The sequence below is a fragment of the Humulus lupulus genome, chromosome 2, assembly GCF_963169125.1.
Source record: "Humulus lupulus chromosome 2, drHumLupu1.1, whole genome shotgun sequence".
Taxonomy (NCBI): domain Eukaryota; kingdom Viridiplantae; phylum Streptophyta; class Magnoliopsida; order Rosales; family Cannabaceae; genus Humulus; species Humulus lupulus.
In genome coordinates this window covers 121,830,774-121,902,862 of record NC_084794.1, presented here as the reverse complement: position 1 = coordinate 121,902,862, position 72,089 = coordinate 121,830,774, and the positions used below count along the sequence as shown (strand labels likewise).

Sequence of the window (72,089 nt, the reverse complement as noted above, 5' to 3'; positions counted from 1 at the left end):
ATAGAGCATGGAATGGTGAAACTACCTGAATTTTTAAGCTTGGGAGGTAATTTTTTTTTTAAAGTATTGCATTGCACTCCTTAGTAAGTGCCACTGTCTCATAGTCCTCATGTTTCCTATTCTTCGACAAGGTTTTCTTTTTCATGAACTTCACATAACTCAGCATTTGTTCAAGTGTTTCAACAAAGCGAATGTTAATGTGAAGTTTTTGAAAAACATCTAAGAACATGGAAAATTTCTTGTCAAATGCCTTCTTTTGAACCCTCTAAGGATATGGGATTTTGATGTGATGCTCAAAACTCATAGGTGACTGCTTCTTTTCAAGGTTCTCATTAACCTCTTCATTCACCTTATCCTTATTCTCATCAAGCACTTTTTGTAACGGAATAGACTTCTTGACTGGATCTTCTAATTCTTTAGCACTACTCAGGGATATTTCATTCCATTGCTCTTTTGGGTTCACTACAATCTTACTAGGAAAAGCCCCTTGTGGCCGGTTATCCAACATACTTGTCAATTGACAAACTTGACTCTCTAGATTTCTGATGGATGCTCTAGTTTCAGTCATAAATTGAGTTTGAGTGTTGATTAAGGTCAACAATGCAACTTGTAATTCATTAGTTTACTCTTGAGAAACTGGTGGTTGTGACATTTCTTAAGATGAAGCTTGGGACACGGGCTGCTGAAATTGTTGTTGAGGGCCTTGATTATTTCTCCATGAAACTCTAGGGTGATTCCTCCACCCTGGGTTGTAAGTGTTTGAAAAAGGGTTGTTGGCTTGCCTATTATAATTTCCCAACATATTCACTTACTCCATAGGGATAGAATTATTCCATTATGCTGCCATACAACGCTTAAAAGGATGGCAACCTCAACACCTTTCACACATCGTCTGCATCTGCATTGCTTGAGTAGTTAATGTTGTGATATCATCTAATTCAAGAATCCCAGCTACTTTTCTGTTACTAGTGACTCGCTCATCAGCCCATTGGTAGTTATTCATGGCCATTTCTTCCAATAATGCATAAGCCCCATTAGCACTTTTACCCATGAATGCCCCTCCTGTTGCTGGATCAATGATGGTGCGTGTAGTAGTGCACAACCCATTATAGAAATTATGGACCAACATCCAATTCTCAATGTCGTGATGGGGAAACTTTCTCAACAATTCTTTAAACCTATCACATGCGTCATATAATGATTCCCCATCATTCTGGAAGAAGATATTGATTTCTCCTCTTAACCTTTCAGCCTTTGATGGAGGAAAAAACTTTGCAAGAAAAATCTATGTTAGATCCTCCAAAGTGTTTATAGAGAGTTTAACAACCTTTTGGCTCTTTCCCTCAGTGAGAATGGGAACAACCTCAATCTGATAGCATCGTCACTCACCCTATTCATCTTTAAAGTTGAACATAGCTCCAGGAAATTAGCTATGTGCATGTTTGGGTCCTCTGTAGGTAATCTACCAAACTGAACGGTGGACTAGACCATTTTTATTATTTTCGGCTTGATCTCAAAATTGTTAGCAGCAATTGTGGGGTGTCAAATGCATGAATGCACTCCTGTAACAGTTGGGAGTACATAATCTCTTAAATTTCTAGCCCCTTGTTCAACAGGGACCTTAGCTGCCACTGCCCCTTCGGCATTGTTGGCGACATTATTTACTGCATTCCCTTGGTTTGCATCAATCCTTGCCTCCAACCTCTTATTCTCTCGGTTCTGTCTACAAGTTCTCTCAATCTCAGGATTCACCGGTAATATCTCAGATGTTTTCCTCTTCGCATAAACAAAAACTACCTAAAATAAGAGAACTCAGACAAAACCAAGTTAGAATTAAAGACAAACAACCATATTAGAACAAAAATTAATTATTCTAATATCAATAAAATAATCCCCGACAACAGCACCAAAAACTTGTTGCGATAATTTCAATGTGCAAGTATACACAATCGCATGACAAGTAATAATAGAGTTAAGTAAAGCATCGTCCCACATAGATTATTATTAACTACCAATAATTAACTTTCCAATTCTATTTGGGTAATAAAACTTAGATTCAACAATATTAAGAACAAAAACAAGAATTAACAAAACTAACAATTAACTAATAACATAAACAAATAAAAGCAAAATTAATTCAATGGATGAAAACCTAGGGTATTTAATTTCATCATCTACCCTCTTTATTATTTCATCAATACAATTTCCATTATTCTTTCCTTTTTTGTGATAGCAGATTTACTAAAGCAATCTATATTCTTATTAAGATATATAAATTTCTCAACCTATATGTGAATTTTCAACATCTCTGTGATAAATTCCAAACATAAGGCATGCGTTAAGAATAGAAATCCTAAAAGCTACACAAACCATATAGGTACTCTCGTCCTATATTGAAATCTATGTCTATTCAACTATAGCATATTTAACTCACACCTCTCAGATTTTGAATTAAATTCATAAGTAATGTAAATAACAATGTCAAATTATTCACATTCATTTAGCACAAAAATGAATAGATCAGAATGAAGAAAAAGAAATCAGATATTACGAGACTACATTAAAACCCTAGAAAATAAAATTAGTTCATAACTAGATTCATAATATTCATTAATTCATAAAATAACATAAGAAAAAGAAATTAAAGAAGAAGAAATAAAACTCTTGATGAATTCCATTCTTGTTCTCCAAGATCCCCTTGATTTCCAGCGACTAAAAGTGATTTAAATCGCTAAAAATTAAGCTTTTATAGTAACCCTAGCGATTCCTTGTTAAAAGACCATTTCGCCTTGATACAAATAGGGTTTCATAGGCTGTACGGACTCAAGCACCACAACCCTGAAATCAAGCGCCGCGACCTGCCTTCCATTTCCCAGAGTTTTTTAGCCTCTGTCTTTTTTAGCATTGAGGCCCCACTTTCAAGCCCAGCGGGCATTCTGTTTTCAGGATAAAGCAACCTCTCTAACTTTGTATGTGTTGTGGCTTTACTCACAAGAGCCACGATCCTATTGTTCAATATTTTGAACTCACATTTTGAACTCCATTTTAATTGTTATTGTAACGCCCTAAACTCCAGGGACTGTTACGGTGTGCCTTGTAAACAATGCTAAACTCGCTAATCGAGTCATTTGGCCAAAATAGTGTAACTAAGTATGATTAGCGGTTTAGGGATTAAAAATTTTGGTTAACATATAACGTTTCATTAGAACGTTTATTATGTACATTGGGATCCCAAAAATATAATTTAAAGGTCTATTACAAGAGAATATTTACAACAGGCCGATCTAAGCGGCAAAACAGGGTTAAACTCTAGGTCTCCTTCAAACCTCGGCCGTGGTGGTCGAGCAGCTGCATATGTACACATCGTCGCCTAAGCTCTCCAACTCAAGGATGGTCCAGCTTTCTTTTGCCTTTACCTGCACCACATAGCACCCGTGAACCGAAGCCCAGTAAGAAAACTCAATATGCTCATGAACACTAATAACATGCCAATCATAAGGCACACGCCTAGCAGATATAGCCCTAGCCTTGCAGGCAAGAAAAACTACGTAGCAATGGGTATCCAAGATAAAGAATCCTGCCCTCCTGAATGGACGACTATCAAGTCAGTCTCAATCAGATAAGTGATTTAACATTGGTGGTTCCGGTAACCATATCGGGCTGATAGCCCCGCATAAAAGATAGATGACTGATAAGTCCATCTCGGTCAGATGACTGATAAGACCATCCCGGTCAGATGACTGATAAGTCCATCCCGATCAGATGACTGATAAGTCCATCTCGATCAGATGACTGATAAGTCCATCTCGATCAGATGACTGATAAGTCCATCTTGATCAAATGACTGATAAGTCCATCTCGATTAGATGACTAATAAGTCCATCTCGGAGGTCCCATACCCTCCTAGCCATGTGACAAGTAGTCACCTAGGACTTAGGCCCTGACTCTAGTAACTAGTCTTAGACTAGGCAAGCGCTTATAATTTCATCGACCTTCAGGTCGGTCCAGCATTAATACCCCATATGAGTCATTCAACGCTGATATCGATTAGATCTATTCTTCATTTGGCTCGGCGTTCATGACGCTATGCCATTTCTGACTCTTAGGCCAGTAAAACACGACCAGTGTTTAACCCATTATGAACTTGACTAGTAAATCACAGCTTCACTGATGGATCTAACACCATTGCCGATTCTGACTAATAAGTCAGTGCCATACACAAGTAAGCCATGCCACCAAACATATATCATATGTCAAATATCCAAATAAAGGGCATTCAACATGCTTACTCAAAAATTACTAGCACAATTAGGATCATGCATAAACACAGAGGCTCAAGCTCTGAACAATATCATACTCAGTATACAAAGCATGTCCTAATCACATGTTTCTCGTGCATTACATACATTATATTAACCACTTGACATGCCTCAACAATAATCATGCATGCCGCATTTAATAACCCAACATGCATCAATAATAACCATGCATGTCACATATACACAGGGTGCAGTTTTCTTACCTTTGGTCCAAGCACCGGTTACCAATAAATGAGCCACAAGCATGACCCTGATTCCAAGCCTCTAGCGATAACCTAGTCACAACCATGATATAAAACCTCATCAAAATGGGTAAATAAATACTTCCAAACCCAACCCAAGCCTCCAAGACAACAAATCCCACTCAACTAGGTAGTAGGATCGATCACAGGCCCTTAGAGTTAAGTTCCTGTGCTCAAAACATCAACTTGGCCATAAACAACATCAAACACCGCGGCCCTTAGGCAAAACAAAACCTCCACTTGCTTCTTCAAGCCTGGGCCGCGGCCTTACATCGAACCAGCCATTTTTCCCCGTTTTCAACCTTTTAAAACCTCCCAAAAAAATATCCAAACATCTCCAAACTCATTAATCAAATTTCCCAGACATTCCCATCATCCAAAACAAACAAAACCCAAGTCTCAAATCACCCAAAAAGTCATCAAAACACAAAGTCCAATTCAAGCTTAAAAACTTTTAAGAACTTAAAACTTGTATTACCTCCAATTGAGTTGTTTCCAAGTAAATCCTCCAGCTAATAGGCTTCTAATCTTTCCTAGGATCGCTATGCCTCGATCCTCGCTTGAATCCGAGTCCTAGAACTCAAGATACCTTTGAAAATACGATCGGGAGACGAAAAGGAAGCTTAGAGGGAGAGAGAACGTACAGAACATTTTTTTTATTCTTTTAAAAGGTTACTTCAAGCTTAAGTAGTCTCAACCAAATCCTAACACTCGGGGTCCCAAAAACACCCCCGGGGACAAAATAGTCAAAACCTCCAGAATTTCCCCCTGATCTTACAAACTTCCAATTTATCACCAAATATTCATTCCCATTACCCAATAACCCGGTAATGCTCTAAATACCCCTTGACTCACTCCGAGTCAAGAACAAATCCCGTTGTGACTTTCCCACTAGCTTACCTCCTAAGATCGTCTTGTGCTGGGTAACCCTGGCATAACCAAATAATAATAAAGCACCACACACATATCACATATATGTCAAATATGCCCGAAATGGCCAAAATATGAAAATCACCCAATTACTCATAAATGGGTTCACATGCATATTTATTACACCTAAACTTGCATATTATCATTTAATAACACAATAAATCAATTATGGCCCTCCCGACCTCCTAATCAAGGTCCTAAACCTTATTAGGAAATTTGGGCATTACAGTTATGTTCTCTCTAGGCATCCAAGAGCAACCAATCATCAAATTATATGCAAAAACCACCAAAATCATCCTCAATTTAGCACACTTCACACCACATCCACTCCATCCCTTGGTTAATTGCTAAGTCCTAAATATACACACCAACACAGGCATAATACTGCACCAAACCACCTTAAAGATTAAAAACACACCCTAAAACACACTCTAAAATCATACTAAAATAGACATAACATTGATGAACGAGATTGATCATTAACTATATGGTTCTATTCTTATTTGGTTTTGTTCTTAATTTTTTGAATTAGATTCAATGTACACCCATATTGCTTTGTTGGGTATAGGTTCTTTATAATTCTTTAAATTTATAGCTTTTAGAATTTGAGTTATGTTTTCTAAATGAGATGTTGTTCAATCAGATTGAATAGCAGCAAAATGTTTTGTTATCCCCAAAAAGTCAATGTAATGACATGGAAATTTGAGGTGACAAGTGGCAATATATTTATACCGGGTGGCGCATTGATGATCAAAAAATGTCCTGACTAGAGCGAGTGTAAAGGAGTATGAAATGACCTATTGGGCAGAGCTTATAATTCATTACTGGTCAGAAGGTTACTAACAAGTGTGTGTAAGAGTGGTTGCCTCTGGTCGGGAACATGCTGACCAGAGACTTCAGAATCTCAGCAACTGCCTAACCAGTAAGTTCCTTAGCAGCAGTTCAGGAACTTACTAACAGTAAGTTCTCTAGCAAAAGTTTAGGAACTTATTGGCTAATAACCTCTCCAGCAGAATCTCAGCAACATCTCCAACAAGAAATGTCTGAAACTGCCGGAGGATTTTTCTCAGATATCCCAAAATAATAGCCCATTTTGTTGTGTTTTGAATTTGATTAATATTTTGGATTATTTTATTAATTAAATGTAATAGAAATGGCAGATGACTGAGTCAAGACTAAGGACCCATTGTGTACAATCCATGAGCATATAAATACAAGGCTTATGGCTTCATTTGAGGGACTTTTTGGATTTTTAGACTTTCGAGGTGTAATTTAAATCTCTAGAGACATTCTGTCAAAATATTCCCTGCTTGCACTTGAGAAACTCAATTGGCCAAGGTTCATTTGATCTTAAGTGTAGGTTGGCATATATAAAAACATCAAGTGTATTAGGCTATTACCAATTCTCTGGGGCTGAACCACTATAAAACTATTGTGTCATTTATTTTGTATTCAGTGTTTGTAATGCCCCAAATTTCCTAATAAGGTCTAGGACCTTGATTAGGAGGCCGGGAGGGCCATAATTGCTTTATTATGTTATTTAATGATAATATGCATGTTTAGGTGTATTAAATATGCATGTGAACCCATTTGTGATTAATTGGGTGATTTTCATATTTTGGCCATTTCGGGCATTTTTGGCATATATGTGAAATGGGCGTGGTGCTTTGTTATTATCTGGTTATGCCAGGGTTACCCAGCACAAGAGGATCCTAGGAGGTAAGCTAGTGGGAAAGTCACAACGGGATTTAAGCTTGACTTGGAGTAAGTCAAGGGGTATTTAGAGCATTACCGGGTTATTGGGTAATGGGAATTAACATTTGGTGATAAATTGGGAGTTAGTAAGACCAGGGGAAATTCTAGAAGTTTTGACTATAATGTCCCCGGGGGTGTTTTCGGGACCCCGAGCATTAGGTTTTATTGGAAGCTACGTTCTCTCTCCCTAAAGTTCCCTTTTCGTTCCCGATCGCATTTTCGAAGGTATCTTGAGTTCCAGGACTCGGAATCAAGCGAGGATCGAGGCATAGAAATCCTAAGGAGAATTAGAAGCTTATTAGCCAGAGGATTTAGTTGGAAACAACTCAATCGGAGGTAATTCAAGTTTACGTTTTAAGTTTTTAAAAGTTTTTAAGCTTGAATTGGACTTTGTGAATCGTTGAGTTTTTAGTTTGTTTGAACCTCGGGTTTTGGTGGTTTTGGACCATTGGGGAGTTTGGGAACTTTTATTTGATGATTTGGGAATGTTTAGACATGTTTTTGGGAGGTTTTAAAAGGTTAAAACGAAGGAAAAATGGCTGCCCCGAAGTTGGGCCGCGGCCCTGTTCTTGGGCGCCGCGGCCCTTGCTCGAAGAAGCAGGTGTCAGGATTTGGCCTTGCTGGGCACCGCGGCCCTTGATGGAGGGCGCCGCAGCCCTAGCCTCAGAGAACCCTGGGGGCCGCGGCCCAAGGTGCTAGGGCCGCAGCCCTTGCCCTGTTTTCACCCCGTTTGCTCTTTTTGACCCCGGAAACATGGTTTTAAGCCTCAAGATCATTCCTACTACCCGGATTAGTGAGGATTGATGTCTTGGAGGCTAAGTTTTAGTTCAAGGGTTGGTTTTAGAACTTGAACTCATTGGATCATCATTTTTGGTTGTGACTAGGTTAACACTAGAGGATTGGATCAGGATCGTGCTTGTGGCTCATTTGTTGGTAACCTGTGCTTGGACCTAAGGTAAGAAAACTGCACCCCATATGTGACATGCATGGTTATGATTGATGCATGTTGAATGTTTAAATGTAAACATTGATAGCATAATGAATGCTTGGCAATCTTGCCCATTTGCATATGATTATTGTTGAGGCATGCTGGATGATTAAATGTGATGCATGTGATGCACGAGAAACATGTGATTAGGGCATGCCATGAATGATGAGTATGAGATTGGTCAGATCTTGAGTCTCTGAGTTTGTGCATGATCATAATTATGCTAGCAACTATTTAGTAAGCATGCTGAATGCCCTATTCTTGGATAATTGGCATATGATACACATTGATAGCATTGCTTACCTGTGCATGGTACTGACTAATTAGTCAGAATGGTCTTGGCGTGTATCACGCAAGCCGTCAAAGATGAGATCTACACGCAAGCCGTCAAAGATGAGATCTAATCAACTATCAGCATTGAATGACTCAAAGAGCATTAATGCCAGACCGACCCCGAGGGTCGATGAATGAAATAAGCGCTTGGAGGCTGGTGGCTTACCTAGCAGCCACTCTCCCACTTGAAACAGTGACGTGCTTGTCAATCACTCAGTATGGTTTACCAGAACCTATTGAAGGTTAGAGGCTTACCCAACAGCCACCCTTCCATTTGAATTAGTGACTTGCTTGTCAGTCACTCAGTATGGTTTACCAGAACCTACTGAAGGCTAGAGGCTTACCCAACAGCCACCCTTCCATTTGAGTTAGTGACTCGATTGTCGGTCACTCAGTATGGTTTATCGGAACCTCAGGTGTTGCGACACTCATTTGATGAATATTATAAGCGCTTGAAGGCTAGTGGCTTACCTAGCAGCCACTCTTCCATTTGGTTAGTGACTTGTTTGGCAGTCACTCATCTGATTAGGATTGACTTAGTAGTCCTCCAATCAGAAGGCCAGGATTTCTTGTCCTGGATGCCAGATATGATTTGATATCATGATATGACTGTTTATGAGCATATGAGTTTTCTTGCTGGGCTTCGGCTCACGGGTGCTTTGTGGTGCAGGTAAAGGAAAAAGGAAGTTGGACCATCCTTGAGTTGGAGATCTTAGGTGATGACGTGTACATATGCAGCTGCTCGACCAATACTTGGGCAAGGTTTGAAAGTGGAACTAGGGCTGAACCCTGTTTTGCCGCTTAGAACGGCCTGTTGTAAACACTTTCTTGTAATAAACTCTGAAATTATATTTTTGGGATCCCAATTTATACAATAAACGTTCTAGTGATACGTTACATCGTAACTAAATTTTTTAATCCCTAAACCGCTAATCATAGCTCTGATACACATTTATGGCCAAATGACTCGGTTAGCGAGTTTAGCACTGTTTGCAATGTGCACTGTAGCGGTCTCTGGAGTTGGGGCGCTACAGTGTTATTCTATTTTCTGTCATTTTTTACTTCTACTCACTATTGGCCAAAATGCTGGTCAACATTTTTGGTGCCTTCATTGAGAGCATGAACAGAAAAGCACACTAAAATTCTCATCCTACTGATTATGGCACCCAAAAATCCCACTGCATCAACTACAAAAGATGCTGTCAGATCAGAGATTCTTGCTGGTCCTCAAAATCCTGAGAATGGTCGAGATGAGGCTGAATAGAAAAATGATCAAGAAGGAAATAACCAAAGGGAAGGACAAGATCGCCCCACTCATCCTGAAAAGCCACCTCGACATCCCAACCAGCAGCGTAGTGGGAAAAAACAAGTACCACACCACAAGCCTTCTAAGAAGGAATGATCTAAGAGTTCAAAAACAGCCCAAAGATCTAAGAGTATAGCGTTCAACTGGTTAGAAGGACATTCTGTCTTAAAATATTTCCAAGATGTCATTACCAACAAAAAGAGGACCCCTTGATCGAAGGGAAAGTTCCTACCCACCCTGACAATCAAGTAGAAACACTTGATGGAAGTACAGCAGTCAGGAATGCCTGACCCGGAGGAGGTTATTCACGCTCAACATGATGCACTAGCGGCTGTGGTGCAAAGCTTGACAAATTAACCTACCAGGTTGGATGACTTCTACCATAGGAGTGCCAATCCATTTGATATACTCGAACAATGTTCAACTGGTCAATAAAATCAGGCAGTGTTCAACTGGTCGGTAAAATCGGGCAGTGTTCAACTGATTGGTAAAATCAAACAGTTTTCAACTGGTCGGTAAAATCAAGCAGTGTTAAACTGGTTGGTAAAATCTAGCACTGTTCAATTGGTCAGTAAATCAGGTAGCATTCAACTAGTTGGTATACTCGAATAGTGTTCAACTGGTCGGTAAAATAGAGCAGTGTTCAACTAGTTGGTAAATTAAGTAGTTGTCAACTACTGGACATACTTGAACAATGTTCAACTAGTCAGTAAATTTGATTAGTGTTCAATTGGTTCATAAAAATCAGGCAGTGTTTAACTGCTAATTTTTTTTCCATATATTCCCATGTGTTTCACAAGTAATTAACCCTTGATCACTTGGGGGGCACATAGGGTATATTGGTATATAAATTATCTCGCTACTTCAATACCAGAGTGAAAGATCGAAAGTTCCAGGTCTACGATTTGGTCTTGGGAAAGGTTTTTGTCAAAAATCTAGCAGCTAGAGTGCTAGGACCAAATTGGGAGGGACATTGACCAAATCGAGCAAGTTTTGCCTCCCGGCACTTACCAACTTTTCTCTGCTGAACGGAGCATTTATCATGAACTACTAGAATGATGAACATTTGAGGATATATTATCAATAAATACCACTTTCAGGGTGGTAGCTTAGTTTCAAGTGTTCAACTTATTATTTATGTTGGTTAAGTGGTTGTTCCCTAGCCGACCGGTCGCTTATTTTTTTGGTTAAGACTCATTTTCAGACACATTTTGTCACTTATATATAACGAGTAATAAAAGAGACTACACGTAGCGTAGTTGATTCTTCCTACAAATATGCTTGCATGTTAATTATTAGAACAGTGTTCAACTGGTCGGTATGTTCAAGCAGTGTTCAACTGCTCGGATATTTTCCATATATTCTCGGTGTTTCACGAGTAATCAACTGCTCGAACAGATTTGGTCAAGTAGCAAGTGACCAAGGATCTTTTAACCCTCGATCACTTGGGGGGCACATGGGGTATACTGGTATATAATCTAACATAAGTAATAAGAGCATGAGTTAAGGTGTTTTTTTAGGCTGACTTGTAAATTTTTGAAGTCAAAAAAATGGCCATTAAGCTAACTTGTATGACAAAGCTTAAGTAGGCTGACTTGTAAATTTTTGAAGTAAAAAATGGCCATTAAGCTAACTCATATAACAAAGCTTAAGTAACTTTGAATTTTTCATTTTTAGAAAACTTGAAGTTAGAAAAAAACATTTGTGTGAATGTAATTATTTTGCTCACAAATATTTAGAGCAATAAGAGTGTGAGGAAGTATACTTAGTAAAGACTTGTGAAATTTATATAATTTCTAAGTTAAATAAAACTAAGTACTTATGTGAAAATATATAAGGCATAAAATCAAAGTGACTTTACTATTCACAAAAAACTTATAATGTTTAAATTCTAAAAAGACTTAGAATGTTTTAAGTTAAAAAATAAAAGTAAAGTATAAATGCCAACAACCCAGCCGTACGAGCAAAATATAGGATCTAATGAGTAGCAATTGTCTTTACAAAATGTCCCGAAGAGCCAGATATAAACACTACTAGTCGGGTATGTTAGTGGTTGGCTGGTCAACTCCATCTTTAGCACCTGGAACCTTTTGTAGACGAAAGGACAGGCTAGGAATAGAAAGATAGCTACTGGTCGGGTATGTTAGTGATTGGCTGGTCAACTCCATCTTCGGCACCTGGAACCTTTTCTGGATAGAATGACAGGGCATGAGAAGATTGTACAACACCAGCAGGAAGAGCTACCTCATCGGCGACCTTAGCCTCGCACTTGGCGAGCTGCTCAACCTTTGCCTCCTTAGAAAGAAAGTCAAGATTGAGAGGCTTGTTCAGCTTCCATTTCTGATAGAAGCAGTTGAATCATATTTCTTCATAATGTGCCAGATCAACATCTTTGTCTTGTTTCAACTCTTCAATCTCTTGATTCTACTTCTCTAGTTGATCAGTTAAGGACTTGATGACTCTGGTCTTTTTGCTGTTCTCATCAGTCAAGTCCTTCAAAGATTTATCCCGATTGACAACTTTCTTTTCCCCATGATTAGCTTTATATTGAAAATCTCTTTCAGACTTGACCAAGCCTTCATTCTCTGCCCGAGCATGCTACAACTGATCATTCAACACTTTGACCATCTCCTTATAATCTACTACTCGGTGTTGAACATGACTGATTGTCATATGTCCCTGAAAATAAAAATAAAAGGGGGTAGTTAGTATAAGGCCAATCAATAGGAAAATACACATGGTTATGGTAAAATACTTACACTCATCACTCCAGCAAGGCCTCTATTGAGGACAACTTCAACACTTTGTCGAGGAAGATTGTCAAAGGTACGAGTCATCCTCTCATGGTTAAGTGTTTGGTCGAGAGGCTGCCTACCATATTCACTAGTAAGTTGAAGAGGTTCACTTAGTCTTCCAAGGCCTGCTCCCAATTGGACAATTTTCTTTGGAGCAGGAGACGGAATAGTTTGAGGAGTTGACGGAGTTAAGTTGCCATCCTGCTCGGATAATCTTGACTGGTCGGTTGGCACAATCTTAGCAATTTTTCTCTGAGGGTTTACACCACTTCCCTCCCCAGCTTTCCTTTTTTGGGCAGAAGAAGTATTAAATTGGTTGAATATGTTTGAATCTACAACCAAGTAAAATGACTTACTAATAAGAAAAATAGAGAAAATAAGAAATAGGTTCAACACAGAAATGATGAACAAGCAAAGAAGATGATGAACTATGGTAGTTACTTGTAGGGGAGCTTGAATTTAGAATTTTATCAACTTTCGAGGAAGAGCTAACTTCAGTGAGGAGTTCAATGCTTTTTCCTTTTCCATGCCAAGTAGAAAGGATTGGACGATCGGTCTCCTCGAGAAGGGGTTCTCTGATAACGAGATCACCCGATCGGCATATTGTGGAAGATGACTCAGGGGAGAAGTGATCAGTAATTACATCAGTGCCTGGATTTGACTGGCAGTCATATTGACTTCGTCAGTTGTACTTCCAACACTGACCTCTTGGCCATCTTTCAACAACCCTGCCAACCTAAGGTTATCTAAGTTAAGAAATAGTTCGACATCTTTTTCATCAAGTGGTATATTAGCAAGAAACTCTACTTGAGCATGCATTTTTCTCGTCAGGAGAGGTCGGTAAAAAGGTCCCGCATGAGTAAAGGCCAAGTTATTAGCTTCAATATCCGAAGTAAGAAAGTGCTATGTGTATACTTCTCAGGGTTTGATTTAAAGGTGATACCATGAAGATACTTAATCCCCTTTTGCCTATGAGAAAGGTGGAAAAAAATGTGCTCTTATGGCTAGGGTTGGTTATGAATTCTACAAATAGTGCACCTCGCGAGGAGTAGGTGTTGTGAATTTTCTAACGATTAAAATATGTGCAAGTATACACAGTCGACAACAAGTAATACAGTGATACAGTATCAAAGTTCGTCTCCACAGGGACTTTTAAACTAAATAAAAGCAATATCAACTAATAACAATTTACAATTCAGTAACCAAATCAAGAGAAAATTTATGTAATTAATTCTGAAAATAAATGTAAATGAGCAAATTAATTAAACTAAAAATCAGAGATTAAAATGAAAGAATTCTAGGTGGATTTTAGATATGAGAAAAATAGATTTGGGTGGTTAATTCCCCTCGGTTCGTTCCAGTTGCTACAGCAATGACTCAGCAATGGCTCAGCAATTTATGTCACAGTTAACAGATCTCGTAAAACCCAGTAAGTTTTTCCCAAAACTTAATATCTATTGTCTATAACCCCCCTCAATACATTCATGTATTAAAACAGACTATAACCAACCAATCAAGCACCAAATCTTTAGGTTATGCAAGGCAGCAAAATAGTCTTATTCCACTACTCAAAATCACCTAAAACTAGGTAAGTTTCTTGCATCAATTGAATGGGTTCAGCTAGACTTCCCTTTTCCAAGTTAGTTCTAACTTAATAAATGCTAAAAATGGCCAGTAATTAACATTCACTTATCATTACAGCACATTCAATTGAACTATGACATAAACAACTTAACCATGCATTTAGAAATTTAGTTCATACATAAGGGTTCATAACCACCCAAATCTTTAGGGTGTTAGTTCATAGCTGAAATTATAAACATAAAACCAGTACAGAATATTTCCATGGAGTTTGAGCAGAAATTGAGATGAGAAAATAATACAAAATTAAAGAGAAATAGAGATTAGAGAGAATTGAGTGTTGAGCTCTAGTCCCCCTTAGGCGTCTATCTTCTTTTTCTCTCCTATTTCGTACTCCCTTCTTCTTCTTTCTTTCTGCTTCTCTCTGTACTTTGCTTAGTGAAAATATTCAGAATTCTCTAAAAATGATGGGTCTCCCTTTTTCCGTTACGGCTGCCTCCTCTTTAGGGTACTTCGTTTACCCTAATTAGTAAGTCCAAGTCAATTGTGCCCTCTTGTCCTTTGCCACACTATCCAGCTGACTCATTGTACAGCATTCTCGCCACCTAGGCGTCACTAATTCTTCATTAAGTCCAGCTGGAATTTGTCACGTTTCTTCACTGGTCCCTGCCGATTGCTACGTTGTGGTTGCTACAGCATTGATAGAACAGCAACATGCTATTTCCAGAGTTGTTCCCCTTCTTGATCCAAAGTTCCCGATCACCTATTCCAGCTCCCTTTCCTGTTTAACACATACACTAAACTACATAAATCACTCAAAAATATGACAATGCAAACACAAGGTCCCTAGCTACACAGACACACTAAATTATACACAATTACACGAAATACAAACACATTACTCTGTTGTTTGGTTTGAAAATTAAGTTTAAAGATATGAAAATAACTCTAAATCTTAGAGTTATCAACACCCCAAACTTAGCCTATTGCTCGTCCTCGAGTAATGATAAAACAGAAATAAATAAAAACACACACACAAAACCAAACACACACACAAACGCCATAAAACATGAGAGAGAGATCTAAATAATTCAATATGGCTTAGTGAACAAGTTGCTCTCAGAAAAGCGGAATGGAATGAAATGAAGCAGTGTTTATGCCTTGACTTTATATGCTGTTTTTCTCAAATTCAGTACCCAGGATATCAGTAATACCTCCCTAAAGTCACCTAGCCAATAGTATGTACAAATGCTTCCCACCTACACCTTGAATTCATCTAGCAACAGCCCCTTGATCCTCAAAATTAACTATTGCTCCCATAAGTTGGATTAGTGCACTCCTCTCCACTAATGTAGTCTAATCTTATCCCCTCGATCAAAAGGAATTTATTAAGCTTGTAATGTAAGGCTTGGGTTAGGGTACGGTACAGGATGTCATTTAACTAGCTCATAACCCAACCACCTCACTTGTCAAGAACCGAGCCTCCTTATTATGATTCATATCTCTCACACTCACTTCCCCAACATTTCTTTATACTCACAAAGACATATTGCTCTAATGTACTTCTCTTGCTATTATTTTTGAACTTTTCTACTATATTTTTGTTGTTTTTTTCTTTGTTTTTTTTTTTTTTTTGCTTCTATTTTTTTTTATATGCATTAAAACACTAAAGAAAAGTAAAATAAACTGTATAACATATAGCAAGAGAATTGGTTTGATTGTATATATGTGTTTGTCTTGTGAGCTAATTCCCCCCACCCCAAACTTACATCCCAACATTGTCCCCAATGTGGCTGAAATTGAATTGTCGGATTAGCTCACCACAAAGCTACACTCACCTCACTCACCCCAAACTTAGTGGGAAGAATTAATTCTTGACAAGTGAAAGCAACTAGGTTGGGAGGTGTGTGGAAGGTTCATGTTTAGGAGGGGATATGTAGCATGCAGGATCGGGATAAACAAGAAAAATAGGCTTATAGGCTCAAAGACGGGGTCACTAAGGGAACTTGTTATATAAGGGAGGCTAGAAAGGCTCAAGCGTCCAAAAATGGCCTAGATCATTTCTAAGGGATAAGATTAGCTAGGATTTCGCCTCAAGGGGTGCACTAACCAATTATAGATGCTTAAAATTTCACAAACAGCAGTCATTTGAAAAACTCAAAACAAGATGGGATAACAAAAGTACATCACTATTGATTAGAGACTAAGAGGAAGCATCAATGATACCTAGCAAATCATCAAGCATAAACAACATATAAAATCCAGGCAGCAACACAAATGGAGTGAGCGGAAAAAATTCATCATCGAGCAGTACACTAAGCCAGACTAAATCATCAAATCTCTCAAAGACACATTGGACAACACACACAAACAGAACCACAAAAAAAAAAAAAGAAAACGAAAAACATAGTCTAAAACATAACATAAAAAAAACTAACAACAATAACATAAAACAGAACAAGAAATAAAATAGTTAACAGGACAAGGAAACCCCCTTCACTCGGAGTCCTCGTTAGGAGCATCCGGATTAGGCGCAGGTGCTGAATGTGTAGTCCATGGATCAAGAATCTACTGCGGGAATGGTGGGAATTGGGGAACAACTCTCGGAGTGAGCTTCTTGAAGGTGCGCTCCATGATGCCATCACGCTGCTGCTCATACTGCCAAAAAGAGTGCATACGGCCACAAAGCTCTTCCTGCCTGCGATGCATTTGTTGTTGCATCGCTTCAAACTGAGTGAACCGCTCCAAAAAGGCATCGTCGACCGAGGCAGCAGGTGCCGATGAAGAGGCAGAGGCGCGGGGGTTCTTGGTGGCTCGGGATGGACCAAAACTGACAGCTGCTCTGGGATGTAACAAACCTTCCTCGGGAAAAACAGGGACTCCAGCTTCATGGCAAAGAGCGGTGATGGTAGCAGGCAGAAACAATTTCCCTTTTCCGCGATGGGAACACTCTAAGATCTCTTGAGCTAACACTGTCCCGACATCTACTTGGAATCCCTTTTGCAGGCAATAGAGCATGAAGGCGCGAGCCTTGTTCACCGTAGAATCATGTGAAGTAGGGCAGAGAGTGGTCTGAACAAATGAGTACAGACATTGAAAATCATGCTCCAATTCCGTCCTCCGAAAATGTAAGTTGTCGTGTTCATCCACATCCCAGGTAGAATCATGCTGAGCTATTGTTTCCATAACTTCTATTAGTGCGTCCCTTGTCACCTCCCCTCGGCATGGGGTAAAAGAGCACTTAACTGATTCTAGCTCAAACAAATGATTAATTGCTTCAGCACTGAAAGGCACCTCGACTTCTCGCACAATGACTTCGGTGGGCCATTCATGAGAGAGAAAGTTCGCATAGAACTCTCGGACAAGCTCAATGACTGCTGGCTTGGGTTGCACCACGAAGTTCTCCCAATGCCGATCACGTATCGTGGTACTCAACCACTCAGGCAACTCATCCAGTCCAGCTTTATCATCCACCACACCCCGCTCCATGTACAAATCTCGATTGACCACTGTATTGTTGTATTTAGCCTCTGCCGTTGGACAATAGAATTTCTTCACCTCATGGAAGGGCTTCTTCTTCACTTTATGTGCCACTTTCTTGGTTCTTGGCATGGTTGAAATTTGGAGTGCAAATTTCCCAAATGGTTGCACTGAGCCGAGAGTGCCTTGGCGGAGAGAAGCGGCGCTCGACTAGGATACACGGAGCAGGGGTGCTGGAGAGAGATGGCTCTCGGCTGACCAAATTGGAGGCAGGGACTGTCGGATGCACTTGGGGAGACACACGAAGGGGTCGTGGCTCACTCGGCTGTGCAGGGTCGTGGCTGGTGTTGTGAGGTGGTTCTCGGTCTGGGGTCACCGTGGGTCTTCGTGAGGTTGACGAGACGGGTCGTAGGGGCGGAGTCGTGGTTAGGTGAGATGGAGAAGGCGATGGGATGGCTCGGAGTGGTGAGAGGCGGAGCTGGGTGGCTTGGGCGAGTGAGCGGCTGAGGGATTTATGAGGTTGGGGTTTCAGGGGCGGCGGTCAACGAGGGGGCGTGGGTAATGTGGTGAGGGCATACTCAATATATATATATATAGAGATATATATATATATAGAATAAACCTAAGATACTAATATATATATATGATAAAAGTAAAATACTAATATAAGTAATATATCAGAAAAGTGACATACTAATAGATATATATATAATAAAAGTAAAAGTAACAGATATTGTTATTATTATCTTGCTTTGTTTAGAGGAATATCTATATATATATAAAGTATACCCTCAATGTGATGTGATGTGAGGTTCGTGGGGTGGAGGTGAAGTGGTGGCAGACGGCGGTTTAGAGAAATGGAAGATGAAAGTGATGGTGGGGAAAGTGGGGTAGGGTTTTAGGTTGGTGGGCTAATGCTGGGTTTGTGGGCTGACCGAGTCAACAAGGAACAAGGATGGGTTGACTACACATGGGGGGCCCAGTTGACTTACTCATAAAGCCCAATAAACTAATAGGGTCAAATGGACCCTTTTTCTTTTAGATCTGCTCGGCCTGCTGGGTCCACAAATAGCCAAAAATATTAAAGGCCAAATGATTGGTTTGAATACTAGGAACATGCCCAATGATTGCCCAAGTATTTTTTTTCTATTTCAGCACGTGCCAGCTTCTCACTTTCCGGACCAACCAGCCTCGATGAAACCCCGATACTTCTATTTTTGACCCAGACTCATTTAGTTGATGCCCAGTGTTGCTGACTGGTTGCTATAGCAACTGGGCAGCAACTCTCCACCCCAAACTTAGTTCCTCTGCCCAGATTTCTATGCTCAGCCTAGCCCCAGTTTTACCAACTCTTGGCTGACCTGCTTCTTTATGCTCTTTTTTTTTTTTTTTTTTCAAGGGGTAATACACCCAAAACTTAGTTACATACATTATTTATTTACAACTGTCTCTTTCACTCATGGGTTGCCCAAATGTGACACAAGAAATGCATGGCAACCCATAGTCTTTCTCCTTCAAGCATCCTTCAGACTGACGGAGGTCTTTTCTCTGTCAACCTCCCCACCCAAATAACGTTTCAGCCGCTGTCCGTTAACTGTGAATTCTCTTCCCGATTTTTCATCTTTCACCAGGACAGCTCCGAATGGATACACTTCCATCACAGTAAATGGTCCAGACCAACGGGACTTAAGCTTTCCAGGAAATAGCTTCAACCTGGAGTTAAACAGTAACACTTGCTGATTTTTCTCAAATACTCTTTCCTTGATCCTGCTGTCATGCCATTTCTTCGTCTTTTCTTTGTACAGCTTTGCATTTTCATAAGCAAACAGCCGCATCTCGTCCAGTTCATTCAGCTGCAGCTTTCTTGCTTCTCCAGCAGCTACAAGATCCAAATTTAACTTCTTCAACGCCCAAAATGCCTTATGCTCTAATTCTACAGGAAGATGACATGCCTTCCCATAAACTAGGCGATAAGGAGACATGCCTAAAGGAGTTTTAAATGCTGTACGGTAAGCCCAGAGTGCATCATCTAATCGTTGGGACCAATCCTTCCTGCTGGGATGCACCACTTTTTCAAGAATTCCCTTAATTTCTCTGTTCGAAATCTCCGCTTGCCCGTTAGTCTGTGGGTGATATGCCGTGGCTATTTTATGCTTTACATTGTACTTAGCTAATAAGGCAGCCAAGACTTTGTTGACGAAGTGCGTCCCCTCATCACTAATTAGTGCTCTTGGCGTACCGAATCTTGTAAAAACATGTTTATGCAGGAACTTCATAACCACTTTTGCATCATTCGTAGGACTAGCTACTGCCTCCACCCATTTCGATACATAGTCTACAGCCACTAAAATGTAGAGGTTCCCAAAAGATTGAGGGAAAGGCCCCATGAAGTCAATGCCCCTTACGTCAAACAACTCCACCTCCAAAATGTAATTAAGTGGCATTTCATTCCTTGCTGAGATATTTCCCACTCGCTGGCAGCAATCACATCTTTGAACAAAATCGTGGGCATCCTTAAAGATAGAAGGCCAATAGTACCCTGACTGAAATACTTTGGCAGCGGTGCGTTGCCCACCAAAATGACCACCATATGGAGCTGAATGACAGTGTTCCAAGATGCTGGAAACTTCAATTTCTGGTACACATCTTCTCATTATACGGTCTGGGCACTGTTTGTACAGGTACGGCTCATTCCAGAAATAAAATCTGATGGCATGTAAGAACTTTTTAAGCTGCTATTTGGTGAAATCAGGTGGATGTACACCCCCAACTAAAAAGTTTACAACATTCGCATACCATGGTACCTGTTCTTGCTCCACAACCAGCAGCTGTTCATCAGGAAATGAGTCTTGAATTTGTAATTCTGCCTCTAAATTGCTGCTGTGAGTGTTAGTTTCCAGCCTTGATAAGTGGTCCGCCACTTGATTTTCTGTCCCTTTTCTGTCTCGGATTTCCAAATCGAATTCTTGCAGCAATAGAACCCAACGTATAAGCCTCGGTTTAGAATCCTTTTTGGCTATCAAATACTTGATAGCAAAGTGGTCCCTGTACACAATAACCTTAGTCCCCACAAGATAGGATCGAAATTTTTCAAAGGCAAAAATCACGGCCAGCAGCTCTTTTTCAGTTGTAGTGTAATTAATCTGGGCATCCACCAATGTTTTCCTTGCATAGTAAATAGAATGAAAAATTTTGTTCTTCCGCTGCCCAAGAACAGCTCCAACCGGGAAGTCACTGGCGTCACACATAAGTTCAAAAGGTAATGACCAGTCGGGTGCTGTGATCACTGGTGCTGTAACAAGGGCTGACTTCAATCTCAAAAATGCCTCTTGACATTCATCAGTAAACTCAAAAGGCCTATTTTGCTCCAACAAGCTGCATAAGGGTTTGGACACCTTTGAAAAATCCTTTATAAAATGCCTGTAAAAGCCAGCATGGCTGAGGAAACTTCTAATGCCTTTTACCGTGGTAGGGGCTGGTAGTTTCTCAATAACTTCCAGTTTAGCCTTGTCAACCTCTATCCCCTTGCTAGACACTTTATGCCCCAATACAATGCCCTCTTGCACCATGAAATGGCATTTTTCCCAGTTCAACACTAGATGGGTTTCTTCGCACCTCTTTAAGACCTTTTCTAAGTTCTCCAAGCAAACTTCAAAAGAATCCCCATAGACAGAGAATGTAACGACCCAAATTCGCTAATAAGGCTTAAGGGCCTTGATTAGCGTACCAGGAGGGCACGATGGGATTTATGTGTGATTTTATGAGTTAAATGCATGGTTATGATTTAAAGCATGTTATATGACTAATTGAACATTGAGATGCATGACTACGTGGTTAGTATGCATGTTAGGTGAAATAATTACGCATGTGGACCCCGTTTGCATGATAGGGGTAAATTTGTAATTTTAGCCCGCTGAGGGCATATATGTGATAATTGTGTTCTGTGAATTGTACCACGTGAGTGTGGTGTTATTATTGTGATGCACGTGCCGAGACGGTCCTAGAGAGCTAGTTAACTTAAGAGTCACAACGGGATTTCTATACCCGGCTCGGGAGGAGCCTAGGGGTACTTTGGGAATTTTATGGTTAAGCTAAGATTTAGCGGGTAATGGTTATTGGAGATTTAGTAACCTGGGTAACCATTAGTTACTGCTGTGGGTAACAAGTTTTAAAGTAAAAAGTGATAGAATTGAAATGATGTGTAAAGACTTAAGTGCCCTTTAAGGTTTAGCTAAGGAGGATTAGTAGGAAAGGGTAAAATGGTCTTTTGGCAAGGGTTATAGACAAAGCTCAGCTGGGATTTAGGGGGTTCGGTTTGGGCACTTATGTTCACTTGAGCATTGATAGAAATGGAAGAGAAGAAAGAGAAGGAGAGAAGAAAGCTAGGGCAAGTGAAAGAGAAGAAGAGGAAGGCAAGAAGGGCTGAAGTGAGTAGGCTTTTGGGTGAATTCTCTACTTAAGGTAAGGAACTTATGCATATTTAAGTTTGATTTATGTTTTGATTTGAGAAATTTGAAGCTTGAGTTAAGTTTTTAAAGTTTTAGTTTGAAGTTGCTGATTTTTGCAATCTAAGGGTGGATTGTTGGGTATATTTGTGTTTTGAGTTTGAATCTAGTGTTTATGGGTTGTTAGATGGTTTATATGAGGTTTTGATTTGATTTTGGGGTTGAGGTATTTGTTTGGGGTGATTTGGAGAGGTTGAAGCTCGGGAAAAACGCATGGGAAAACCCAAAAATCTGGGTTCGCGTATGAGCGCCGCGGCCCTGTTCTTGGGCGCCGCGGCGCGAGGTTGCATCAGGAGAGGGGTAGGTCGCTGGGCGTCGCGGCCCTTGAGGGGAGTGCCGCGGCCCTAGGCCATTTTGGCAGGAAAAATTATGGTTTTTAGGGCTTTTGCCCGGGGACTCGGGGGATGGTTCCGGTGTATTGTTTTAGGGAATTAGAGGTCCCGAGAGTGCGGGATTGGTCCCGGGAAATGGTTTTGGGTTGGTTAGTATTAAAAAGTGTTTTATGTGTGTTGTGACTAGGCTATTGGAGAGGCTCGTGCTTGAGGACCGTGCTCGCGGCTTTAGTGCATCAGGAGGCTCGGAGTACAGGTAAGAAAACTATAACACCCGTAGGATAGGGCGTGGGCCCATAGTGTGATTGCCGGGCATGGCCCTATATTGCATGTTGCATGATGAGATGATTGTCGGGCATGGCCCTATATTGCATTACATGTTAGGGTGTAGACTTAAATGAATTAATATTTATTGGAATGTTGTTGTGTTATGCTATATGTGTGATTATAGTAAATTGAACGGCAAGGGCCGAGAACGGCGTAGGCCGGGTACGGCAGCGGGGCCGGAAGTAACACCTAGCACATGGGATGCTATAGTCAGGGCGGGGCCCGGTGGATACATGAGTTATCCTTACGGTGAGAACCGATACCCCAGGGCTTTGGTAAGGTTCTGGGGCGGCATGGCCGTGTTTGCTTAGTCTAATGGTTGACTTGTTTATTTGTGGATTATCTGTTATGATAAACTGTATACATTGCATATGTTATATTCTGCATGAGTTTTCTTGCTGGGCTTCGGCTCACGGGTGCTGTGTGTTGTAGGTAAGGGCAATGACTGAGTCAGCCAACCATGAGTACGGAGAGTGTGAAGCGACGCGTACATGTTTGGCCTGCCCGACTGCTTTGGTTGGGGGTTTATTCGAAAATGGCTGTAATAATCTATGATCTTATGATTTCTCAACTGTAACCTTATTTCAAGATTTAATTAGTTTTCAAACTTTATTTTGGGATCCCAAATGTTTAATAATAGAAGTTTTAATGAAACGACGCATTTTCAAAGATTACAGCCTTAACTTTTAATTAGTCACACTTTTGTTTCAAAACCTCGGTTAGCGAGTTCATTGCACACTGTTTTGTCTTAAAAACTCACTTAGTAACGGCTCTAAGGAAGTAGGGCGTTACAGAGAAATCATCCATGAATATCTCCAAGACACTCTCAGCCATATCCGAGAAAATAGCCATCATGCACCGCTGAAATGTGGCTGGCGCATTACTTAACCCAAAGGGCATCCTCCTAAAAGCGAATGTGCCATAAGGGCAGGTGAAAGTAGTCTTCTCTTGGTCTTCAGGCGCAATAGATATCTGATTATACCCAGAATACCCGTCAAGAAAACAAAAGAACTCCTTACTCGCCAAGCGGTCCAACATTTGGTAGATGAAGGGCAAAGGGAAATGGTCCTTTCTAGTGGCTTTGTTTAGTTTTCTAAAATCCATACAAACCCGCCACCCAGTAACTGTGCGAGTAGGAATAAGTTCGTTGCTGTCATTTGTAACTACTGTAACACCCCCCTTCTTCAGAACATATTGGACAGGACTAACCCAAGTGCTATCGGAAATCGGATAGATTATCCCATAATCAAGCCACTTAATGACTTCTTTTCTAACCACGTCCTTCATTATTGGATTCAACCTCCTTTGCTGCTCCACAGAGTGAGTACAATCAGATTCCAACAAGATCTTGTGCATACATAGCGCTGGACTAATCCCTTGAATATCAGCCATTGTCCATCCAATCGTCCTTTTATGCTGCTTCAGCAATTTCAGCAATGCCTCTTCAGCAACAGACTCCAGGCAGCTAGATATTATCACAGGTAAAGTATCATTGTCGCCCAAGTACACATACTTTAAATGACTTGGCAGTGGCTTTAACTCCAGCTGGGGTGGTTCTTCAACAGATGGTTTGGGTGGCTGGAAGTGCTTTTCTGGCAGATTTAGAGCTTCAAAGAATTTATTGAATTTCTTTACTGGTTGATAAGAATCCACCCATGTAATAATCTGCTCTTCCTCACTGCTATACTCCTCCTCATCTACAAAAATCTGGGCACCCATTGCAGCTTTTTCCACACTTTTGCTGAACCTCTCAGCCACCAAAGTGTCAATAACATCAACTCTAGAACATTCTTCAACTTCATCCGGAAACTTCATGGCTTTAAATACACTAAAGGTGACTTGTTGGTCATTCACCCGCATAGTAAGTTCTTCGTTCTGTACATCAATAAGAGTACGCCCTGTAGCAAGAAAAGGCCGACCCAATATTATAGGTACTTCTCTATCCGCTTCATAGTCTAGAATGATGAAGTCCGCCGGAAAGATAAACTTATCCACTTGGACTAGAACATCTTCGATTTTTCCCTCTGGATGAGCCATAGATCTTTCTGCAAGCTGTAATGTAATAGTAGTGGGTCGTGCTTCACCAATACCCAACTTTTTGAAGATTGACATAGGCATAAGGTTGATGCTAGCGCCCAAATCGCATAATGCTCTTCCAACATCTCTACCTCCAATAGAACACGGAATCGTGAAACTGCCAGGATCTTTTAACTTAGGAGGGATCTTGCTTTTCAACATCGCGCTACATCCTTCTGTGAGAGCTACAGTCTCAAATTCCCCCAATCGCCTTTTCTTTGTCAAAATATCCTTTAAGAACTTGACATAATTCGGCATTTGCTCCAATGCTTCGACCAAGGGGATATTAATGTGCAACTGTTTCAGTACATCCAAAAACTTTCTGAACTGACCATCCTGTTGTTGTTTGCGAAATCGCTGCGGAAATGGAAGGGGCGGTTTAGGACCAGAATTTACTGGAGCAGTTTGCTGACCCTTTGTTGTAGCAACTGGGCCAGTTTCAGCAATTTCCTGGGCAGTTTTGTTACTTGTTTCTCCTTCGCTTTGGATTGAAGTGGGCTCTCCACTACCCTGTATTTCCTCAGAATTTCCCAGATTTTTACCATTCCGCAGCTGAATAGCTTTACAGTGTTCTTTCCCATCTCTCCTTGGGTTTTCGGTATCACTAGGCAAAGATCCTTGCGGCCTAGTTTTCATTTCATTGGCTAGCTGGCCGAGCTGCATCTCAAGATTACGAAGAGAAGCTGCTTGGCTCTGTATTACTGCATCGTTCTTAGCCATATACTCCCTCATTAGATTCTCCAAAGAATTCGGCTGGGTGTTTTGAACATGTTGTGAAGGTCTCGGCTGCTGTGAAAAACCTGGTGGATATGCTTGTCTTCCTTGTGCTGGTGTTGTGCTTGAACTTGCTCCTTGACCCCCCCATGACAGATTAGGATGATTCTTCCACGCTGGATTGTAAGTGTTAGAATATGGGTTGTTGTTGCGGGTGAAATTCTGATTACCCACATAGCAAACCGAGGCTGGATTTCAAGGGCAATTCTCAAAAGTATGCCCGTCCCCACAATACACACACGATACTTCTGCACTTTGAATGGCAGCAGTTGGCTGAATATTTCCTCCCAAACTCATATTCTTCAAGATGTTGGTCATTGAGGCCATTTGAGCTGTTAGAGTCGTTAATGCATCTACTTCAAGAACTCCCGCCACCTTTCTACTTGTAGGAGCTCTAGTGTTTGACCATTGATAGTTATTACTTGCAATCCTTTCCAAAATCTCAAATGCTTCGTTGTAAGATTTGGAAAGAATGGCTCCATTGGCTGAAGCGTCCAAGACCATTCGAGAGGCTGCATTGAGACCATTGTAGAATGTCTCCATTTGTATACAATGTGGGATACCGTGATGTGGACATTTTCTTAAAAGCTCTTCGAATCTCTCCCACGCGTCACTAGTGGACTCATCTTCCAGCTGCTGAAACAACATAATCTCACTTCTAAACTTTGCATTTCTTGTGGGAGGGAAGTATTTTCTTAGAAATTTCTCAGCCAAGTCATTCCAATTTGTAACGGAATCGGGAGGAAGGGTGTTGAGCCATGATCTAGCACGGTCCCTCAAAGAGAACGGAAATAGTTTCAACCTCAATGCTTCTTCACTCACTCCTTGAAGCTTAAAGGAATCACTCACCTCCAAGAATGAACGGAGGTGGAGATGAGGATCCTCCGTTGGCAACCTGCTGAACTGCCCCACGGTTTGGAGCATTTGAAACATCACTAGCTTGAGCTTGAATTGAACTGCTTGTATTTCTGGCCTCACAATGCCTGGATTTAGCTCATTAAACATGGGGGCAGCGTATTCCCGTATTGCTCTGGCTCTGTCATCCGCCAAAACAATGGGATTAGTAACTTGCTGGCCATCCCCCTCATCATCAACACGTTCAGCCATAGTGCCTCGGCTTTTAGCCTTTTGATCCTTTCTCCTTTTTCTGAAAGTTCGTTCAATCTCGGGGTCAATAGGAGCAAGTTCACTATCCTCTTGCCGGTTCATACACTGTAGGTACCTGAGTTTGCACAACCCGAACCAACAAGGTTAAAAATAATGAAAATAAATTATAAAATAGTTGATAAAACAGAATTTAATTTTAAAGTCCCCGGCAACGGCGCCAAAAACTTGTTGTGAATTTTCTAACGATTAAAATATGTGCAAGTATACACAGTCGATAACAAGTAATACAGTAATACAATATCAAAGTTCGTCTCCACAGGGACTTTTAAACTAAATAAAAGCAATATCAACTAATAACAATTTACAATTCAGTAACCAAATCAAGAGAAAATTTATGTAATTAATTCTGAAAATAAATGTAAATGAGCAAATTAATTAAACTAAAAATCAGAGATTAAAATGAAAGAATTCTGGGTGGATTTTAGATATGAGAAAAATAGATTTGGGTGGTTAATTCCCCTCGGTTCGTTCCAGTTGCTACATCAATGGCTCAGCAATGGGTCAGCAATTTATGTCACAGTTAACAGATTTCGTAAAACCCAGTAAGTTTTTCCCAAAACTTAATATCTATTGTCTATAACCCCCCTCAATACATTCATGTATTAAAATAGACTATAACCAACCAATCAAGCACCAAATCTTTAGGTTATGCAAGGCAGCAAAATAGTCCTATTCCACTACTCAAAATCACCTCAAACTAGGTAAGTTTCTTGCATCAATTGAATGGGTTCAGCTAGACTTCCCTTTTCCAAGTTAGATCTAACTTAATAAATGCTAAAAATGGCCAGTAATTAACATTCACTTATCATTACAGCACATTCAATTGAACTATGACATAAACAACTTAACCATGCATTTAGAAATTTAGTTCATACATAAGGGTTCATAACCACCCAAATCTTTAGGGTGTTAGTTCATAGCTGAAATTATAAACATAAAACCAGTACAGAATATTTCCATGGAGTTTGAGCAGAAATTAAGATGAGAAAATAATACAAAATTAAAGAGAAATAGAGATTAGAGAGAATTGAGTGTTGAGCTCTAGTCCCCCTTAGGCGTCTGTCTTCTTTTTCTCTCCTATTTCGTACTCTCTTCTTCTTCTTTCTTTCTGCTTCTCTCTGTACTTTGCTTAGTGAAAATATTCAGAATTCTCTAAAAATGATGGGTCTCCCTTTTTCCGTTACGGCTGCCTCCTCTTTAGGGTACTTCGTTTACCCTAATTAGTAAGTCCAAGTTAATTGTGCCCTCTTGTCCTTTGCCACACTATCCAGCTGACTCATTGTACAACATTCTCGCCACCTAGGCGTCACTTATTCTTCATTAAGTCCAGCTGGAATTTTTCACGTTTCTTCACTGGTCCCTGCCGATTGCTACGTTGTGGTTGCTACAACATTGATAGAACAGCAACATGCTATTTCCAGAGTTGTTCCCCTTATTGATCCAAAGTTCCCGATCACCTATTCCAGCTCCCTTTCCTGTTTAACACATACACTAAACTACATAAATCACTCAAAAATATGACAATGCAAACACAAGGTCCCTAGCTACACAGACACACTAAATTATACACAATTACACGAAATACAAACACATTACTCTTTTGATTGGTTTGAAAATTAAGTTTAAAGATATGAAAATAACTCTAAATCTTAGAGTTATCAGTAGGTGGACTCCATTTGTGAAGATGGTGAAGTATGTACAGGGAAGACAAAGCTCGTATCCTGTTTAGAGCTATCTGTAATGGAAAAATGTTGAAATAATTAGCCACCGATCAAAAGAAAGGATGTAGAGGGATGGTAGCTCTAGCATGGATGTGATAACTCGACCAGGCACAATGAACTCCACCGAGGTTGTTAGCTCTCTAGCCAGGGCATGGACATATTAGGTTCACTCCCTGAAGGCCCAAAGAATGAGAATGCCTTACGACAACTTTAGAGGTCAATTTGGAGTCCCTGGCCACAAACCAAGAGATAATCCTTTGGCTTCATCTAACCACTTCTTCAAGCTTGCCTTAAGAGTTTTGTTTACAGCCTCGACCTGGCCGTTGGCTTGTGGGTATGCTACCGACGAGAAGCTCTTCATAATGCCATATTTTTCACAGAAGTCTGTGAAGAGATCACTGTCAAATTGTGTCCCGTTGTCTGACACGATCTTTTTAGGAAGCTCAAACCGACATATAATATTCTTTACCACAAAGTCCAGGACTCTTTTTGAAGTGATGGTTGCTAGAGGCTCAGCTTCTACCCATTTTGTGATGTAGTCGATCGCCACCATCGCATAACGAACTCCTCCCTTTCCCATAGGTAGGGAGCCTATTAGGTTGATTCCCCATACCGCAAATGGCCATGGGGATGAAATCATCGTTAGCTCGACCGGAGAAGCTCGGAAAACCATGGCGAAACACTGACATTTGTCAAACTTCTGAACCTACGAGAACGATTCTTTCGTTAAAGTGGGCCAGAAATAACCCTGCCTTAGTATCTTCATTGCCAGGTTTTGCCCCCTAACATGATCTCCACAAAAGCCTTCGTGTATTTTTTGTAAAATAGTTTTGGCTTCCTCTAGCACAACGCATCGTAGGAGAGGCAATGAATGACCATGTTGATATAAGGTTCCATTTATTATTACATATCGTGGAGATTGATAAAGTACTTTTCTCGCATCTTTTAATAGTTGTCAGGTAACTTTCCAGTTGTGAGGTATTCCATTATGGGAGTCATCCAGGTTGGCCTTATGTCGATCATTCCGACCTCTATCACTTCTACTGTCACGCTTGGGTTCTCCAAGAATTTTACTGGCACCACATTCAATGTCTCAGCCTCTTTTGTGGTAGCAAGCCGTGCCAAAGCATCAACGTTAGAATTCTGCTCACGTGGAATTTGTTCCACAGAGTAGTACTCAAATTCAGACAGTTCTCCCTTTACCTTAACTAGGTAAGCCACCATCTTGGTGCCTCGGGCATGATATTCTCCCAATACCTGATTGACCACGAGTTTGGAATCGCTATAAAATTGGATGACTTTCGCTTTGAGTTCCCTTGCTACCCTCAGTCTTACTAGTAAGGCCTCATATTCAGCTTCATTGTTGGATGCTTCAAATCCGAACCTTAGAGCTGTGTGAAATCGATGCCCTTCCAATGAGATTACGATGATCCCAGCTCCTGATCCGTTCTCATTTGACGATCCGCCAACGAAGATTTTCCATAATTCCTGCACCGGCTCCCTCAAGAGTTCCTCTTGAAAACCTGTGCATTCAGCCATAAAATCTGCAAGGTCTTGACTTTTAATTGAGGTCCGTGGCATGTACAATATCTCAAACTGGCTAAGTTCAATGGCCCATCTTAAAAGACCTCCCAACGTTTCAGGATTTTGCAAAACCTGCCTTAAAGGTTGGTCGGTTAAGACTTTGATTGAATGGGACTGGAAATATGGCTGGAGCTTTCTGGAAGCCAATATCAGACAGAATTATAGCTTTTCTATCAGCGAATATCGTGACTCGGCTTCGAGAAGCCTCTTGCTTACATAATGAACTGGTTTCTGAGCACGGTCTTCTTCTCGAACTAATATAGTACTGACTGCATTCTCTGTCATGGCCAATTAAAGGAACAGAGATTCTACAGACATAGGTTTAGATAATACGGGGGGGCTCGGACAGATGCATTTTTAGATCGTGGAATGCATGTTCGCACTCCTTGGTCCACTCAAATTTTGTGTTTCCTCTAAGAAAGTTGTAGAATGGCAGACACTTGTCAGTTGATTTTGAAATGAAATGAGTCAAAGCTTCCACCCTTCCAATCAAACTTTGAACTTCTTTACACAACCTGGGTGAGGGCATTTCTAACAACGATTTGATTTTCTCAGGATTCGCCTCAATCCCCCTTGTGTTGACTATGAACCCTAGGAATTTTCTAGATGCCACTCTGAAAGTGCATTTCTGGGGATTCAGCTTCATGTTATACCTCCTTAATATTCCAAAACACTCTTCTAGACCAGGCACATGGTTGTTTGAAGTTTTTGATTTGAGAAGCATGTCATCGACATATACTTCCATATTTCTCCCGATCTGACTAGCAAACATCTTGTTGACCAAGTGTTGATATGTAGCCCCGGTATTCTTCAGCCCGAAGGGCATAACTTTATAACAGTACATGTTATGTTCGGTCATGAAGCTAGTATGTTCCTAGTCCACTGGATTCATCACGATCTGGTTATATCTAAAATACGCGTCCATGAAGGACATGAGCTGGTGACCTGCCATGGCATCTACCAATTGATCAATCCTTAGAAGTGGGAAACAATCTTTGGGACATGCTTTATTTAGATCGAAGAAGTCAATACAGGTCCTCCACTTCCCGTTTGGCTTCGGGACCAGCACGGGGTTGGCAACCTAGATCGAGTACTTTGCCTCCCGGATAAACCCGCATTTTAATAATCGAACTACTTCATCCTCAAGGGCATCAGCTCGGACAGTTCCCAAACATTTTCATTTTTGGGATTTCGTAGGCACATTCTTGTCCAAATTTAAGGTGTGAATGATTACATTCGGACTTATTCCCACCATATTTTCATGCAACCAAGCGAAGACGTCGAGGTTTTGCTATAAGAAATCAACCAGCTCCTTCTTCCTTTTATTGTCAAGATTCTTCCCAATCTTTACGAATCTTGAAGCATCTTTGGGGTCGATGTTTACTTCCTTGAGCTCTTCTATGGCCTGGAGTTCTGATCTATCTTCGCCTACTCGTGCGTCAATGTCATCGCGTTAGGCGACATCACCATCCTCTTTTTGCTGAGGTTCTTTCATCCCGCAAGTAACTTTTACTTCCTGGGACTACTCACCTCCGTCATTTATGGCCATCGCTTGCTGCCCGGGTTGTGATTTTCCCTTCATAGAAATTGTATAGCATTCCCTGGCAGCGAGCTGATCACCTCTGACGGTGCATATTCCCGCAGTTGAAGGGAATTTCATTGCTAGGTGGCGGATATAAGTTATGGCTTCAAACGCCATCAGTGCAGGTCGACCCAAAATTGCATTGTATGCAGCTGGACAATCGATTACCACGAACTCAAGTAACTTGGAAACAGTTCATGAGTCTTCTCCCAATGTCACCACCAATCTGATCATCCCGATGGATGCCGAACCCTCACCAGAAAAGTCGTACAGAGTCATTGAGATCGCCTTCAAATTAGTTACAGATAACCCCATTTTTTCTAGGGTGGACCTGAAAAGTAGATTCACAGAACTTTTGTTATCCACTAGTGTTCTTCGGACCCTCCGGTTGGTGAGCTGAACAGTTATGACCAACAAATCATTATGTGGGAATTGGACGTGTCCAACATCCTCTTCTGTGAAGGTGATTGGTTGCTTTTCCAATCGATGTTGTTTCGATAATCGTTGCTTCGGAACGAACACCACCTCGTTATCGAACTTCGGTTCTTAATGTACATCTTCTGGGTCCCGCTGCTCGTTCCTACCAAATGGGGTCCTCCCGCAATAGTGGTTATATCTCCCCCTACTATTGAAGGAGGGTCGACTTGATTTTTCTGAGCTTCGTGTTGGCTTGTCGGAGCTTCCGGAACTGGTAGTGGATTGTGCCCAGCGAGCTGACTCTAATTCACCCAATTTCAGACATGCTGGGCCAAAGGTCCTACCCTAATGAGAGTTTCAATCTCATCCTTCAGCTGTCGGAAATCATCAGTGTTATGACCGATGTCGTTATGGAATCGGCATAATTTTGAACAATCTCTCTTCGCCCTCTGGTTCTTCGATGCCTTTGGTTTCTTCCACGAAAGGCAAGTAGAATTGGCCAGAAAAATATGCTCACGTGTATCCGTATTAGGTCAGTATATGTGGCATAGATAGGTTTGAACTTCTCTGCGGGCTTGTTTTTCTTCATTCTGCTCTAATCGTCCTTGCCATTTCCCTTCCTTTTGTTATTCCCTCCTTGATTATTCTGGGTAATGGTTTAAGCCGTAGCTGCATCGTCTGTTACCGTTCCAACAGGCTGAACAGGGGTCTGGTTGGTTCCTGCAACAGAAGCTTGCGCCTCCTCTAGGTTAACCATTCTTGAGCTTGGGCCAAGAATTCATCCACACTCTTAACTCCTTTTCTTTGAAGTTCCTGCCATAGGTTGCCCCCAATAAGAATTCCTATCCTCATTGCCATGAGTTTGGAGTTGTCATTAGCATCTCTAGCTTGTGCAGCGACATTAGAAAATCTACTTAGATATGCTTTCAACGTCTCACCAGGTTGTTGCTTCACATTGGCCAATGAATCAGTGTCAACTCGAGCTCCCTGTGAAGCTCGGAATGCTTTTTTGAAATCAGAAGAAAACTTCTTCCATGAGCTTATTGAATGCCTCTTGTCTTGCTTAAACCACTGCCTGGCTGGCCCGACCAGAGTTGCATGGAATAAAATACACCTTAAATCGAGCCCGACATTGTGAGCCATCATCATGGTGTTAAACATTCCAAGGTGATCTGACGGATCTCCATTTCCACAAATTTTTATAGGCGTGGCATTCTAAAGCCTACAGGATATGTGGCCGCCGCAATATTTGAAGCAAAAGGCTTGAGCTCCTCATTTGAGTAGCAATCTTTTTTTTCTTTTCCAGATAAAAACCTATTCATTTGCTCTTCCATTAAGGCTAGTCTTTCGAGGGTTTGGTCCTTAGTCCCTAGGTTACCCTGGGGCTGTTCAACAGCTCACATCCTATCGTATGCATTTGACGGGTAATTGTCGCTTCAAGCTCGAGCTTGGTTTTGTGGGGAATTCCCGTTATCACGTACTATGGATGGACCTCCTTCTGGTCGAGTATAGCTAATACCTTCATTCCGAGCTAGATTCTTTCTCTACGAATTCAAAAGATCGCGCAAATTGGGTTGCAGATCATACCGAGGGCTCTGTGCTCCCGTTTAAGAAGCTCACAGCTCGTGGTTAGGGCCAAGGATCTGGATTTTCGACACATGTTCGTGGGACGTAAGTGTTGGCAGATGGGGGAGGATTCCTCCTACTGTCTCCATAAGCTGGAATGTCTCGTTGAGGACGAGGTGGTGTCGGATGTCTTATAGGTGACGGGGGATGTCTTATTGGTGAGGTTATCCTCATTCCATTAGGGCAGACTAAATTAGCCCACCTATGTTCTACTCCAATGTCTCTAGTTCTTTGTGCCCGGTGATCCAATCGCAGCATAGGAAGGTTTGTTGGAGCATTTTTTCTTCGTGAGCCTGTCCTAACCACCCCTCGTGGATTTTCATGGTCATTCTTGGGGGTGGTGACAAAGGCACTGAACTTGGAGTTGCAGTCCTAATCGACCGACTGACATGCTGACGACCCTTATGATGATCGTTGGGTCGAGCATTCTAGAAATCTTGCCCCATAGATACATAACTTGGAGTTGCGGTTCTGACTAATCGACTCGGTTTGGATCGGTTATTCATGTGGGACTTATGAGACCCACTCTGCCTTTTTCCAACATCAACATCGGTTGCCAGAGGGGGTAACCAAGCCAAAACCTCCTTAATCTGCCTGTTTGCCTTAGCGAGATGGTACTTGAACTGCATGTTTTCCAACTCGAAAGCAATTAGGTAGTCTGGATTTCGATTTGGCGACAATGACACCAAACTCCCGGTGTCGCCTTGTCCCACCATTTTTTCTCTCGGATGTTGCTGAATCTTAGGTCCACGTTCGTCCGGAATAACGGTATGATGGGCCTCCTGCCCACCAGGCTATTCCATCTCATTACCATGCATTGAGCGAGTGAGCACCATGATGAGAATCGACTGGGATTTTGATGAAGCACTAATTTGCTCTCAATGAAAGCACTAAACTGTTGACGCGGTTTTTCGCCAACAGTGTGTTAAGAAATGATAAGGGCAGATTAGTGCTTAATGATAAATTGTAATGGAAAATAATCAAAATTCACTCAAAAACACAGAACTTTTACATGGTTCAGTGGTTAAAATCGCCCTAGTCCATGAGTCAATATTATTGTTTTTTTTCTCTCTATTTTGGCAGAGTTCGGTATTATCGCCTTCTCCCTTTCCTGTCCAATATTCCCAGTTTTTATAGGGGAATTTCATGGACAGGTTTGGGTAACCACGTGAGTCAATCACGCATTTACATAATGTCTACATTCCATACAAATAATTCCCATTTATATTGGGATATGATTTGATCACAAAGTAAATATATCTTGTTATCTTGGATAATAAATATGATAACCTGGTCATGAATAAGCATATTAGCAAATCCCGAATCTCTGGGGATCATTTAGTATGTTGTATAAGTTATATCAGAATCACCCGAGCTGCGTATCTTCCACGGGCTTGTGTTCTGACAACTATCCGACCCCGAGCTAGCGCTTTAATGACTTATCTTATTCGTAGTTTGTTGTAAAGTCAAGATGCATAACACCAGGTCTGATCATTACGAACCTCGAGCTGTCCATCTAAATAATAATAAAATATTCTACTTGATTACTTTTCCACGTATTTGTCTGCCAGTTGTACCTGAGCTGAGCAAATGAACTCGTGGTAAGATTAGGGTACAACATAATATAATTTCAAAAATTATATAATAATTAATTATTAGTTATTTTTTTTAATTACAACAAATTTTCAATTAATTAATTAATCATTATTATCACATAATTGAATATTTGGCCCGAGAAACAAATTTCTTCTTAAATATGTCTTTTAACCATTTTTCCCATTATATCAACTCTTGCCTTGAATAATGTTGATTGAGCCGCTGTGGGGACCTATGGACCTATAATTCCAAACTCCAATAAATTTGAAATCATTAATTAAACTCTTTAATTAAATAATCTTAATTTATTAATCTCATGATTACTCTACTATAAATATGAGATTGCACTCTTGTAATTATATACATTTCATTTACTGAGTACTTTATAATAATAAAACGTCCATTAATATAATCAGTACATACAAATTAACCCTCTAATAATGGTTCATAATTAATCAGGAATAAAATTACCATTTTACCCTTTTAATTATATATTGTTTCCTTAAGTACTATTGACTTTACTAGTGAAGGTTAATTCATAACTAAATTATGAATTTGAGCTCAATAACATTTCAGTCCCGAAAGTCAACCCTTAAGAGAACCATTATTCAATCTCTTACAAGAAGGTATAGATTTCATATCTATATGCTATGTCCCCAGCCATTTACATTAATGAGTTCCCAAAACAAAAGTTTCTAGCCTGATCACTCTAACAGACCCTAATGAGTGAATCAAAGAACTCATATAACATAAACAGGAGTTCATAGTAACTTCAGAATTAAGATCTATTTGTATATGATCATCAGTTGATATATTTAATTAATACTTCGAAACGATATTTAACTAAGTATTAATAAACATATCTGGTCCAGTTCTATATATTCTCTAATATGTAAGGTACCTCCACTAAAGTGTCCTACTACACTAGTAATACGGATCTAGATCACATGTATTCACAATACTAGTGGACAGTAATTGTAGTAATTAATCTAAAGATTCCATAACTTCATTTAACTGCGAACTATTCAAGTTCATTTATCTCAAACATAATTCTCCGCTACCAATACGTGGTTGAGATCACATTTATGAACTTAGGAATTTTTCTGATATTTACATAATATTATCACAGAATAATATAGTCCATAAAATATATGCTTAAAAAATTCAATTTATTTATTTATTTCTTAAAACAATGTCTACTACATATGCTTTCAGGGCACAATTTCCAACATATACAACATCTCATATGGTGCCCTTCCAAAACTGGATAACCCCATTTGATTTACCATCGATCTGAGAATAATAATATGTACTGAACTCCAACTGTATACTCATCGCCTTCTACAACCTTCCTTAGAACTTGGAAGTAAATGCAGGGTCTCTATCCATCAGGGTAGACCTCAAAGTTCCAAGAAGGTGTACTATCTCTCTTTCATAGAGAGATTTGCATACTGGTCAACTGTATTATGTATCCTTACTGATAAAAGCAAGCTGGATTTGTATACTGGTCCATAATCACCCGAACTGGATCATGCTGGCCCACTATCCTGGGCAGCCCCACCGCGAAATCCATCGCGATGCTCTCTTACTTCCACTATAAAATGTACAAAGGTTGTATTGGTCTTATTGATTTTTGATACTCTGTCTTGACCTACTAACAGGTTAGGCACTTTGCCACGTATTCAATTACGTCCCTCTCCATCCCAGGCTACCAATATAAAACTTTCGCATCCTGGTACATCTTAATGGTGCTTGGATTAAAAGAATAAGGGGTGATATGAGATTCATCTAGAACCTCCCATTTAATCTCAGTGTCCATCGGAATACTAATCAGATCCTTATACCTCAATAAACTCATGTCTGGCACTGCATAGTCCTTAGCTAATCCATCTAAGACATTCCCCTCAATCCTTCCCATTTGTGGGTCACTCAACTGTTTTTCCTTTAATCCTCTCTAAAAGAGTAAACTGAAGCGTAATATTGGCTAACTAGCCCACCAGTAACTCTTCTCCAGTTCTGGTCATATCCTTCAGCTAACATGATGCATAGGCAATCACCCTTTCCTGTCAATGAGGTAACAATCCTCGAGAACTCTTCCACAAAACATTTATAATATCATGCCCGTCCAAGAAAGCTGCTGACCTATAAGGCGTTCCTTGGCCTTGGACAATCTCTGACTGAGGTTATACCACAATGCTGTCGATCAAGATGATCACAATCCAATTCAAATATTCTTTGAACACCCTATTCATCAGGTCCATCAAAATAACTAGGTTATTAATCAAATCCACAAGATATAACTCAGCACTCCTAGTGCCCATAACTGATACAAAAGATAGTCTTCTGCTTACCCTTCTCCTTGATCTTTAGCTGGTAATAACCAAATTGAAGATCCACCTTAAAGAATACCATCTTACTCAAAAACTAAACACTTGGTTCTTGCAGCTCTGTTGAAGCCGCTCAATACAGTGTTCTAGACCTGGTTCCTTCCTTGGCACCAACCTAATCACCATTCTCCCTCTTTATGTAAAGGTAACCCTGACAAATCCCTTGGAACACATCCAAAAACTCATAGACTAATCGAGTCTGTCCTGGTCCCACTGGCACAACCTGAGTGGTATCCACCATACTGGCTAAGAGTCCTATGCATCCTCCTGTAATGGGTCTCTAGCTTTAAGTACATATGCCATAAGCATATGGGGCCCATGCATAGTGCCAACAAATACAAGGGTTTCTCATCCTCAAGCCCAAGAGTTACCATCCTTCCCTTGTGTTTACCCAAAATGGCTGCAGATGACGTGGCAGGAATTTTGTACACGAGGGTAACACGTGTCAGCGTCATTAAGAAGGGGTGTTGTTCGTGTCTCGACTAGCTCCTCGATGCTTCATCAAAGCTTAGCTATTAGATACGACCAGGCTGGTCGTATGATTTGGTTTATTTCCTTTAACGGTCATAATCTTGTAAATACTATGTTGATTATTTCCCCTTTATTACCTTGATATGCGGATATTAAGGAGATTTAAGGGCCATTGTCCCATGTAAGCCACCTTGAACCTATAAATATACATGAAATAGCTCAAGGAGGGGACTTTTGATCTTTGAATCTTTTTCCTGAATATTGAGTGAGATAGCTATAGTGCGATTAGCCATCATTTTATTGTAATTCTCCCAAGGTTTGTGAAACTCAAGAACCCTAGTTCTTTGATCACGGCGTTGGGATTCAATATTAATAATAGCACTAAGTGGACATAGGTCATTATAATTCTTTGGGGCCGAACCACTATAAATCGTTGGTGCTTTCTTCTTTTCCATTAGATTGAATTCGTAATTGTCGTCTCATTTCCTGTCGTATATTTGACTCCGTGTCGTTGGCCAAATCGAGGGTCAACACCTTGCAATCTATCATTGCCCCAAACTCGGCTAACCAATCCATATCCAAGATCATCTCGAAGTCAGTCATAACAAACTCTATTAAATCAACTGATGAGTCCTTTCCACAATAATCTAACTCGCCACTTAAAATTACCAATAGAGTATCACCTTCTCATCACAACATAACCATGTAATCTGCATATCAAGTCTAGGCCTCTCTAGATGCAACAATGCAAAGAACAACATGACACCAATACTAATTAACAAATTACAAGAATCAAAACTAAAAATTGATCTGCCACAACTGAGGAACCAGCCCCAGTCTCAGTCTCTGTCTCAGATTTTGACTGTGTCAGAGTGAACACTCGAGCTGGGGTCGAGTTGTTCGCCCCCTTTTGCTCATCCTTCATTCGCTCTAGGAAATCCCTCTTGAGGTGCCCAACCATCCCACATAAGAAACATATCTTTACTCGGCATTCTCCCAGATGGTGCCTCTTACACCGAGTGCATTTTGGGTAGACTTTCCAATCCTCGTCCTTGCCTGATCCAATAAATGGAGGTATCATTGTCTGAGCTCCACGCTCTCCGACACTCTCCTTCCCATTCTCATTTCCTGTGTTCTCAACAACAAGAGCCTTCCCTACCACCTGAGTGTAGGTAGAAATTTAATGTACTTGGGTGACTCTAACTCCCAAGTACATTGTTCTTTCTATCCTGGGATTGAATCCCTGGATAAATTGTTCTTTCTGAGCCACATCTGTTGGTACCATATAAAAAGCAAACTTGGCCAACCCATAAAATTTGTTAACATACTCGGTTACTATTGCATTTCTCTTAATCAGGTTCAAAAACTCATTTGTCTTAGCAATATTGATTGTATCACAGTAATATCTTTCATTAAACAACTGCCTAAATTCTTTCTAGTTCATCGCAGTTGTATATCGTGTGTGGGATATTACTTTCCACCATGTTCGTGCATCTTCCCGTAATACATATGTAGCACAAATCACCTTATCGTGACCTACCACTCCCATACTGTCGAGGATGGAGCTGATCATGCCCATTCATTGCTCAGCTCTGAATGGATCTAGGCCTCCCTCAAAAACTGGAGCATAATAGTCCTGGAATCTTCCACAAAGAAATTCCCACTTGGTGCCACTACTGACATAGCAAAGAAAGAGGTGTTCCCTGACAGAACCTGTTGTTGTTTAATACCTGATCTCTTCCTCTTGCCTTTGCAATCTTAATTGCATATCTATAAACACCTGCTACAAATTTTGAGGGGCAGGTGAAGGGTTCAAGCCCTGACTGTAATTCTCAGCCTCGGTATAACCACCACCGGGCCTCATTAACTATCTTGGGTACATAACCTCTGATTAGTCTACAATCAATAACTTTATCCATTAAGCATGATAAGCACATTCAAAATCCTTCTCCCATAGGAACAATCACACAACACGACATTCATATGCCACTACAGTACCAAACTACATTCCCACAACATTCATGCATCAATCCATAACCCTTGCTCTTCCAACATACATACCATGCTCTCAACTCCTGCATGTAAATAACACATTCATATACTCAATGAGCAAGTAATCACATAATCATATCAATAGTCAAGGGTTAGGCGCTATCAGAATCTCATGCTTCCTAATAAGGTATGCAGATAAAGCATTTATATCATATTTAAGCGGTTAAGCACATAGTCACATAAATAGTTACCATACCTTGAGTGGAGCTTGACTTTAGTGACAAGTGTACTTGCCCAGCATGTCTACAGGAACCCTTAACCTTGACTCTCTCTAATAACAAGTTGTAATGCCCTACTACCCAAGGACAGTTACACTTTGTATTTTAAATAGTGCTAAACTCGTTAAGCGAATCATTTGGTCATAATTGTGTAACTAAATGTGATTAACAGTTTAGAGTTAAAAATTTTGGTCAAGGATACAAACGTTTCACTAAAACGTTTACTGTATACATTGGGATCCCAAAATACATTTAAAAGGTTAATTACAATAAAAGATTTACAACCAGCCGACCTAAGCAACAAAATAGGGATTCACCCTAGTTCCTCTTTAAACCTCGACCGTGGTGGTCGAGCAGCCGCATATATACACATCGCCACCTAAGCTCTCCAACTCAAGGATGGTCCAGCTTTCTTTTATCTTTACCTGCACCACATAGCACCCGTGAGCCGAGGCTCAGCAAGAAAACTCAAACATGCTCATAAGCATTTAATAACATGTCACCAAATCATAATAAGCATGTCTAGCAGTAATAACCATACCCATGCATGCAGGCAAGTACAAATAAATTATTATGGGATGATGCACCCTTAATAAATTACTATTAAATCATTATGGAGTCCCACGCCCTGAATAGATGACTGGGGTCCTGTGCCCTGAATAAATGACTGGGGTCCTATGTCCAGAATAAATTATTGGGGTCATGTGCCTTGAATAAATGATTGTTAGGTCATCCTGGGGTCCTGTGTCCTGAATAAATGACTATTAAGACGTCTTGGGGTCTTGGGCCCTGAATAGATGACTAATACATCTTGGGGTGCTGTGCCCTAAGCAAAGTGACCATCAAATCACCTGAGCCTTTTATCCCTGACTCTTAGTAACTAGCCAAGCGCTTTAGTTTTCTTCGACCAATAGGTCGGTCGAGCATATAATGCTCCTATTGATTAGATCTAATCATACCAACCATCGTTCAATGTGCTATTGCCGCTCTTGACTCATAAGTTAATTCCATACGACCAGCGCTCAATACTATTGCCGATCATGACTGATAAGTCAGAGCTTCACGACCATCACTAAACACCATTGTCATTTCTGAATAATAAGCCAGTGCATTACTTAGATAAACAATGTATTCCAGCATTCATAATACAACATATATCCAAATATATAGCACTCGACATGATTCATCAATAATAACAAGCATAATTATGATCATGCACATTTAAAAAGACTCAGTCTCTGATTAGTTCAATATTCAACATTCATGCCATGCCATAATCACATGTATCACATGCCTCACATACTGGGTGCAGTTTTCTTACCTTTGGTCCAAGCACAGGTTACCAATAAACAACCCTTGAGCACGATCCTAATTCTGAAACCCTAGCAATCACCTAGTCACAACCATAATATAGAATCCCATAAAAAAAAGAGTAAATAAAGACTTCCGGACCGAATCCTAGTCTCCAGGACATCGAAACATACCAAACCGGGTCCAAACCGGGTAGTAGGATCGATCCCGAGCCCTTAGAATTAATTTCCGACGACTAAAATCCAAACCTGGCCAAAAATACACAGACAGGCCATGACTTGGCCCTGGGGTTGCGACACGCCTCCCTGACAAAGAGCCCTCTGCCTGGGCTCCAGGGCGATGGCCGCGACTTGGCCCTTTAGAGTCGCGGTGCGCCCCCCAGACAGAACCCTCCTGATTCTGGGTTCACACAGGTCGCGACTTGCTAGAACAAGGTCGCGACCCAACCTCGAACCCAACCATTTTCTACGTTTTCTCCCATTTAAAATCCTCCAAAGACTTATCCAAACATATTCAAATCCCAAAAACAAAGTTCCCAAACATCCTATTTCTCAAAACCATTAAAACCCAAGTCCCAATTAAGTAAAAAAAAACTCCTCAAAACGTAAAATCCAATTAAGGCTTAGAAACTTGAAAAATAAAATCTTAAAACTTGGATTACCTTTGATTGAATCATTTCCAAATTAAATCCTCAGGCTAATAAGCTTCTAATCTTCCCTAGAGTTGCTATGACTCGATCCTTGCTTGAATCTGAGTCCTAAAATTTGAGTTCCTTCGAAAATGCGAAGGACGTCAGAAAGAGAAGGGGGGGAGAGAGAGAACGTACTGAACGTTTGTTTTATGTTTCTGACAGGTTACTTTGAGCTTAAGTAACCTCAAGCAAATCCTAATGCTCGGGGTCCCAAAAACGCCCCCCGGGGTAAAATCACTACAACAAATTTGATATACAATGACTCCCTACAATGTCTTGCACCATTGGTGAAGACATTAAAACTTATCAGGGGTTTTAAATGTCTAGTGGTGTAAGACATTGAAAGTTTATATTAATGGCTACAATTCGAAGACATTAAAAATGGTGGAAGACGTTGGAAATAGGCTGGGGAAGTGTTCATGGGTACATCCAACGTCTCCCAGTGGGAGACGTTGGATGTATAGGGGAGCACATCCAACGTCTCCCACTGGGAGACGTGGGACACGTGGCACGTCTCCCAGTGGGAGATGTTGGATGTACAGGGGAGTACATCCAACGTCTCCCACTAGGAGACGTGCCACGTGTCCCACGTCTCCCAGTGGGAGACGTTGGATGTGCTCCCTTTATATTACTCAAATTTCAGCTTTGTCTTCCTCACATTACACGAACCCGAGAGCAAAACCAGAGGAGAGAAACCGAATTGGGGCTGCGTTTTTAGGGTTCTAAGGTAAGTTTTTTTTTTTAATTTTCTTGGTTTTTAGTTAATTATTTTGCAAATAAATCATAGGTTTTGCATTAGGATGAGTAATATACATGATTTTGTGTTAGTTTTACATTTTTATGCATTTTTTTATATACATTGTAGGATTTTGTGGTTTTTTCATGGAAGTTTTTTAGGGATTTATGATTTTTTAGTTTTTTTTTAATTTAACCTATCACATTGTATAGATTTCATTAGAGTATATATGTTCATGATTTTTTTAAATTTTTATCATTTTTTATTTCGAAATTTATATATATTTTTGTATATTTGAATTTTTTTTTTAAATTGTAACTATTATATATATAGTTATGTTAAAATAAATTTATTAAATATAAATATATGAAAATTTTTATGTTTTTGTTGATTATTAAGTTTTTAGGTTATGAAATTTTATATTGATTTTTTGTTGAGGTTATAATTAGTGGCACATTGGGATTTTTTTTTATTTGTTTACCAATATCATTTACTATTATTAGATATTTAGTGATATTTTTTTAGTAATGTTTAACATATTAATTAATTTAATTTCATAGGTTGTGATTTTTGTAGTGAGATTTTAGAGAGTATTTTGCATCAAAATTCCTATATTAATCACACATTTGAGGTAATTAAGTTTCTAAAATTACAATAATACATTATATATTGCTAGATATTTAGTGATGTTTTATTTATTATTTATTAATTTAAGTAATTTTACTAGCTTTTGGATTATTGACTGCAAGAGGTACATATATATTCTCTTACTTCTACTTTTAATATTATTAAACAAATGTTAGAGGAGTTTGAATATCTTAAATATTCATCCATAGTGAAGTAGGTTATGAGATTAAAATTGTGTGCTGCGATGATAACGGAAGGTTGAGAACTTGTGTGTTTTAGTGAAGTAGGTTCTGAGAAATTTGGTTGTGTGCTGCGGAGCTATAAGGAAGAAACTTATTGTATGCTGTTTGAATTGTTTGTTTTGCTATTCACATGCAGATGGTTAGGTTACTATTATAGGGGAAATGCTGCTCGATTTTATCTAGGATACTAAATAATTAGTTTAATATAGACATCCTATAAGGAAGAAACTTATTTTATGTTGTTTGAATTGTTTGTTTTGTTATACACATGCAGATGGTTAGGTCACTATTATAGGGGAAATGCTGCCCGATTTTATCTAGGATAATAAAAAATTAGTTTTATATAGACATACAACTTTATCACGTGCTTATTTAGTGTTGTTTCTTTTCTTTTCCATAGACATAGGAGAGTATATGGATAAACAGTGGATGTCAGCGAATAGGTTATCTGCGGAATATAGGAACGGGGTCGATTTGTTCTTAAGGTTTTGTTCGGAAAATGTGAAAGACCCAAATTTTACTTATTGTCCATGTCTTAAGTGTGGAAATGTTAAAAAGATGGATCTTAAAAAGATTAAAGAACACTTATATTTCAATGGGATCGACAAGAGTTACACAATTTGGTATTACCTTGGGGAGATAGCTCCGATTGCTCCAACTCTGCCAAGTAGACCAAAAGGAGTGAGGAGGAATATAGTGGAGGAGAACTGGGATCCATTAGATGAAATGATTGACGACGCACATTATGGATCAGGAGTAGACCAAAATAAGTTTGAGACACTCCTTAATGATGCCGAGAAACCAATTTACCCTGGTTGTACAAGATTTACAAAATTATCTGCGCTTCTTAGGTTGTACAATCTAAAAGCTAAACATGGCTGGAGTGATAAAAGCATTACTGAATTATTTGGTTTTTTGAAGGAGTTATTGCCTGAAGATAATGAAATTCCAATTTCATTTTATGAGGCAAAGAAGACGTTATGCTCATTAGGCATGCAGTACGAAAAAATTCATGCATGTCCTAATGATTGCATATTATATCGAAATAGTTTTGCAGACACAAAATCGTGTCCTACTTGTGGTGAGTCACAATGGCAAAAGAAAAGAAATGGTGACGATGTCAAGGAAGGAGTACCTGCCAAAGTTTTGTGGTACCTTCCGCCAATTCCTCGTTTCATCCGATTGTTTAGAAATGCCGAACATGCTAAAAGTTTGTCGTGACATGCTAATGAAAGAATAAAGGATGGTAAATTAAGATATCCAGCTGACACCCTTGCTTGGAAGAGAGTTGATTTGAAGTGGCCTTCTTTTGGAAATGAATCTCGTAATATTCGTCTAGGTCTTTCGACTGACGGGTTTAATCCACACGCATCCCTTAGCAGTAAGTATAGTTGTTGGCCTGTTATGCTTGTTATTTACAATCTACCCCCATGGTTGTGTATGAAGAGAAAGTTTACGATTATGACCTTGTTGATATCAGGACCTAAACAACCTGGTAATGATATTGACGTCTATCTAGCTCCTCTTATAGATGACTTGAAAACTTTGTGGGATGAAGGGGTTAAGGTTTATGATGCGTATAGGCAGGAAGAATTTAATCTTAGAGCGGTCTTATTGTGGACAATTAATGACTTTCCTGCTTATGGAAATTTATCTGGGTTTAGTGTGAAAGGATATAAAGCTTGCCCCGTTTGTCAAGAAAAAACATGTTTTGAATACTTGAAACACTCTCGGAAAATATGTTATATGGGACATAGGAAGTTCTTGTCTAATACTCATAAACTTCGGAGTTGGAAGAAGGCATTCAATGGTAAACAAGAGTTTGAGGAGGCTCCTGAGCCATTGAATGGGATCCAAGTACTTGAGAAGATGTCTAAAATTGTGTTCAAGTTAGGGAAGCCCAAAGTTCATACACCTACAAAGATGAAACGTAGTCACAAGGCCAAGGTTGTGGAGGAGCCAAAAGGGTGTTATAAAAAGAATTTTTTTTTCTTCGAACTTGAATATTGGCCTTTCTTACTTATACGTCATAATTTAGATGTTATGCACATAGAGAAAAATGTATGTGATAGTTTGATTGGCACTTTGTTGAATATTCCTGGGAAAACTAAGGATGGAATTAAGGCTAGACAAGACTTGGTTACAATGGGTATAAGATATGAATTAACTCCAAAACCAGATAAGAGACGAACATATTTACCTCCTGCAGCTTACACTCTTACTAAAGAGGAAAGAATGGAAATTTGCAGATGTTTGTTTAATATAAAAGTTCCAGACGGATATTCCTCAAATATAAGGTCATTGGTAGACATGAAAAGTTGTATTCTGACTGGCATGAAATCTCACGATTGTCATATTCTAATGCAACATTTGCTACCAGTGGCCATTCGATCTGTGTTGCCTAGGAGAGTTCGAGATGTAATCACAAGGCTATGCTTGTTTTTCAAGTCACTGTGTTGTAAGGTGATTTATCCGCTAAAGTTACCTAAGTTAAGAGATGAAATTGTTGAGGTATTGTGTGAGTTTGAGAAATATTTCCCGCCGGCATTTTTTGATATAATGATCCATTTGACAGTTCACTTGGTTAGAGAACTAAGATATTGTGGTCCAGTTTATTTAAGATGGATGTATCCATTTGAGCGATATATGAAGATTCTTAAGGGGTATGTTAGGAATAGAATTCGGCCGGAAGGATGCATCGTCGAATGCTATATTGCAGAAGAGGCAGTTGAATTTTTTTCTGATTACATGACTGGTGTACAGAAAATTGGGTTAAATGATGTTGAAAATGTTGAGATTCAGAGTCGTCGTGGTAGTGTTGTATGCACAGTAAGTCGAGATCTTCTAGATGAAGCGCATCGTCTTGTGTTGCAGAATATAAATGAAATTCAACCTCGAGAAAGAACCTCGAGAAAGAACAACCTCGAGAAAGAGCTCCATCGACACAACAACCTCGAGAAAGAAAACGACAACAAACTCCTCCAACACAATTGGCCCACACTCCATTGGAACGATTACAGAATATCGTATCTCATTGGGATGATGGCGAGTGTGTCAATCTAGGCATAGAGTCTGAAGTTTTTGATCAGGATATGTCTCACTGTTATATATTTAAGGATGACATACTTCAGTTTGCTCGAAAGGAGAAGATTGGACAAGCAATAGTCGTCAGCTACATGAGGTATATATCTCACAAATAAGTTTGTTCATTTAATTTTCTAATTTGATTTATTCATTTATATAACAATTTTTTATATTTTTGTATTAGGTTCATTTACAGATATGTGGTACAACAAGGTCGCCAAAATAAGTTTTTATCTGTCAATCCTAATATCGTCGCCACTCAAGGGAGTTCATTCCACGATCGTGTTCAGAATCTGTTCAGACGTTGCAATGATGTAAAATCAAAAGAACGAGTTATGATTGTCCCTTGGAACCATGGGTAAGTTTAAAAAGTTGCCATTTTTCTGACCCATATCAATACTTTCTTTGTTTAACATTTGAGCTATAATTTTTTTGTTTTTCTTATACAGTGAACATTGGATGTTGCTTATTTTGGCACCATATGCATATCATGTTTATTGTTGTGATCCGGTGAATTCATAGCTAAATAACCGTGAGGAGATTGTATCAGTGATCGTCAACACTTTCAATCTTTTTTTCTTTATGAATCTTCCTGATGTCGAGATCCCTGATACTCTACGCATTAAGCAACCTCAGGTAAGTAACTTCAGCAGACATTTTTGAACATATATAATAATTAAGTAGAATAATATGTATGCATTTTTTAAAAAGTTTCAATTTAATAATAAATCACTCATATTTTTAAATAATTTGTGTCCACACCAACCGGATGTTAAATAATTAGTGGCAAGTGGATACTACTTAATGAGGATGTTGAAGGATTTGATTGAACATGCGAGTCCCGGGCATTACTTGAGAACGGTATTATTAATTAAAATTTACAAATTTTTTTAACAATAAATGTAATGAAATAATTAATTAATATATTTTACTTTATATTTCTTGCAGCTAACAAGCACATCATATACAGATGCACAAATTGATGAGTTGCGACAAGAATGGGCGACATATATGTTGCCGATAATCCAAAGTTACCGACCTCGTTGATAGGTTTTTTTTTTTTTTTTTTACCTCTTTCTTCATACACAATGCAATATTTGTTCATTTTGAATATGTCTAACAAATATTGTATTTCTTGTATATGTCTAACAAATATATTTTTTTCTTTCAATTTAATTGATTATTAAATCAAAATAAATTTAGATTAAAATCATTTCAATTTAAATTAAAATAATTTTATTTTAATTAATTATTAAATAAAATTTAAATAATATTAATTATAAATTTATTTAATTTTTTTTTAAATATGAAAGACTTTCAATGTCTCCCATTGAGAGACGTGGGAAGTGACTCACCTCTCCCAATGGGAGATGTTGGATGTTTCCTAGGGACTTCCCACGTCTCCCTTTGGGAGAGGTGAGTCACTTCCCACGTCTCCCAATGGGAGACGTGGGATATATACCTACAATGACCCCAGCAACAACGTCTCCCCAATTGGGAGACATTGTAGACTTCCAATGTCTCCCAAATAAAGTCATAAAACTCTTATTTTCTTGTAGTGAATAGTCAAAATTTCAAGAATTCTCTCCTGATCTCACTAACTCTCAATATATCATCAAATAATCATTCCCATTACCAAATATCCTGGTAATGTGATAAATACCCAATATACAACTTGACTCACTCCGAGTCAAGTATAGGTCCCGTTGTGACATTTCCATTAGCTTACTTCCTAGGATCATCTCGTGCCGAGTAACCCAAACATATTCGCATAGTAATGTAGTACCACACACATACCACATATATGCCAAATATACTTATAACACGTCAAATTACGAAAATTACCCAATTAATCATAAATAAGCCCACATGCATATTTAATATACCAAAACAAGCATATCAAGTGATATTATAATATAACTCACATAATCGCATAATGATGCACATATATATATATATATCACATAATCACATAATTCCATAATTTGTCATCCTGGCCCCATAATTAAGGTCCTACGCCTTATTAGAAAATTTGGGACATTACAATATTGACTAAACACACATTTGTCACTCTGTAATTGGTCAATTTCATATTTATTTTTTTTAAATTAGAAAAATGAATTGAAAAGACATTTTAAATTAATACAAATTTAAAAAATACATATTTTGATAACTAAAATACCTAAATTACAGAGTGATACGTAGCTGGTGAGTTAACACTTAACAGCTTCAATAGAAGAGGTATTGAAAAAATTAATGTTTTAAAAACTTTAGGTATTTTTGCCGCAAAGAAAAATGATTAAGTGTTTATTTTTAATATATATTGAACATTGAGTATTTTTACAGTAAAAACAAAATATAAAGTATTTAACTGTAACAAGTGTAAAACATAAATATTTAGACAGCAAATATCCCTAAATTTAAAATAATATCATCTAAACAAAACTTACATGAGGAAAATACTTAATTAAAAAATGTTTCTTATTGCTACATTGAAATAAGAAAATGCTCACACATGTATAATTTAATTAATACTGATCCGTACAAACACACATATATATTGTATACAAATAACAACATGAAGAAAAAAAATATAAAATCTTTAATTATAATATTCTAGAAATAAATTAATTGAGAAACTTCTCTTTAAGAAGAGGAATTAAGTGAGTGGAGATAATATGATTAGTTTTCTCAGTAGGATGGAAAGCGTCCCAAAAAACGTACTTATTAGCGTCAGTGCACGTCAATGGACTTTTCTCACTGCATAGGTAACTCATCTCAAATGTCCCCGTTGAACAACATGCCACTCCCGCAACCTCAAATCCTGCCAATTATTATATCAATAAAATTAAAAGCAAAATTACTAGTTCTGCAACAAAATACAAGCAGATTTTATATATATATATATATAACAATTTTTGTACTGAGGCTTCACTTTAAGCCTTACTAGTAGGGTTGTCAGTATTTTTGACCTGTGAACAGTTTTCGGTGCGACTTTTTTTATGACTGTGTATATTGTAGCTATTTAGAGCATCCTGTAAATTTTCAGAAAATTCTGAATAATTTACCGTACCGAAAACTAGGTTCAAACATGTTATCCACGTGCATAAAAAAATTAGTCACGGGTGCAATAACATGTTTGAACCTAGTTTTCGGTACTGTAAACTATTCGAAATTTTCTGAAAATTTGCAAGATGCTCTAAATAGCTACAATATACACGGTCATAAAAAAAATCGTACCGAAAACTGTTCACGGATTGTAAACACTGAGAGCCCTACCAGTAAAGCTTAAAATGAAGCCCTATAAAAAAATTCCACTATATATTAATTAAAGAACACCTAATGTGATAACTAGCACAAAGTATACAAGTTTTTCAATTTCCCTTTTTCTTTTTTATATTCTAGAGAAACAAGTGGGTAACCCTAATTCTACACACTTTATCATCAATCAAAAACATGAAGAAAAAAAAGGTGGAGTCCACATTTAAATAAATATATATATATATATTTATATATAAACTTTTAGAATTGAAATTATTAAGAAAAAGTAATTAAAATATTCATATTAACATAACATAATATTTTCAAAATATATTTAAAAAGTTATAGTCTATTACTACATCAAACGTAAGAAAATATTAATTTAACTATCCTAATTAATTTGTTTCCATGTGTGTTTTGAAGTAATTGTGTAAATTACTACGCAATATAATTAATAGGGTGGTAATTACATAGCCTATAATTATATTCTATTTTAAAATATAAGGTATATCTAAGTAATAGTTATATATTAATTCCCAGTGTTATGTTTGACAAAAACATTTAGTAATTAAACAGTAAATAAAATATTATGTAATAATTATTAATTAAAATTGATAGTATTTAATAATTACATTCTATTCTCGTACGGTAACAAGAATTGAAAAATGTAATTTAGACACTTCTAATTGCATGAATTGCTGTGTAATTACTTAGTTAAACAAACGTATAGAATCTAGTACTTACCTTGAATCTTTCCAAACACACCCCTCTCTAAGAATCGCATGTCCATTTGTACTATTTTGAATCTATGGTTTTACTTCAATATGAATAATATAATAAGAGAAACTACAAATTTGCATTCAAACTTAACACACTTAATTATGTAAAATATTATATAAATCATTTTAACTACGGAAGTCTAAATTGTTGAAAATAATTAATGACATGTATATTAGCTATTTGATGTAACTGGAAAGTGACTGAAAAAACAAAAGTTGTGTGACTTTTAAATACAAATATTTCAATGTTCCTTGCAGCAGCAATTTCAATTAATAATCCAATTTAACTATATATATATGTTTTTGTAAAAAAGTGATCATAAACATAATATGAAGTGCTTAGTGTTTATATATATATATATATATATTGTATGGAAAATAATTTAATTTTTAAGAGGATGGCTAAGAGATACATCAGTGCTCAACACCTCAAGTAAGTGACATATTGTTATTAGTGCAATTTAATATCAGCTTCTATTTATTTGAATTTAATAAATATAATAGGGTATTGCTAACCAATTATAGAATGTTACCTTATACAATATTGGAGACATTAAATTGTCAAACAATAACACTCAATTTTTAAAATATGGTCATCATGTGAATTGACGACGTAGATTATAACAGTGCGACAGAGAAATTAAACAGGAAAAACGGTGATAGATAATGACAGTAGCCTAATTACTGAAATCTTAAATGTATAACTTAACTATATGCATAAATAAACGTGCAGGTGGATAGGTACATACGTGCATAAAGGTAGTTTCGACTCTTAAACGCTAAAGAAATAAATCTAAGCTACCACCCACCGACTCCTTTAATGCATATAATATCGCCACCACTGTTGGTGCCTGATTTTTATAATAATAATAATACGTACTTGCCAGTTGGATTTTTAATGACATGGTCGTACTTTTTCATATATGCTAGAAATAAAGTGGAAAATTATTTGTCGTTTGGTTGGAGAGAAAGTGAAAGGCAGCTGCTGTTGAGCATGGAGGAAATAATAGGACTCGTAGGGTCCCCCATATCTAATCCTGATCCTCGCTAATGCAAAAAATTAGAAACTTGAAACTAGAGAGAGATAGATCGAGATGGACATAAATATGTATACATGAAGCAAACATGTTTATTATTTCTTTTCATAATTCTTGAAATTGTTTGTACACCGTTTCATCAGGTACAAATTTTTTAATTAATGTTAATGGGTAACTCAGGAAATATAAAACCACTAAGACACACGTACGTGTACACGCACGTGTATATATAAAGAGTGATGAGAGAACTATACATGTTCATGTACGGAAACGCTATTCTACGTGTGCATTCTTCTAGACACAATGTAATCAAAATTGTATCCATGTTCACCCCATAGAGTGTTCTAATTAAAACATTGGCAATGGTGTAGTACATGTAAGTTAGTCAAATGTAGATCCAATAATGATCAAGAGCAATTGATTTTCTATTATAAATTTAACATAAGCAATGTACCAAATAAATTTCTTAAAGAACAAAATTTGAAATTACGCACAAATATAAATATGTATATGAGTAATAGTAGTGATGACGAGGTACACAATTCAAGTACAATTTGTGAGTGTTCTTAGAGTGTAAATTTTTATTGTTAATATTTACAAGTTTTCATTGAGTATAATTTTAGGTGTAATTAATGTGTCAGTGATCCTATAGTACCGCGATGTACATATATATATACTGTATATACATAAAAATATAATAGTATACATATATATATATGATGTTATACGTACCATAGGAAGCGGGCTTCTTAATCATCCCATACAAAAGATCATAAACACTTTCTGTGAATACCAGTATCATGCCAGGAAGCTCTTGATTGAGCTTTGTCGTCATACTCTTTAACTTGGCATTAAATTCGAGAGCTACCTTGTTTAATTTATCGTCGCACTTATTGTTGTCAAAAATATTCGTTGCTCTCTCCAAAGGCAAACAACCCATTGGAGGAAGCCCTGTAAGGGATATTTTCCTAGCTCCAAGGCTGTAAAGTTGCTTGAGAAACTTTTTAGCAATTCCAATAAGAAACTCCTGGTACTCGCCGATGGTGTACTCCAAACGCCGCCTGGGAAAGATGTAATAGTTCTCCAGAAAATCATTGGTTCCTAAGCTCACTAAGTAGACTGCTTGCCTCAATATTGTTCTTGCCCTCCGATGCCCCACATACGCTTTCAACTTGGTTTGATACTCCTTATAGTACTCAATTTCTTTCCATAGTGGTATCACATTCTGTCATATATTTTAAGTACAATTAAGTCACAAGATTGAAAGCAAAAAACATACAAGGGTACATTCATATTATGTTAAATAATTTTGACACGAACATTCAAGATATATGGCTATATATAGTAGAGTACTTACTAGTACGTCCGAGGTTGCAGTGTCGTAGCCAGTTCCAGCAGAAGCAAAGCAAACACCGATTGCAAAGTCTGTAATGTTGTACATTGGATCCAAGTAAGCCGGCACGCTAGGTCTCAGCCCGAAAGCCTCCGAGACATAGTCCGGTGGGATTCGGCCGTTGGAGAACCGCCCTGTTGGGCGGCCGCCTAAGAAATCACGGCCATAAGGATGAAAATTGCTCTTCAAAAGGGTCAAAATTTGATTGTTATTCCCCGCATCCACTGTTGAGTCTCCGAATACTATGACGGCGGGAACTTTCGCCGCCACGACAGAGTAGTTGTAGGAGTGCTGCTGCAATACTAGTAGTACTAGTCCAAAAAACACTAGCCATTTTGGAACGTGAACATGTTCCATGCTGTTATAGTTGCTCTATACTAAATGCTGTTTGGGGAACTAGAATTGTGTGTATGTGTGTGCGCGGGTATATTAATATATATATATATATATATTATATGTAGGTATTGACATTGTAACTTGCGATCGAATAGTGAAAAACAGAGCGAATTAATGGCAGTAATGAATGCCGTTTCTTTATTGTGGGGAAAGCAATTGGTTGGAGACTTAAATATTCCAAATCAAAATCTCAATTCATCATGCATACACACATATTAATCTTTCTAACCACTACTACAAAAAAAGGCAATTGTGTCAATCAAACACGTCAGTCAACGCAGTTGACTGACGCTGTTGACCAAGAATTAGCATTTGTAGCAGTTGGACACTGCCACAAATGAGGGCCCAATTGCGTCATAACGTACACTGACGCTGTTTAATGGGACCGTTTGTGTCAGTGGGAAATTGACGCAAACGGGAAGTTAACGGCGTCAGTGGCCCACTGACGCAACTGGGTCTCCCTTAATAAAACCCTTATCGTCCCAGCCGAGCTCCATTTCACTCAAACATAATTTCAGACCGTTTTCCTCCCAAACCAGCGGCGCCCAACCGAGGTTCTCCCCATTTAGGTACGTTTTTAGCCATTTTTTTTCAATTTTAATGTTAAAATAATGATTTATATATGTTTATGAAACTTATATATAGTTTTTTTGGATTTTTTTGTATAGATTTTGTTTTTTGAAGATATAATTTGAAAACCCATAATCTTTATTGGATTTTTGGGGTTTTCTACATCAAGAACTCACATTGCACAATTACCACAAGTAAGTGTAATTTTATTAATTTTTATGATTTAAATATAATTTTTGTGAATTTTTTTTTTTATAAATTGACTATATTTCGGATTTTTTAATTTTTAGATAGTTTTATTAACTTTTTTTTAAAAATTTAATTAAATTTCGAATTTACTATATAAATGAGTATATATATAGATTAATGTATATATTTTGTATATGTTTCATTTTATTAAATGTTTAGTTTGATTATTATTAGTAAATTTTTGTTTATATTTTGTTAACTTTTTAAAATTATTTTTAAATTTTGGGTTTAATTGGTTAAATAGGTATATATTAAAATTGTTTGTTTTTTTAAGTTATATTTTATTATTGATTTAGTTAGGATATTTATAGTCGATTTTTATTTATGTGAGTTGTTAACTTTAAAAAAAAAAAATTATTTCGGGTTTAAGTAAACAAATGAGTACATATAACAAATTATTTGTTTTCTTTAAGCATTTTATTGTTTATTTAGTTACAATATAGCTTTATGATATTTTTCTTTATATTTTGTTAACTTTTTTTTTTTTTTTGTATATTGTTATATTTGAGTAGGTATTTTGTTGACAACTTTGTTGGTGAGATCAAGCTTTGGAGGATTTTATATTAGAGGTAATATTTTAAACCTTAATGTATAATTAATATATTGAACTTAGTAGCATGTACGAATTATAAAATAGTGGAGATAGGATCTGGGACTGTGTGCTGCGGTGATATAAGGCTGTAATTGTGCATGTTTGATTGATTACTTGATTTGTTGTATTTATGTGATGAATATATGTTTATTTAAATTTTGGGAAATATGATAGAAATAGGGGAAATGCTGGTAAATTTTTTTTAGGATTTAGTAATTTGAGAATTATGCATGTTTGATTGATTAGTTGAATATTTTTGTGTATACCATGTGATGTATAAATGCACATTTTAAATTTAGGAAATGTGAAAGAAATAGGGGAAATGCTGCCCAATTTTTTTTGGACATATTGTTTCCTTTATTTACTTTTCAATTAAGTAATCCACGAACTTAATTGTTAATGTTTGTTACTTTGTTTTTTTTTTTTTTTTGTTGTGTGAAGTTTGACAATGGATAGAGATTGGATGTCAGCGGATAGATTATCTATGAAATATAGGAATGGAGTTGAGTTTTTCTTGGAATTTTGTGCAAGAAATACTCAATCTCCTAATAGTATTCCTTGTCCATGTGTTAAGTGTGGTAACGTTGTGAGGATGCCAATTTTTAAAATAAAAGACCACTTATTTAGGAATGGAATAGACAAAAGTTATAAAGTATGGTTTTTGCACGGTGAAAGAATGAAAGGAGCTGATGAGGGACCATCTAAGAATAGTAAGTATTTTGATGTTGATTACGAAGTTGATGATGTTGCAGAGATGATTGATGATGCACAATATGAATCACATGTGGATCCAATTAAATTTCAGTCAATCTTAGAAGATGCTGAGAAACCCATTTTCCCTAATTGTATAAGGTTCACTAAATTATCAGCACTGCTTAGGTTGTATAACTTAAAAGCAAAAAATGGGTGGAGTGATAAGGGAATGACAGAGTTGTTAACATTTTTAGGAGAATTATTACCCGAAGGTAATGAAATACCGTCTTCATTTTATGAAGCGAAGAAGACATTGCGTTCGTTAGGCATGCAATATGAAAAAATACATGCTTGTCCTAACGATTGCATCTTATATCGAAAGAGATTTGTTGATGCAATTGCATGTCCGACATGTGGCGAGTCTAGATGGCAAAAGAAAAAAAATTCAGATGCAGTTAGAAAAGGTTTCCCTGCAAAGGTTTTATGGTATCTTCCACCGATACCTCGTTTGGTTAGGTTGTACCGAAATGATGATCATGCTAAAAATTTAATTTGGCATGCTAAAGATAGAGTAAAGGATGGCAAGCTAAGACATCCAGTTGACTCGTCAGCTTGGAAAACAGTAGATGTTAAATGGCCGGAATTTGGGAATGAACCGAGGAATATTCGTTTGGGTCTTTCTGCTGACGGAATTAATCCACACAATTCTCTTAGTAGTAAATATAGTTGTTGGCCTGTAATGCTAGTCATCTATAATCTACCACCATGGTTGTGTATGAAGAGGAAGTTTACCATGTTGACCTTGTTGATATCTAGTCCTAAACAACCTGGAAATGATATTGATGTATACCTAGCTCCTTTAATTGATGATTTGAGCACATTGTGGTATGAGGGGGTTAATGCTTACGATGCTTATAAGAAAGAAAATTTTAATCTTAAAGCAGTGTTGTTGTGGACTATTAATGATTTTCCAGCCTTAGGTAATCTTTCTGGATTTAGTGTGAAAGGGTACAAGGCATGTCCCATTTGTGAAGAAGGGACTCATTCTGAATATTTAAAACATTCTAGAAAGATTTGTTATATGGGACACCGAAAGTTCTTATTCGAAAAACATAAATTTCGCAGTTTGACAGATGCATTTAATGGTAAACCTGAATTTGGAAAGGCTCCACCACCTTTACTTGGAGGACAATTGTTAACAAAGTTGAACAAAGTCCAATGCAAGTTCGGAAAACCTAGAAATTTTACAAATAAGAGAAAAAATGTTAGACGTGAAAAAACAAAGGAGGTTGTAGATGGTGTGACAGGTTGTTGGAAGAAGAAATCTATTTTTTTTGAGCTTGAGTATTGGGAGCATTTGGTTTTGCGGCACAACTTGGATGTAATGCACATTGAGAAAAACGTGTCAGATAGCTTAATTAGTACATTGCTGAATATTCCTGGTCGGAGTAAGAATGGAATCAAAGCTCGGTTGGATTTAAAAGTAATGGGTATACGCAGTAAGTTACAACCAGAGGTTGGTGAGAGACGAACTTATTTACCACCTGCATGTTATACCCTGTCTAAAGAAGAAAAACGAAGTGTATGTCATTCTTTGTCGAATGTGAAAGTACCGGAAGGTTATTCTTCAAATATTTCTTCTCTGGTAGATATGAAAATTTTGAATTTAGTTGGAATGAAGTCTCATGACCATCATACACTACTTGAACATCTTCTACCGGTAGCTATTCGCTCTGTGTTGCCTAAAAAAGTTCGATATGCAATTACCAAACTATGCTTTTTCTTTAAATCTATTTGTTGTAAAGTGGTAGATGTGTCGAAGTTGGACAATCTTCAAACAAATATTGTGATAACTATGTGTGAGTTGGAGCAGTATTTCCCACCTTCATTTTTTGACATAATGGTTCATTTAATAGTTCATTTGGTTAGAGAAGTAAAATTGTGTGGACCAGTATACTTGAGATGGATGTACCCATTTGAACGGTATATGAAGGTTTTAAAAGGTTATGTTAGAAATAGAAGTAGACCTGAGGGTTGCATAGTTGAATCCTACATCGTTGAAGAAGCAATGGAGTTCTGCTCAGAATACTTATCAGGTGTTGCGAACATTGGACTACGTTTTTCTAAAATTGAGTTTGAAATAAGTAAAGGTGGTAGAGGTGGTGTTGTTTCTGAAGTAAATAAATCTGATCGAGATGAAGCACATCGCCTAGTCTTACAAAATATTGATGATGTTCAACCTTACATCGAGTAAGTTCTTAGACATATGCATGATCAATCTTATTTTTCTCTTTCATTATATTGACAATGATATAAATGATATTTCTTGAAGAGGACATTTCAATTGGATCAAGACTACTTATCCTAATAAGTCTCGGAATAAAAAATGGGTACAAGATGAACATTATCGAAATTTCAGCACTTGGTTCGAGAATGAGGTAAAATACCTGTGTTGTTCTTGTTTGAGTGTTATTGTATTTTAGCTTGTTATAATTTAATATACTTTGTTTTATTTTATTGTATTCTAGGTTCTGATTAACACCACAAACAAAGTGTCTGAAACACTAAAATGGATAGCACGAGGTCCTTCAATGAGCGTAATTAAGTATCAATGCTATTATATTCACGGTATTCAATTCAACACCGTAGAACGTGATAATATTAGAAAGACACAAAATAGTGGTGTTACTATTATCGCCCAGACTTTTCGAATATCTTGTTCCAAAGATAAAAATCCCATAAATTGTGATGTGACATTTTATGGGGTGATCAAAGAAATTTGGGAACTAGATTATGTGACTATTCGAATTCCAGTCTTCTTGTGTGATTGGGTGAAAAGTGATAATGGGGTAAAAACAGATGACTTAGGATTCACACTGGTGGACTTAAATCGAATAGGACATAAATCTGACCGCTTTATAATGGCATCACAAGCCAAGCAAGTATTTTATGTGAGTGATCCAGTAGATGCTCGATGGTCAGTTGTCCTAACAAGTCAACCGAAAGATTATCTGATCAAAGAGTCTGGGAGCGATGACATTATACTTGAACAAGAAACGTTTACCATTGATTCACCGCCTATTGATGTCACCATTGACAATGATGATGACTATATACGCGAGAATGGTGAAGGGTTGTGGGTAGAAAATTAAAGGTATATATATTAATTTTATGATTTTGTTTTTATGTATTTTGTGAAGTTTATACCAGATAATATTTTTGTTTACTTAATTGCAGGTACATTGATTATGGATCCATCATATGATGAAGATGGCGATCCGTTTGTTGATGATCATGGTAATGGTCTAGAGGGGATTAATCCTACCGCACCAACAAATACACAAGATAAGAAATATAGGGGTAAATCAAACTGTAGTGATGTATTCAAAGCAAGAAGTGAGGGTCGCAATTATGAGGTCGAGTACAATCGTTTTGGCCGAGCGATGGGAAAAGGGGGGATCAAGATGAACAGCACCATCGGTCTTCTATCACGCACAACCCTTCCTTTAGATATCGAAAATTGGAAACAAATGCCAAAGGATAAAAAAGAGACTTTATGGGGTCAAATACAGGTAACCTATAATATTGACTATTAAATTTATCATAATGAATTAATATATTGAAAAAAGTTTAATATTTTTGGGTTCGTTTGTGCAGGAAACGTTCAAACTTCCAAATTCTTCTAAAACAGATGTCCTCAAAGAAGCAGGAAAAACATGGAGAAATTGGAAAACAAGACTAACAAAAGATCTTATATATGTATATAAGAATGTAGCTCCTGAGCTTCTTTCCAAGCCGCCATCAGAGTACATCGAGTATTACAAACCGGAAGATTGGAAGAATTTTGTTGCAAAAAGACTAACCCCAGACTGGGAAGAGATGAGAAAACAAAAACAAAATGCTCGGGCTCAGAACAAGTATCCACATCACTCAGGGCGTGGTGGTTATGCACTGGTAGAGCAAAAAATGGAAGAGGAATTGGGTCATGAGTTGACCGAATATGACAGAGCTGAGATGTGGACACGGGCACGGATGAACAAGAATCGAGAAGTTATTGATGAAGAAGCTCGAGATGTGGTCAATAAGATTGTAAGTGTTCTTCGATTTTTTAAAATAATTGTAATGGTTAATCTGTGTGTTAAATTCTAATCGATTTATTTACTATGTATATAGGCGGAATACAGGCAAAAAGTAGCAGAAGGCGAGTTGGTGGAGGAAGGTTCAAACGATATACTAACAATGGCATTAGGCACTCCAGAGCATGGAGGACGTGTTATGGGGGTCGGTGCACATGTCGCTCCCCGTCAATTTTTTCATGTCCCACCGCCAAAAAGATTCAATCACAAACAAAAAGGTGTGGAAGATGCTCGTTATAAAGACCTTGAAGAGAAATGGCGTCAATCTGAAGAAAGGGCACGTCAACAGGAGGAAAAGTTAAACCAGTTGATGGCGCATATTGCATCTCAACAGAGCGGTGCATTTGGATCATCAAATGCATCTGGTTCGGGTGTAGGAGGATCCTCAAACACACCACACGCACCATATGCCCCTCCACCACCGACACAGGCACAACATGCTCCGCCACCACCGACATGGACATCATATGCTCACCGACCACCCTCACAGCTACCACTTGCTCCTCCACCACCGACGCAGGCACCATGTGCTCCCCCACCACCACAATCAAATTTTCCTGAGGAGGTAATAGTTTCTTATTAATTCATTATTGCATATATTTGATACAGTAAAAATAAACTAGTTTCTCGAAAAGTCTAACAGATTATTTGGAATGTAACAGATTAATTGTAAGTTGTGTCTTGGTTCGACACAAAATATAGTTGCAGAGGGGAAACTTGTAAGTACCTGTTGCACAGAAATACATAGCGTTCAACTGCCTCCTGGAAATTATCGTGTCAGAGTTGAGGTAGCCATTCAAGAGAACGCTAGTTTACCATATCCGCTTACAATGGAAGGTTATACATTGGTTGGACAAGCAGTCGGGTATGATGTTGGATGGCCAAAACATTGGGTTCTTACTAATCAATAAACGAAAGAGCCACTTGCACCCTCTACTCAACAACCAAGACAATCAAAGAAAAGAATAGAGGCATTGACACAGGAGCCTACAGAAGTGCCTATCACAAAAATATTGAGGTGTTTGGTGAAGTTTATTGATAAATGGCAAGCTGACCGTGTGGTTGAGATTCCAATTGTTGAAAGGGTATTTGGATTCGAAACTATCGCTCTATTAGGGAAAGATGATATCCTCCACTTGTGCAACTATGAGATGATTGGACAGACTGAGCTAGCATTATATATGAGGTACAATGGTGTTTATAATCTTAGTTTATTTAGTTTAACTTGAAATTTAATAGTTTATTAACTTTTTTAATTATATGTAGCTTCCTCGATGATTTGGTGCAAACGAAGGGATTGAACCACATGTACACTTTCATGCATCCCGCTTTAGTGTCTACTAATGCAGGAACCAATGAAATACGTGCTAAAAATCTCTTTGATCGTTTTCTATAGATGGAGCTAGAGACACAGTTTCTAATTTGTCCTTGGAACAACAAGTAAGTCAACTTAATTTTATATTCATACATTTTTTTTATTGATAAATATCTTACACAAGTTTTTTTATTGCAGCTTTCATTGGATGTTAGTATTAATTCAGCCCCACAGTCATTCGGTAGCTTTTTTGGATCCTGTAAACTCACATTTCCGTCCGGAAATCAAGGACAAAATTATCATGTAAGTTTTTCATTTTACTTAATTAATTTATGATTTGATTTCAAACTCATATATGGGTAAATATTAATATTGTGTGCAGGGCGTTGGATCAATATGATACACACCGAAGACTAAAAGAGTCAATCAATCTAAAAGTTTGTGTTCCTAAGGTAAGTAAATTATATTACTTATCGTATTCAACTTTTTGACATATTTATATTATAATAACTTACTAAATATAATACTTAACTTTGGATAACTATGTTGTAATAGTGTCGAAACCAGACTGGGCCAACCGAGTATGGCTTTTACATTATGAAATTTGCTAGAGACTTGATTTCACAGCCTAGACCGAAGGCCTACTTGAAAAATGAGGTATTGTTTTGCTTTTTAATTTTCATTTAAACTATCGTTCATTATTTTATTTGGATGATTATTTCTAACTTATTATTTTAAATATTTTCTAATTAGTTTACGAATACGAGTCCATATTCGGCTGACGAAATCAACGAGATACGGGATGAGTGGACTGAATCAATTATGGCGTATCTCAATTAGCAAATGAGCAAGTGGGTGAGGAATTTTTAGTTTAAGTAGGTTTGACACTTAGAAATTTAGAACACAAGAGTACATATATTAACTTTGATATTTGAATTACTTTTATACTCTAGATAAATGTTTATAAAAACTTATACTGTTGTTTTTCTGTTCATACGGCTGTTTTTCTGTTTCTGCTGCTGTTTTTTCTGTTTTTGCTGCTGATTATTTTTATCAAAACAGGCCAGGGAAATTGGCATAAACATTTGCAACTTCCCTGGTTAATACTTTATGTGACAGTGCCCAACTGACGCAAAAAATACTCGTTTTTAACATTTGTGGCAGTGTCCCACTGACGCAAACCAGAGTGTCATTTGTGTCAGTGGGGCACTGCCACAAATGCCAGTTTGTGGATTTGTGGCAGTGCCCCACTGACGCAAATGCCGGTCATTTGCGTCAGTGGGGCACTGCCACAAATGACACTCTGGTTTGCGTCATGGGCAATTGCGTCACATAGTACACTGACGCAAAAACTCAACTGTGACAGTGGTAAACTGACACAAATGGCCTTTTTTGTTATAGTGAACTTTATGCATACGTATATATATTTTTTTTTGTAAAAATAGGATTCTTTCCACTCGGACTATAAATCTGGTAGAGTATTATGCCTCGAATTTTTTTTACGTGGCAATTATTCCCCTGACATATGGCAATCACTAAATATGTGTCCCTTTATTGTATTCGGATCTTTTTTTTTTTAAATAATTTGCTGAAGCAGCACTAATGTGATACTATATAATGTCACATAATTCGAGAGTCTGAGTCGGAAAATACATACACATAAATGGTAGTCTAATGTCAAATTCTTGGAATATGCATCTATATTCTTTGAACTAATATTTATATGTTTAGCGTCATTGAATTTGATTTGGCTTGCTTCAATGAGTTAAATAGAGACATTGGTACTACAACTATGCATGTGCTACACCAATAAACAGTTTAAAAAATAAATTGATTGCAACAGAAGAGTTATATTTTCAATGGTTAATGTAGTGTGGGGAGGGGGAAATTCTTGCCACACAAAAAAAATCGAAGAACAAGACTCTATATCCTATTTTTCCTCTTAATTCTCGTCATAGTATATAATATTTATTTGCTTACAAAAATAAAAGGGAGAGTGTCACGACCCGAGCCCTAGGCTGTGACAGATTGGTAATATCCATAACTCGGGTGGCCAAAGGTCAAACCTTGACCCTTATTGGAAAATAATCTTTATAAATGATAATTTAGTTTATATTAAATAGTACTATAATAATAAGTCAAAACAATGGAATAACTCTTATAATTATATATAAAAATATTAGTGATAAAATGATGATCATTTATCATTATACATAGAACAATAATATCTACACAGTTATGTAGTCAACAAACAATTAAATTTAATAAGTCATAAACACCCAAAATAATATTTAGCATCCAACACTTCTCATTCCTAACTATTACATAGCTAATTCAGATATATCGATCATTAGGTTCCAAATTAAATACATATATAATGTTCAAAAGATAAGACAATGGCACTAAATAGAAATAGGCTAAACACATTGGCTTCATCAATAATTCACCTTATCCACCTTCGCGTCACTAGGCTCCTGGATTGGGAGAGACATAGGGAGTGAGCTTATAAAGCCCAGTAGGAAAGCAACTAATATCATAGGACCCAAAAAGTTTAATAAAACTCCTGCATGGTTAGCTTTGAAAACAAAACATATATCATCATGTATAACAAAAAATAGAGAGAAACCACAAATAATCATAAGAGCATAGCTACAAGTGCACATCACACCGTCCACAAGATCCCTAGTTCTCGTTACCCACCATAGAAAAACCGACATCCTAAACCGGGTAGCAAGACCTGATAACCACCACAAGGGGGAGGCTCAGAACACTTTCTATATAGAGATGCTAGGTTTTTACACCTACAGGTGAGTGGACACCTGATCTACCTATAATGATACAGAGACTAGGTCGTGAAACAACAACATGCACAAATCATGATCCCTGTGACTCTCATCGCTATAACCAAATGCAGGTAAACATGAAAAGAAAGAAATATAGTCCCTTTATATTTTAGAAAATTGGGGAGCATAATAGCTACATTTGAATAAAATCCAAAAATCATTACCTGCATAAATAAGTGAACAAAAATATATTTGACACTCAGTGCCCTCAGAACAAATCAGAAAACATGAAGATTAAGTTTTCAATTTTTCAAATATTTTATAAATATCAAAATTGGAATATGTTTAACGATTATCATCATTGCACTCCTTATTCAAAATTGTGTCTGTTATCCCCAAAATTTCAGTTCGATGACGTGGCAATCAGAAGTGACAAGTGGCAATGCATGGTCAATAAATGGCACATTAATAGTCAATAAATGTGTTGGTTCTTCGGAGTTGTGATAAAGTGATCTGACCGACCTGATAGAATTTCTGTCCGACCGGTAAAGATTTTTGACTGACCAGTTAGGAGTTTGGCCGACCTGTCAGTCGTTTTGACCGACCAATCATCTGTTTCGGCCGACCAGTCAGACGTTTTGACTGACCAGTCAAATGCTTTGGCCGACCAGTCAATTGTTTTGGACGACCGGTCAAGTGTTTTGCTAGACCAGAGATGTGTCATGATAGACCAGAGACGTGTCATGTTAGACCAGAGATGTGTCATGTTACACCAGAGATGTGTCATGTTAGACCAGAGGTGTGCTAGAGGAGTGCTTTTGCTATGCCGACCAGTAAGTTGTCTTGTCCGATCAGTCACTTTGGGGATGGATTTGGTCGGTGCATGGATCAAAATCTTAGAAGTTACCGTATACTTCAATAAAGCCTCAGTAACAACTCCAACCCAAATCATTCACAACTGTCGCAGGAATCTCTCAGATATCCCGGAATAATAGCTATATTATTCTAATTTAGATTGATTTATATTTTATTAATTAAAGTCTGTTGGAAGAACCAATGACCCGGTCAAAGGGAGATATCTGATGTACGATCCATGAGCCTATAAATAAATGGCTCATGGCATCATTTGAGGGGATCTGATCTTTTTAGACTGAGAAAAACTCTCTAGTTTTGAGACTTTGGGACTGTTACTTGGGGGATTCTTTGGGGCATTATCTAACAGAGTTTAGAGAGAGAAACTATGTATTTTTCTACTTACACTTAAGAAACTCTGTTGGCTCAAGTTCATCTGATCTTAAGTGTAGGATATATATATCACAACTCCAAGTGGATTAGGCTATTACCAATAAATTGGGGCTGAACCACTATAAAATTATCAGTGTCGTATTTTTCTCTTGAAAGTTTATTGTAGTTTTGACGTCTACTCGTCGTTGGCCAAAATCGTGGTCAACATTTTGGTGCTTTCATTGAGAGCCTGAAGAGAAGAAACACACGACTATCATATCAAGATGGCGCCCAAGAATACCAATGTGGCATCCAAAAATTCAGGCATGTCAAAAGAGCCTGCTAGTTCAGAAGGTCCTGGACTGGAGAACCTAGAGACTGAGCCTAGGGTCTTTCTCGAGGAGACCACTCCAGAAGTTGAACAACTCCAGGAAGCAATAGGCGTTTTCCAAGAGGAGATGATGCAATTCAATGCTCGGCAGGAGTCTTTTGCTGAAGAGATGGCCAGACAGAGAGCTGCGTTAGAGCAGCAAAGGCGCAATATGGAGGCCAGAAGCGAAGAGATCAAACAATGACAGGAGGAAGTCGACTGGAGACATCGTGAAGCAGCACTTGCTCTAGAAGCGGCTACCCAATTGGCCCAAGCCGCAGCACAAGTAGCTACCCAAGGAGCAAGAAATAATAATGCTGGTCGGAGGACCACTAACAGAGCCAATTCTCGGGGATCGGACAGAAGCAAGAGTAACCCCCCTGGTCGGGAAGATGATAGGGTCCGATCCGGAACTACCTCGACGCAAAGGGAGAACTCTAGAACCCCCTCCAGGAGCCACCGATTAGAAACTTCTAGATCAGGGAGTCACTGATCTGGCAATAAAAGGACTCCACCCAGGCAGGACCAGACCAGGACTCCTTGAGATAAGAGGACTTCATAGTTCAAAGATGGGCATGGTCGTGATGAGGCTGATAGTCATCACACCGACCAATCAAAGGATAAAGAAGACAACAACCCACAAGGAGGTAAAGACTACCCAGGACGTACCGAAAAGCCTCCACTGCACCCTGGCCAGCAGCATAGTGGGAGAGAGCAAGTCCCGCGTAGTAAGCCCTCTGAAAAATCAAAAAGTATGGTGTTCGATCGGGCAGGAGAGAATGCTTCCTGGAAGGATCTAAGGGACGTTATCACCAACAAGAGGAGGATCATTCTGGTCGAAGGGAAAAATTTGAACCGCCCTGCCAGTCAAGTAGAAATACTTGACGACAGTGCACCAGATGGTAATGCCCGACTAGGCGGTCAAGACCTTGGAACTTCGTCAGTTGCACCAGCCATCCAAGCCCAGATTGACGTGCTAACGGCTATAGTGTAAGGTTTGTCAAAATGACCTTCCGGGATGGATGCGATAGACCACCGGAGTGGCAGCCCATTTTGTGCCTGGATTAGAGCAACCCAGCCTCCGGTAAAATATAAAGCACCAGTTCTGCCAGTATATATAGAAAAGGCAGATCCCATCAGACATGTTGGGAAATTTGAGGACCAGATGGAACTGCTCGGGGTAAGTGACAATTATCGGTGTAGATTTTTCCCGACTACATTGTCGGATACTGCCCATAAATGGTATTGGAAGTTTAAGCCGAATTCCATTACCTCTTGGGAAGCATTCAGGAAGGAGTTTTATAGACAATTCAACACTGCCCAGACTCCACCAGTTTATGCCAACCACTTGGCAGATATCAAACAAGGAAAAGATGAGTCTTTAAAGAATTATATACAGAGATTCATGAGAGAAGCTAATAGAGCAACTACTGTAGGAGACGAGGGGAAGATGGTTGCCATATCTGCTCGGATAACTTATCGGAGCCCTTTGTGGGATAGTATACATAGAAATCCAATTTCAACACTTCAACAATTTATTGACCGACCAGACAAGTATATGACATTGGATGATGCAATCAAGAAAGAGGAGAATGGCATAAACAATCCGGGCGTATCAACTGACCCTCCTAAGAATGGTGGAAATAGTCAGAATGGTGGAAAGAAACGTGGGAATAATGGGTCTGACCACCATGAAGAAAAGAAGGCTAAGTTGAGTACAAATGAAATGCCAACCAAGTATGAACCTCAGTTCACTAATTACACCACTCTCTCGGCCAACCGGGCGGAAATATATCTTTCTAGTCATGAAGAGGTTCCCTACAAGAAACCTCCACCCATCAGGAAAGAGATGAGGAAGAGAGACATGAATAAGTTTTGTCGTTTCCATGGAGATTATGGTCACGACACGAATGAATGCAATCACCTCAAGGATGAGATATAATTTCTTCTCCGGTCGGGCAAGTTGAGGAAGTACTGGGCAGAGACACCCCAAGGAGAAGGAGGCAGCAGTAATCCTGGGTTCAAACGACAGAGATCTCCACCCTTGCAACCCAAGCCTGTGGACTTTACCTTAGACACTATATGTGGAGGTTCACACTTGGCTCCGGATAGCAACAAAGCAAGGGAGAGGAATGCCGAGACAGGTCAACATGAGTGGGAGTGCTAGGATCAGAAACCACTTGAGCAGCGAGCGTCTGTGGATATATTATTTCTTAATACCGCTTTCAGAGTGGTAGCTTGATTTCAAGTTGTTTGACTTGTTATTTAAGTTTGGTTTATGAGCTAGTTATTTGCTAACTAGTAATTTTATTTTTGAACAATTTTGGTTGTTTTAAACTCATTATTAGACACGTTTTGTCCTTTTTTAATTTACGAGTAATAAAAGAGACTATGCGCAGCGTGGATGATTCTTGCTACAAATATGCATGTGTGTTAATTATCCGAACAGTGTTCAACTGGTCGGTAAAATCGGACAGTGTTCAACTGGTCGATACATTCAAGCAGTGTTCAACTGCTCGAATATTTTCCATATATTATATGTGTTTCACGAGTAATTAACTGGTCGAACAGATTCGATCAAGTAGCAAGTGACTAAGGATCTTTCAACCCTCGATCACTTGGGGGGCACATGGGGTATACTGGTATATAATTTAACACAAGCAATAAGAGCACGAGTTAAGATATATTTTTTTAGGTTGACTTATAAATTTTCGAAGTCCAAAAAGGCCAATAAGCTAACTTGTTTGACAAAGCTTAAGTAACTTGGAATTTTTTAAAAAATTTCAAGTTAGAAGAAGATATTCGTGTGACAATAAACATTGTGCTCATAAAATGTTAGAGCAATAAGATTGTGAGAAAGTATACTTAGCAAGGACTTATGAAATGTCTAGAATTTCTATGTTAGAAAACTAAGTACTCATGCGAAAATATAAGGCATACATCAGAGTGACTTTACTATTCACAAAAAGTTATAACTTTTTAAGTCTAAAAAGACTTAGAATGTTTCAAGTTAGCAAAGAAAAGTAAAGTATAAATGCCAACAGCTCGGCCGTACAAGAAAAATATCAAAGCTGCTAAGAAACAATTTTTTTCACAAGAAAAAAGAAGTAAACTACTGGCCAGGTAAAAATTTTAGCTGATCAGGTGCAAAGTTTTCCTGTTCGGGAGAGCAGATACAACTTCCCTGGTCGGCTGAGCATACATCATTTGTCGAGTAGGAAACTCTGATGTTGAGCATGACTAACAGTGATGAGTCCCTGGAGTGAATCAAACAAACATGAACAATTGAATGCAAAGTAAATACTACATAGTGAAAAAATGTCTTTGAGAAGAGAAGTCAATTTTCCCCAAGATTGATTGAGAGAAGTCAATCTCTCAAAATACTTTTGAGAGATTCGAACAAGGTGTTTTGATAGTGTTTGGAGGAATAAGTTTTAGGCATATGCTTAAGTACCTATGCCATATGCCCGATCGGTTGGGTGATGGCCGAGCGGATGCCAAGTATACCCAAGCAGGCCCGCGCGCGCGTCCGAAGGCTGGTGTCCGAGCAGCTGGGGCTGCGTTCGAGTGGCTAGGGCTACGTCCGAACAGCCTGGAGTGCGCATCTAAGTTGATGCTGGCAGCGTGTCCGAGCGGATGTTTGCTGCACGTCCTAGCAGTTGGGGCTGCGTCTGAACAGCATGGAGTGTGCATCCAAGTTGATGCTGGCAGCATGTCCGAGTGGATGTTGGCTGCATGTCTGAGCAGCTGGGGCTGTGTCCGAGTGGGTGTTGGCTCCATGTCAGAGCAGCTAGGGCTGCGTCCGAGCAGGTGTTGGCTACACGTCCGAGCGGGTGTTGGATGCATGTCCGAGCAGATGGGCCTGCGTCCGAGTGGCTGGGGCTGCGTCTAAACAGCCTGGAGTGTGCATCTGAGTGGATGATGGCAGCGTGTCTGAGCAGATTGAACATGTCCGATCGTCTGGGCAATGGTGATGAATCTGAGGATCTAGGCATCGAGAGATGTCCTAGGGGCTGCTGCAGGTGCGCATCCGAGAAGCTGGCATGTCCGAGCGACTGACTAGGCATCCGAAGAGCGTGTGCGTCCGAGCAGCTGCATGCGTCTAAGCGGTGGGGTGGTGTCCGAGCGGCTGGGGTGCGTCTGAGGAACAACATGTCTAAGGAGTGGCATTATCAAGAAGCTGTTTAGGTTCTGAGGCACAAGGCTTCCGAGGGACAAAAGAAATTTGATCGGTTAAGAATGGTAAAAGAAACAACTTTGATGGGCTAAAGGAAACGTTTGATTGTGGGTTTAATTCAAAAGTGAAAGTTACTATCTGGATGGAAGCTTTTGGATGACCTCAAAAAACATTTTGCTAGAGAAAAAGTTTATCATACGATTAAATCATATAATAAACTTGGGGGCAAATGTTATCCCCAAAATTTCAGTTCGATGACGTGGCAATCAGAAGTGACAAGTGGCAATGCATGGTCAATAAATGACACATTAATAGTCAATAAATGTGTTGGTTCTTCAGAGTTGTGATAAAGTGATATGACCAACCTGATAGAATTTCTGTCCGACCGGTAAAGATTTTTGACCGACCAGTTAGGAGTTTGGCCGACTAGTCAGTCGTTTTGACCGACCAGTCATCTGTTTTGGCCGACCAGTCAGACGTTTTGACTGACCAGTCAAATGCTTTGGCCGACCAGTCAATTTATTTGGCCGACCAGTCAATTTTTTTGGCTGACCGGTCAAGTGTTTCGCTAGCCCAGAGATTTGTCATGCTAGACCAGAGATGTGTCATGTTAGACCAGAGATGTGTCATGTTAGACCAGAGGTGTGCTAGAGGAGTGCTTTTTCCTATGCCGACCGATAAGTTGTCTTGTTCGATCAGTCACTTTGGGGATGGATTTGGTCGATGCACAGATCAGAATCTTAGAAGTTCCCGTCTACTTCAATAAAGCCTCAGTAACAACTTCAACCCGAATCATTCTCAACTGCCGCGGGAATATCTCAGATATCCCGGAACAATAGCTATATTATTGTAATTTAGATTTATTTATATTTTATTAATTAAAGTCTGTTGGAAGAACCAATAACTCGGTCAAAGTAAGATATCTGATGTACGATCCATGAGCCTATAAATAAATGGCTCATGGCATCATTTGAGGGGATCTGATCTTTTTAGACTAAGAAAAACTCTCTAGTTTTGAGACTTTGGGGCTATTACTTGGGGGGTTCTTTGGGCCATTATATGAGAGAGTTTAGAGAGAGAAAATATGTATTTTTATACTTACACTTAAGAAACTCAGTTGGCTCAAGTTCATCTGATCTTAAGTGTAGGATATATATATCACAACTCAAAGTGGATTAGGCTATTACCAATAAATTGGGGCTGAATGACTATAAAATTATCAGTGTCATATTTTTCTCTTGAAGGTTTATTGTAGTTTTGATGTCTACTCGTCGTTGGCTAAAATCGTGGTTAACAGTGTCCAACGACATATAATATGACCATATTTAAAATTTCAAGTTTCGGAACCTCACCCAAGCAGTGCAAAGTAGCAGTTAGTGGCAGCAGTGAGCGATGTACCAGAAACGTTGATGAATATATGCATGGAATATATCAAAATGATCCCCTCAATGAGTACATCAAAAATTAGCCCAAACAACCACCGGTGTTGCCAAAAAATGCTTCCAAAGGGGTAGAGATACCCAAAATCTGGCCAGACAAAAATGGTGAGTTGACCGGACTGACTTAGTGCGCGACGTTCCACTCGCAACGCTAATTCCAACGGTGCCACCCACTCGTCGAACCGTGGTCGGTGGTCGGTGTTCGTCGGAAAGTCACCTCAAAGTTTCGACGGAAAAACTTCGGAGTGGTCGTACGGGCACGTCCTTACTCCGATGGTCACAAAATTTTTGGGTTGCTGTCGTCGCCGGTAAGAGAAGTTGTAGCTTCGACGTGTGTCAAAAATGGAGCTCCGGCGGTGATCCGACTGTTAGGAACGAGTTTCCTAATACACAGCGGAATGGTGGTGGGTTGGCCCTGTG

The 72,089-nt window shown here is 38.6% G+C and overlaps 1 protein-coding gene and 2 non-coding genes across 3 annotated transcripts; 2 read left to right on the top strand and 1 right to left on the bottom strand.

The window, feature by feature from the left end:
- Window positions 1-1,139: 1,139 nt before the first annotated feature.
- Window positions 1,140-1,246, top strand: LOC133820720 (small nucleolar RNA R71). The gene has a single exon (XR_009887120.1). It is a non-coding gene; the product is annotated as a small nucleolar RNA R71 (small nucleolar RNA).
- Window positions 1,247-26,302: 25,056 nt separating this feature from the next.
- LOC133820769 (small nucleolar RNA R71) lies at window positions 26,303-26,409 on the top strand. The gene has a single exon (XR_009887168.1). It is a non-coding gene; the product is annotated as a small nucleolar RNA R71 (small nucleolar RNA).
- Window positions 26,410-49,718: 23,309 nt separating this feature from the next.
- LOC133818443 (GDSL esterase/lipase At2g42990-like) lies at window positions 49,719-54,149 on the bottom strand. Its single transcript, XM_062251313.1, has 3 exons — window positions 53,690-54,149; window positions 53,065-53,557; window positions 49,719-50,079 (listed from the first exon to the last, which is right to left on the bottom strand). Exons 1-3 carry the CDS (start codon window positions 54,080-54,082, stop codon window positions 49,883-49,885), a joined length of 1,083 nt encoding a protein of 360 aa, XP_062107297.1. The 5' UTR covers window positions 54,083-54,149; the 3' UTR covers window positions 49,719-49,882.
- Between the last annotated feature and the right edge of the window lie 17,940 nt (window positions 54,150-72,089).

Excerpts from the sequence above, each read along its gene's own strand:
- LOC133818443 (XM_062251313.1), bottom strand. The coding sequence starts at position 54,082 with ATGGAACATGTTCACGTTCCAAAATGGCTAGTGTTTTTTGGACTAGTA. Across the intron at positions 53,558-53,689 it reads CTGCAACCTCGGACGTACTA|AATGTGATACCACTATGGAA; the intron begins GTAAGTACTCTA and ends AATATATGACAG. Across the intron at positions 50,080-53,064 it reads TAAGAAGCCCGCTTCCTATG|GATTTGAGGTTGCGGGAGTG; the intron begins GTACGTATAACA and ends AATAATTGGCAG.